Source organism: Hemicordylus capensis, chromosome 3 (genome assembly GCF_027244095.1).
Source record: "Hemicordylus capensis ecotype Gifberg chromosome 3, rHemCap1.1.pri, whole genome shotgun sequence".
Classification (NCBI taxonomy): Eukaryota; Metazoa; Chordata; class Lepidosauria; order Squamata; family Cordylidae; genus Hemicordylus; species Hemicordylus capensis.
Window position 1 is genome coordinate 169,497,163 of NC_069659.1, and position 71,667 is coordinate 169,568,829.

At 44.3% G+C, this 71,667-nt stretch overlaps 2 protein-coding genes and 1 long non-coding RNA gene across 23 annotated transcripts; 1 reads left to right on the forward strand and 2 right to left on the reverse strand.

The window, feature by feature from the left end:
- The first annotated feature begins 8,394 nt into the window (after positions 1 to 8,394).
- On the forward strand, positions 8,395 to 35,392 carry LOC128350700 (uncharacterized). Of its 21 annotated transcripts, XR_008319406.1 has the most exons (7): positions 8,406 to 8,786; positions 9,848 to 9,951; positions 10,916 to 11,003; positions 12,790 to 12,970; positions 16,496 to 16,616; positions 19,426 to 19,503; positions 22,031 to 22,226. XR_008319406.1 is itself a non-coding variant. In XM_053309226.1 (5 exons), exons 1-5 carry the CDS (start codon positions 10,383 to 10,385, stop codon positions 22,071 to 22,073), a joined length of 396 nt encoding a protein of 131 aa, XP_053165201.1. In that variant the 5' UTR covers positions 10,192 to 10,382; the 3' UTR covers positions 22,074 to 22,226. The 21 variants fall into 21 exon arrangements, 4 of the variants coding, with proteins under 4 accessions (XP_053165201.1, XP_053165198.1, XP_053165200.1 ...); XR_008319399.1 differs by having other exon boundaries at positions 8,395 to 8,786; positions 16,496 to 19,503; XR_008319405.1 differs by having other exon boundaries at positions 8,409 to 8,786; positions 19,426 to 22,226.
- LOC128350701 (uncharacterized) lies at positions 9,213 to 11,114 on the reverse strand. The gene is made up of 2 exons (XR_008319415.1): positions 10,781 to 11,114; positions 9,213 to 9,347 (listed from the first exon to the last, which is right to left on the reverse strand). It is a non-coding gene; the product is annotated as an uncharacterized LOC128350701 (long non-coding RNA).
- KLF5 (KLF transcription factor 5) lies at positions 24,508 to 55,317 on the reverse strand. Its single transcript, XM_053309222.1, has 4 exons — positions 54,804 to 55,317; positions 49,496 to 50,360; positions 47,670 to 47,729; positions 24,508 to 28,819 (listed from the first exon to the last, which is right to left on the reverse strand). The coding sequence occupies exons 1-4, from the start codon at positions 54,981 to 54,983 to the stop codon at positions 28,641 to 28,643; spliced, it is 1,284 nt and encodes a 427-aa protein (XP_053165197.1). The 5' UTR covers positions 54,984 to 55,317; the 3' UTR covers positions 24,508 to 28,640.
- Positions 55,318 to 71,667: the final 16,350 nt, after the last annotated feature.

The window sequence follows — 71,667 nt, forward strand, 5'->3', positions numbered from 1 at the left end:
TATGTCAACTGGATTACCTTGATCCACACACTTGTTGACATTCTCAAAGAAATCCAAAAGATTTGTGAGGCAAGATTTACCTTTGCAGAAGCCATGCTGGTTCTCCCCGAGCAGGGCCTGTTCTTCTATATGCTTTACAATTTTTTCCTTGAGGATGCTTTCCATCAATTTGCCTGGAATGGATGTTAAGCTAACCGGCCTGTACTTTTCCGGATCGCCCTTGGATCCTTTTTTGAAGATCAGTGTTACATTTGCTAACTTCCAGTCCTCCAGTACAGAGCCTGATTGCAGGGATAAGTTATATATTTTGGCAAGGAGGTCGGCAATTTCACATTTGAGTTCTTTGAGGAGTCTTGGATGGATGCCATCTAGCCCTGGTGATTTGTTAGTTTTCAGTTTTCCCAGACAGTTTAGAACATCATTTCTTGTCACTTCTACCTGACTCCATTCTTTAGCCTCCAACCCTGAAAAATCTAGTTCAGGAACAGGTATATGCTCTGTATCCTCTGCATGGACACAAAGATGGACACAAGATGGACACAAAGAACTCATTTAGCTTCTCCATATCCTCCTTAATAATCCCTTTCACTCTCTCATTGTCTAATGGTCCAACAGCCTACCTAGCAGGTTTCCTGCTTCTGATGTATTTAAAGAAGTTTTTGTTATTCCCCCTGATACTTTTAGCTAAATGTTCCTCAAGCTCTGTTTTCGCCTCCCTTATTGTCACCTTTCATTTCTTCTGCCACCTTGCATTTCACTGCCACACTCAACTTTAGTCAATTTTTGGTAATTGTTTTTATCTGTCGTGTTCGACTTTACTCTGCATTGTTAAAAAACCATTTGCTTGGTTTGGTGAGTGACTAAAGTTCCAAGAAACTACTAAACTATGTATCTGAAGTAAAAAGTAATTGATTTGCGAAAGATTACTGTAAAGAGCAGTACAAAATATTAATAAAACTTCACATAAAAGATCGTCATATGTTATGATGTCTGACCTTGAAGATGAAATATTTTTCTCAATCATTCCTTCTGTTGCAGCTATTTATAATAAATTATAGGCAGTGGAACTGTTTTGTTTTAGCTTAAAAAATCTAGAAGAAAACTTTTTAAAATTTAAATAAATATTAAGGTATAAGTAAATAATTTGCTTGAGTCTTAATGTCTTGTCAGTCAAGCGATGGAGGGGGCCAAGGGGGGGGGCACCATTGTGGGGCTGTGATTAGGGCATCAGATCCCCTTAATCCGGCCCTGGTTTTATGGTTAATCCAGGGCTAGTGGGATGTCAAAAACCTTTTGGAAACCCAGCTAGTTAATGTTTACAGATCACTTCTAGCTACAGCATATGCCATGCTGATTTTTCTCCAGCAAGACTTGTTCTTCTATATTCTATGTTTAGTTAGGTCCATCAATCTACCCAAAGCAGATGTTAGATTTCCATGCCTGTAATTTCCTGCCTTATCCACCAAATCCCTTTCTAAATCTTAATGTCACATTGGCTACCTTCCAATCCGCTGGCAAGGAGACTGATTTTAACTACAAGTGTATTTTTGTTATAAGACACACAGCTTTGAGTTCTTCCAGAACACTTGGATGTACAGTGTGCCAGCTGTTTCTGATTCATACACTTCTACAATATTGGTTGGTCATCTTAGGAGACATTAACTGCTGAATAACTGCTCATATACCGTATCTGTTTCCATGGCTGGAGCTAGTGTAGTAGAAAACACAGGATCCTTGAAGCTGAGAGTTTCTGGGGACAAATTATTTTCCCAAAGATATCAGCAGAGTGATGGAGCAAGTACAGTCTCTGGGGGTTCTTCACCATCATCTGCTGTAGACATCTCCAAAAAAGAGGAATCACCAGTCACTACTCTTGAGACAGTCCTGAGAGAGGGTCTCCACCAGTCTCAGGGTACCATGTCCCTAGATTATTCCTCCAACTCAGTCTTCTGTTCTGAGACCTGGACCAGGACAAAGCAAGCTTAAATTCCGGAATCAAAATCAGAAGAAAGAGTACATTTAGCTGCCTGCCTCTCAGTCATTTGCAGAACTGCCAATATTTAAAATGCCCTCAGAGGTAGGTATATTTCTTATGCTTGTTTTACCAGAAAATAGATGTTTGCAGTTGGGATAGGCTGACGTCCACCCGCTTGTACGTCATCACAAACCATGATGTTATGCTGGTCTTGTAGAAACAAAATGGAGTGATACAGACAGATTTGAGAGCACAAACATATAGAATTTAAGTGTGGGGCCCTTCCTAAAGACCCAGACATCGTTACACCCTGAGCCAAAGCCAGTTAAACAAGATCATAATATTTATTTAGGTCACATTCCTCAAATATAAAAGCAAACACATTAAGACACATAGCATCACCTTAATAAAGCTGAACTTGGGGTTATCCAATTAAATTGAGGCAGCTGCTTCAGGACAGACAAGAGGAAGTACTCTTCACTCAATGTGCAATTAACGAATGGAATTTGTTGCCACAATATGTGGTGATTGCCACTAGCCTAGCTGGCTTTTAAGGCTTAAACCAATTCAGAGAGTTCATGTCTATCAATAGCCATCAAGGCTAACAGCTAAGTGGATTTCAATGTGCAGAGGTAGTGTGCTCCGAGTACCGGATGCTGGGAGCAAACATCACAAGCACAACCTATTTGTAAGCATCCCAGGAGCATCTGTTTGGCAGAATGTTGGACTGGATGGACCTTTTGTCCAATTCAGCAAGGCAGCTTTCATAATCCCATGTTCTTTCCTAGTTCCATGTCCATAGTTTGCCTTTTGTCTCTGGAATTTAAATTGTGTGCACATCAGTTAGGTAGCTGTATGGTTCTCTTCAGCCCGTGAGATGGAGCACGACATAACCATAAACACCATTTGTTCTGCTGAACTTGTTCTGCCATACTTGCTCAGTGGTTATTACCAATTATAGCTAAGTGGAACCTCCATATTCAGTGGTGGTATGCTGGAAAGAATACAAGAGAGGAGGAATGCTTCTTTCATGCGGGCCGCTGTTGAAAACAAGATGCTGAGCTTGATGGATTGAATTCTATCTTGTCTCTTGTTGTTTCTCTTTGTACAGAGCAAAAACATTTGCAAAATGTGCATTTGTTGGATTGGGTTTAAATTATGCCTATTTTTCAAGACATGCTGTCAGAGAAAATAGGAAAGGGAGAAACAAGCAGATTCCTAACAAAGCAATGAGCTGGATATACAGTGAGTTCCATTGAACAAATGGGGCTTATCTCTGCATGGACATGGATAGGATCAGGTTGCACAATTGCATCCAAATGCACACTGCCCTGGGAGTAAACTCAATTCAACAAACTGGAACTTACTTCTGAGTAAACATACATAGGGCCGTGCTATTAGTGGACGCCATAAAATGTATGGCTCTCATGTCACGGACAAATATTTGCAGGAGACCTCCATAAAAAAGGGTCACATCCATGATTTAAATGTTCATATTGTATAGACATCTGGGGGGAAATAAAGAGGCTGAAAGATTTTTCGTTAAAGGAGCTTAGGGATTCTTTTGGAATCTTGCCTTCCTTAAGAAGAACAGGGCAAAAACCACAGTATTCCTTTTCTCTGCTTCCCAATCCCCATTTTCCTTAGCAACTGAGGTTTGTTTACCCCTAAATCCTGGGGTAAAAGCTTAAGATTTTTTCTTTATGGAAAACTTTGACTGTCTTGTGGGTGTATTTGTCTTAGAGAGTGTGAACAGACAAATAAGAAAGATAGCAGTGTTGTTGATGTCTTATAAACATATGAGGTGCTTCTAGTAGGGATATATGTTAAGACAATGTTTCTGAGCCAGAAAATGCTTGTGTGTGAGAAGGTTCTGGGGTGGGGTGGGGTGGGGTGGGGTGGGGTGGGGAATGTGTGATACTATTGCTTAGAAGTGAGAGATAGGGTGTGCCAAGAATGTTTTTGCTTTACCGTGTCCTTGCCTTTCTTCCATAGCAAAGATGAGGGGTGGGGGAGAAGATCAGAGGGCGGGCGGGCAGGAGCCCACCTTCACTTTTTGTCCAGGACCCATTCCAACCTTGCTGCACTCCTGGAAAGTGCAGGCTCTCCACACAAGCAGTGTGGAGAGTCTTACTAGACTCTGTGGGGGGAGCGGGCTTAGCCCGCTCTCCCCACAGATTAGCAAGGAGCCATCCCTGGGTGGCCAGATTGGCCGCCCACATGATTACCAGCTCCATCATGGAGCCAGTAGGAGTGGTGGGGATCGGGGGCTACCTGGTCCCCAGAAGTCCCAGGATGCCCCACGCAAGCATGTGGGGCATTCTGGAGAGACCCCCGAGGCCGGGAGGCTGCTTGTAGCCTCCCGGTCGGGGGTCTAGTCATGTGCCACCACAGTGCAGAGCCACACTGCAGCAGCTCACAATTGGCAAAACGGGTTGACGGAGTGCTTCCTCCGTTAACCTCTTTTAAGGTGGGGGGCTAGCCGCTGGGTGCCACATGGCTCCTGGAGGTTCCCACAACCACAGGAAAGCAGGCTGGGCTCCCTTAGCCTACTTTCCTGTGGTTGTGAGAATAGCCTCAGTATCTGGACATCAATGGAAACATCACAGGTACCCTCCTAAATTACTAGCCTTCGACCTAATTTTCTTATTCCTTGACACAGACTACACCTAAAGGCTACCTGGTATATCAGGTGAGTCAGGTTATCCAAGTTGGAGGGGTGGAAAATGAAGCCCAGCTCCTTGGGTACAGGCAGCTTGGGTACTAGCCTTGCTACAGTAAATGAGCAACGAGACACTTTTGGGCATACTAGTGCATGGCTGGAAATAAATTACAAGTTGTTTTGATAAGAACTAATGTGCCTACTAAAATCTTAATTGATAATTACTATCTTCACATTAGCCCACTTGTACCTCAAATGTTTATGCATCCACCATCTTGAATTGGGGTGGATGACATCATCACAAACTACACTATTGAGGTGTCCCTAAGTGTCACTCACTACAACTGTACCAAGTTTGGTTCCGATCAGTTAGGCAGTCTACAAGTTAGCCCACATGTGCCTCAACTGTTCATGCATTCACCATCTTGAACTGGGGTGGACAGCATCATTACAAACTATGCCCTTGAGCCATCTCTATGTGCCCCTACATCTCTACCAAATTGGTTCATATTGGTCCAGGCACTGCAAAGTTGATTTGGGGCCGGAGGGCACACACAGAATGCCAGGTAATCTCATAAGCTTACTTTCCTCAAGGAAAGTAGACTAAAAATGACTTTGACTCCTGTGAGCCAAAGATGCCAGCCCATACAGGAGGCTGCCTGCTGCATCTCTGCATGACTGATGGAAAGAGACGTGACCAGAGCAGTTAATCTCCTCTGGGGTGGAGAACTCTGCTATGTCTGTGCACCACATGCAATTAGATAATAGAATCATTCCTCATGGAGCTGCAGTCAAGTTATCTGTCCTCAGAAGAAGCTCCATATTGCATCTCTGGACTGCTCTGGGCTCATCTTCCAATCAGGGACAGCCAGGCCAATCCTTTGTGGAACAAGAGGGTTGTAAGTCAGAAAGAGAGTGTGCCTCTCAGCTATCAGAAGTTTGGGAAACATTGTCTTGGAGAGTCTGAATTCCTAACACTTAATAGAGCATTTGGCAAGACAGTGATCCACTGAGGTAGGAAACATTCTTAGTCTCTTGGAAGGTTATTCTGTGTACTCTCACCTGGCTTTCATTCAAGCAATTTCCAAGGACATGGGTAAAGAATCGACTGATCTGTCATAATGCTGGGGGGGCCCTCATAATTGCCAAGATTTCACATTAATATCACCCTGTTAACTTTTTAAAGGACCCCAATCTTCCTATAATAAATACTCTTCATAGTGACAAGTAAATCTCAAGTCACACATTGCCTTTGAAGTTTTAATGGCCACTCCAACTTCACGATAAAGCTACTCAACCTTTCGTTGGTAGTAATTTTGCAAAGCCTGAAGCGGCTCGAGTCATCTTTACTGTTCAGCTCCCAAGGACGAAGATCTCATAAAACTGTGGGCTTCAAAGAGGCTGCTTCTTTTCTTTTGCTATTTAAAAGGAAATTCCTTCCATGTTCTACATGGAGTCTACACAATTTAGCACCCTCCTCCCATTTTCAACCTGTTCTTCAAGTCATCATAAGTGTCAGCAGCCACTTACCCTGCCATTCTATTGGTAATTAAAAGGACTCTTTCTCCCTTCTTTTTCCTGGCAAAAGTCCAACTTTTGACGCCCTTTTAGATGTGCAATAGCTCTGTTTGGAGTAAAATTGTCCGTTAAAAAAAACAAAAAGCAAAGTTGCACTTATTTTCAACTTGTTCAGGTGTAGTATTGTATCTTTTGGCAGCTTCGGCAAGATTTCCCCTTTATTTTAAGTGTGTAACCCACTTTCTCTTTATAGCTGCAATCCACAACTTACATAGTATCCACAACTCAAAAAAACACCCCTCCAACCAACCATTGTAGCAGGAGAGCTAATGGACTGCAGTTGAGATATACACCTTTACTTCTTAGTAAGTAAAATTCTGTTGGATGCAACTCCTGTGCAGTCGAGAACAAGGCAAAGGCAGAAGGTAAGTTCTTTTCATTGTTCAGACCAAGAAGGAAACCTCATCTGGGATTTTTATGAATCAGGAAGAATCAGCTGACCTGCTTTGGCCTATAAGGTGCAAGGAGGCATCATTGGCTGATGTGACTAGTGTCCCTACAATCTCTCCCTTTGGCCAGAGCTAGGTTGTGGCAGAGGCTAAACCCTGTATGATACCACCAGCTGCAGACCTGTTGTGCATTGTTTTCTTACACATTCCCTGCCTACCATTTCCCTCTTTGAACTCCAGTCTTGGCTGACCCACATTGCTAATTAAATTACAAATGCACACAAAATGTTTATGGATTGCATAGTATCAACAAAGTAGCCTGTGTTGCTTTCTGTCTTGCAATGAGTAACATAATCAGTCTTGCTGTTGTGGCTGTAATGTAATTGGGGAAGGCTGTATGAGGATCCTCACCCTTTCGCCTGCCTTTCTGTTATCGGACTGATTCAATGCCGATGAAACATATCAGATCTCTTAATCATCCTTAGGATAGGGGAGCAGACCACAGGAGCACATGCCTCTCCGGCACAAGTTTCCCTGCTCATTTGTAGCAGTGCTAACCATGGCTAATCCTAGCCAGTTTCCCTTTTAACCAGCATTTGTAAATCCATTTCAAACCCTGGTTAAGGCAGCAAACCTTGATTGGTGTTGAATGATAAAATATATGTGCATGTTCCATAACTATTATCTATATCAACTTGCAAGATACAACTAGTTAATATAATCTGAATCTCTTTTGTGCAAAATTTAATGGATGAAACACATGGAATACTAGCTTCACTTGTTACGGACAATGGACAGTGCTGAGCAAAACTAAGTGCTTCTGTCCAGCTAGAACTGACAACATGTTGCTGAAGGTAATGGAATGGGATATAGTTGTGACTAACTTAGCTCCCATTGAATTCAGTGAAAATCAAAGCTGCCTTGTGTCCCTTGTGCTTGTATTCTACTGGCACAGTCATGCCAGTATACTTAAAATGAGGAGTGTTTTCAACATTCTGCCATTATAAGTCCTGAACACTCTATTGCTTATAAAATCAAAAATATCCACCCAATCCCCATGCAACTGTGCACACATTATAGTGAAACAACTAAAGGTTGGGACCCCACTCTTCCAAATTTGGTGCAGATCTGTTGCAGAATGGCTGAGATACAGCAGTTTAAGTTTTTAACTCCTAAAAAGAGGGTTCAATGTGTGGGCAACATTTTTTCACCGTGTATAATGAATATTTTTAATTTTTAAAATGTATGTAAATGTAATAATGTAATAAAATGTATTAAAATGTAAAATGTATCTCTCTCTCTTTTTCTAAATTAGCATTCCCAGAAATTCAGTTGCATACTGGACTGGTGACTTTTGCAGGTTTGAAAAACATCAATAATAATTTCTCATTATTTTTGAGTAATTATTTTTTGAAGTCTCATAATAGGGAAAACAACTAAGGGACAATTAGCTAAGAGCATAACTGAGTCTGCCCACTGAGAATTCTGAAGCCATTCATTCCACTGGAGCTTACTTCTGAGCAAACACACATAAGAATCCGGACCAGCAGAAATCCTAGGCAAAAATGTGGATTATCTTTTCCCGCTTTCCTCCCAGCCCCTCAGCAAAGCTTAGAAGGGAGGAAGCCTATTTATTTCTTTGGGGCTTACTTCTGAGTAAAACTGTATAGTATTGGGACCAAGGACCCCATGCTAGGAAATTCCTAAGAAGCAACTGCAAGGAAATCCAAAAACCATTCCTACCCAGCACCAAGAAACCATCATTCTGGTGTAGACTGCTCTTCAATATGGAGGTTCTTGGCCATACTTTAAGCTCCATATTCACAGGTTGTTTGGCTCTGATGTAGAACCTCTATGTTCAATGGCAATCTATACCACAAGAATAGTTTGTTGGCGCTGGGTGGGAATGGTTTCTGGGATGTCCTTGCTGCACTTCTCTGGAGCTTCCTGTAAGCATGTGGCTGAGCCCTGAGAAAGAGGATGCTGGGCTGGAGTACACATGCCTTTTCCAGCAGCATTTGGATAACTGAGCCTGCAATTCTACAGTACGAGCACACCTAGAAGGAAGTAAACTCCATTAAAGTCAGTGGGACTTGCTTCCATATAATGAAGGAACCGTTAAACAATCCCTGGAAAATGGTCTTGAGGGAGGGGAGAATAATGGAAAGGTCCTTTTTAAAATGTGAGTGGAAAATAATGTTAAAATCCTGTAAGGTGAACCCAACAGCACCCCACACAGATTGTTCTCAAAGAATCTGACGTTAGCCAAAGCAAAGCATCCCACAGGGGTGCTTAAAACAAAAATGCCAATAATCCATCCTCTCCTGCTTAGGCAAGAAGGAAATAGTGACTGACATAATGAGGAACATTACTCAAAGTTATCAGACTGAAATTAAAATAATGTTAAGGAATGGCTAATGTCCTTTTAATTTCAATGAGACTACTTTGAGTAAGCCATTATTCTATCTACCATTAACTATTAAGTGGAGGCCTAAGGTGTAAAGGGAAGAAATCTACTCTGCCTGTGCTCAGAGGCTGCATCACTTGTGTGTACTTTTAAAATTATACTACTTTCTAGACAGAAGGAAAAGAGACCGACACCAATAAGTATCATTAAAACATGCCCCAACTTTATTAAAAGAGGAAGAAGAGCTCCTATCCCCTCCTCAGAGCTCTACTGTAGCCAGAGAACAGGCCCTGGAAAGCGGTGTGGTGGGAGGCTGGTGCTCAAAGCCTGCGTGTCCTGAAAGAGGGAAAAAAGATAAAAGGGCCCCTATAGGGTTCCATCTCTTAAAAGAGTTGGGCTTTCAAAAATGGGGGGGGGGGGCTTTTGTTCTCATAAAGCAGAGTATGAGTCACTATATATATAAGCATGTATAGTGACTTAGACTCTGCTTTATGAGTCCCCTAAAGCCGCAGTTCAGAGGGTTAAGGCCTACTGTTTCAGTCAGATTGGCTTAAGGCCTACCACTATTTTGCTGATAACCATCTTGAAGGAAACTGAATCAAGCAGGAGAACTGTGAGGTTTATGGGAAATTTCTGGGAAGAGAACACAGTTGTTAAAGCATTTGCTATTTTTAATTATCATTGTGTGTGTGTTAAGAAAAAGAAAAATATGAAGTACAGATTTAAAGTGAACACTATAAATTTTCTTGTGTCCTTATTCACTGCTGAATAATCATGAGGTGGGATCACACTGCCACTATTACTGAGTCCACGAATTTCATTTGTGTTTTTTCAAGGGTGAGGAGTGTGACTTTATCTTAGTTGAAGGTGTACGTTTTTTGGTGCTCAACATCAAGAAGGTTCTACCTTGTGGTTTGAGCTTACATGCTTATATTATCTGGTAGGTCATTTATATAAATTCAGTCAAACCAGAACTTTGAAAACATTACTATTTGGTTCCTGATCACTCTGTTGGGCTGAGTAGAGTGTCGCCAAGTGTGCAGACTTAAAATATCCCTTAATAACTATGTGGTGTCAAAAAGAAAATCTGTGCTACTAAGTGGGGGTGGTATTCTTCTGTGAGTTTGAAGATCAGTTATGTGCCCAGCTGAGTTATTGAGGCTTATAATGTTATTAGTCTGGAGAGTCATCATGGGTAGTAAATTCTGACAAAAAGGCTTAAGATACTACAGCAGCTTCTGTTACCAGAACTGCCTCGAAGTGCTAGCTAGACACCTCAACTATGCTTTTGGCTTAAAGTGGGGAAATGAGCTTGGCTTAGGGAGCAGTTTGGTTTCAGTATCAATTTAAGCAAGTTTGGTGTATTTGAAAATGATGAGGAGACATAGGTGCACTTTCAAAGCTTTATTACAGGTAAAATGGGGATTCATTTTAGAAGGCAAAATAAAATTTGGTTAGGCAATGCAATACATCTTTGGCTAGTGTTCTTAACTGGAAATAATTTAGCTGAAGTCCTAATTGAAAGTCAATCAGTTTGGCTCGGGTTCTAAACCAGAGCCTGGCTTATGTTTTGCCATGGAAAGTGCTTGAAAATCAGAAAAGGTAGGCAGAGAGGGGAAAGAGGCAGCGAGGAGGTTTTAGAAGGGCCAGAGGTTAGTTTACCTCTCCTTCCTGAGTAAGTTGGTGCATTTGACCAGGAGGCACGAGTAATCAGGCAGGAAAGTAAAGAGGAAGAAAAAAAGAGCAAGGAACAAAGGGGTACAACTCACGTGTACAGATTCCAAGATGTTGTGTTCAGGGCTCCTCCTTTCTGAGGCCGTGTGGCTCAGATAGGGCAGATATACTCAAAATCATGCCCCGGGGCTTGAATTAAGTCAATCAATGGGACTTTTCTTTCCCTGTAGGGTACGGAATTCTTTGCAAAAGAAAGATATCCATTGCTAGCTAGACTGAGTCGGAGTGGATCTTGCCCCACAAAAGGCAAGGGAGAAGGTATGTAAATGTGCTGTGCGTAGTGAATAGAGCTAAGCTCGGTTGCTTATCTCAAGACTGGGATGTCCTCCAATGTAACAAGATTACATGTTGCTAGTTTCTATGAGCCACTTCTCCACTGAGTCCTTGCCGGCCAAATTGTTAATTCATAATGAGTTGGGAAATGTACTGCATATCTATGCTGTTACTCCTTGAAGGAGTGTTTCAAACTGTTATTTAGGTGAGGAAATTCCTCCCTGGTTGTTATATCCTTTTGAAAATGGGGTCTGCTCGCAGGCTGATCCCTCTTTGTAAAATAAAGGGGCAGGGGCATCTGGTTTTAGTCAGATTGCTAATTTGACCTTTAGGCACGTTGCAAAACACTTGCTCATGCAAGCGATCAGTTGTGGATCCTGCCAGACTCAGGCAGGGTAATAGGTTCACTGATCATGAGCCCATGATCCAGTGCTGCTGGGATATTAAAGGGAGGGGTGCTTTGCAGTACTACCCCAAAATATGACTGAGTGGCAACTAGGGGTGTGCACCAGTGTTCCCTCTAAGACATGTGCATGTGCCTGCGATCACACAATTTTTGGTGTCTGCTCGGTTAATTTTAGATCCCGCTCAGGTTGAATCAAGAAGGCCCCACTCTGAATGCCCATGCACACACACTGCCTTGATACTGCTGCCCAGAACAAAACCCATTCTGCACAGAGATGAAAACAATTAGAGAGAACACTGGTGTGCACAAAACTGGATTGCCTGGGTCAAGTCCAAACTGGACTCTAACTGAACTGGTCATATTTTGTTTCGGCACCCCAAACAAACCCCCAGCCTCAGCTTGAATTTGAGCCAGTTTGGGGGTTCTAGAGTTTTAAAAAAATTAACCGCCTCCAGGAGGTTGCTGCCGTGGCCGCGGAGGGAGGGCTCTCTGGTGGTTCTCCCTCCACCTGCCAGTCTTCCCCTGGTCTCTCCCAGCCACACAAATTGTCAGTGCACATGTGTGGAGGCATCCAAAATGGCCACTGTTACCTCAGCAAGGGCTGGAATGGCCTGAAAATGGGCCAAAAAATGACCAAGGAGAGATCAGGGGGAGGCTGGAGGGGGGAACCACTGGAGACCCCACCCCATGGCTGCAGCAGTGTTAAATTTAAACTAACCGGAGGCGGTTAGTGTTAATTAAAAAAAAAAAACATTCTAGAACCCTGAACCGGCCCTGAGCCAGCCCAGAAGGTTTTGGCTTGACCTCAAGGCCAACCGGGCCCAGTCTGGCTCAAAGGTGAGCCCTCAAGCTGGACCGGTTTGATGTCGAGCCAGTTCACACATCCCGAGTGGCAATACCCCCAAAGAATACTGATCAACACCAGCAGTTTTTCAATAGAAAGGAAAATTTATCCTCCACTTACAGAGAGAGCTTCTATGGTGGAGAAAACTTTTACCCAAGAATCTTTCCTATGTCACAGTTCCGTTAATATAATTAAGATGGGGGAGTTGTTTCAGCATTCTAACATTATAAGCCCAGAATATACTCTTGGTGATAAAATTTAAATTGTCTGCCCTATCTGCCTGAAAGTTTGCAGGCATTAACTAGGGACACCACCCTTTCAGATCTGGTGCAGAAAGTGGCTAAGATGCAGCTTGGAAAAAGAAGACCTTAAACTCTAGAAAACAAGTGTTGGCTACTAGGGCTGTTCATTGGGCACTGCAGTCCCAATGAATCTATAGCATCCCCCTGATGCTGCTTCCACCATGGCCATCTCTGGTGCAGTTCATTACATTTCTGGTACTGGTAGGGCCTCTTTTGCAGGAAGCAGAGTCCATGGGGCTGAGGATTCACACAGGGACATGGAAACATCCCAGCCTTATTTCCATGGCTGCAGTGGAGTCATTTATGAACTTATGAGAGAATGCAAGGCGGTGGCAACGGGTGGTGAAAGAAAACTCAAGCTAAGGTGAATGCTTATGAGGAAGCACAAGCTGGTGGCAAGGTAACCGGGGTCCTTACAAGCTATATGAGGCAGTGGCGGCAGGGTGAGGAATAGACTTGTGAAGGCACTTATGGCAGCAGTGAGGTGGCAATTGTACTTACCAGGGCATTCAAGGCAGAGACGAGATTACCGGGACCTTGCAGCGGCATATAAGGTGGTGGCAGAATGCCTTTGAACACAGAGGTTTTGCGTCAGAGGTATACTGCCTAAGAATGGGAAGACTCCACTTAATCAGCATGGGTACATTCCCCATAGTGTATAATCAGATTTTCCTTTTTTAAACGCCTGGAAATTCAGTAATTTATTTATTATTATTTTTTATTATTATTAAAAAATTTATACCGCCCTTCCAAAAGGCTGAGGGCGGTTTACATTAAAACACCATTAAAATCAATTAACAATTAAAACAGAAATTATAAAACTGCATAAAATGATAACTAACAAATAAAACGTCACAAAACACCAATTAAATAGCCAAAACAATTTAAAAACAAGTTTTTAAAAGCTCAGTAATCCAAACTGAGAGCCAACATGGCATAGTGGTTAGAGTGTTGGACTAGGACTGGGAAGATCCGAGTTCAAATTCCTATTCAGCCATGAAGCTCACTGGATGACTCTGGGCCAGTCCCATCTCTCTCAGCCTAACCTACCTCACAGCTTTGTTGTGGGGATAAAACATAACCATGTACACCGCTCTGGGTTCTTTGCACGAAGAGTGGGATAGAAAGAAAGAAAGAAAGAAAGAAAGAAAGAAAGAAAGAAAGAAAGAAAGAAAGAAAGAAAGTATTCAGTTTAAGATGAGTGTTATCTTAGACAGCGCCTTCTTCTGCACAATCCCCACCACATGTTAAGGTCATCTGAGGAGGTCCGTCTTCAGTTACCACCAACACATCTGATGGCGACTCAAGAGGCGGGCCTTCTCGGTAGCTGCTTCTGGGCTGTGGAATGCACTCCCTGCAGAAATCCATAATCTGAGTTCATTATTTGCCTTCAGGAGAGCCCTTAAGACCTATCTGTTTGGCGTGGCCTTTGAGCTTTTTAAACTGTTTTTAAACCGTAAAGGTTTGGCCTGGTTTTCCTGGGTTTTAGAGACTATTTTAATTGTTTTAATAATGGTTTTATGTTGTTTTTACAGTTTTTGATTTTAATAGTTAATTGATTTTAGTTTTGTTTTAATGTAAACCATCCTGAGCCATTTTTTGGAAGGGCGGTATAGAAAGCAAATAAATACATAAATAAAATGCTTTACGTTTTCACTTGTGCTCTAAAAAGAATGGAAATTGCAAGTTAAGGTGCCCATCCTAACTTCCACACCATATAAGCTGTAAAGACTTTGTACAGTCTGGTATATGATGATGGCTTTAGAAATGAGGCTCCATGCACCCACACTTTGCCTTGATCAGACATGTATAAGGCAGGAATTCATCAGAGGCATCTCTAAGGAGTGATTAGTGAAGTCGCACCTGTTAAATGACTGCCTGGATGCATTCCTCCATAACCCAATGACCAATTGAAAGATCAAGGCAAAATGTGGGACTAAAAAGTTGGAATAAATAGAACACCTACCAAAATATTTACTTTTTGAGTAAGGGTGAGTTCGGACAATCTGTGGCAAATCTGGCACAAACCTCCATTTCCCACAAATGCATGCACTTCCTGTGTGAGCTGCAACTTCCACTCAGATTGTGACATCGGAACCTACCAATGTTTGGTTTCCAAGTCACACTTCCCTCTGTCATCCAACATTTGCAACCTACATTGGGGGCTGAGCAATAGATGTCAGGTGGCAGAAGGAAGTGTGGCACAGGAACTGGACAGTGGCGGGTACAGGCAACACAATTTGAGCAGAAGATGCAGGTGGTACTGGGAGCGTGCACTCATGGGAACTGGAGGTTTGTGCCAGTCAGACTTGCTGTGGGTCATCTAACTCACCCTAAGAGTCTGAATTATTTTATTTCTTAACATGTGTATTTCAACTTTCTACCAGAAAAAGATCCCCAAGACTCACTAAAGCCAGGAGCAGGGTAGTATAAACAGCAGCTATGGGGAGGTAGTTTGGAATGGGACTATGGGGTGGAGGAGGGAAGCTTTAAACATTGAGCCAGGTCTCACGATCAGTGAGATCCGGTTTCTGCCGCTAAGCCCGCTCTCCCCGCTCACGATTAGAGCGGGAGCCCTGGGCGGCCGGATCAGCCGTCCACGCAATTGCCGGCTCTGTGACGGAGCCGGCGGGGGCTGGGGAACTTGGGGGCCGTGCAGCCCCTGGAAGCTCCAGTATGCCCTGCGTGAGCACGCAGGGCATACTGGGGAGACCCCTGGAGCCGGGGGCGGCTTTTCGCCTCCCCTCTGGGGGTCTACTCGTGAGTAGCCACGGCATGGAGCCACCCCACGGCTATTCACGATCGGGAGCAGGCTAGCCGCTTGTAAGCCACCGGGCTCGCTTGTGAGCCCAGTGGTTTCCACGAGCAGCAAAAATCGGAATAGGCTCTCCTAGCCCGATTTTTGCGGCTCGTGAGAATAGCCCCATTGTGTCTAGAACAGTCCAAACTGGGTCCCCCCGTGGCTATTTGCCCTGGGAAGAAACTCCCATTGGCAACGAAGGGTGATTCTCTTGCAGGCAAATAGCTGTGAGGAGCCCCAGTCTGGACTGGGACTGCCATGAAGACAAAGTCGCACATTGAAGCTATAGCCTAGCCCACTTTTGGGAGATCGTGTGCTGCAACGGGAGCCATGCGGCTCCCGGCAGCTAGCTCCATAAATACCCCTCCCTTTAGATAAGGTTAATGGAATGAGCCATTAACCTCATCTTAACCTCGTCTTAACCCTCAGCTAGCCTCCATAAATACCCCTCCCCTTAGACGAAGTTAACGGAGTGAGCTGTTAACCTCGTCTTAACCTCATCTTTTTGCTCATGTGTTGCCACGGCATGTGGTGACACATGAGTAATCTCCCGGGCCCGGGGGTCTCTCCAGAATGCCCCACGCACTTGTGTGGGGCATCCCAGAACTTCCGGGGGCCATGCTGCCCCCGATCCCCGCAGCCCCCGCTGACTCCATGATGGAGCCGGCAGTTGTGTGGGCAGCCAATCTGGCCGCCCAGGGCTGCCTTTGGATCCTCTACAGCTTGGATCTTACAGTTTACACCTCCTTACAGCTCTTCACACTTATTGTGTGAAGAGCCTCAGTGTGGCTCCCATCAGGGACCCTGCAGCTGCTGTTTACAGTACATTAAAAAGCAACTCTTGGAGCCAAACAGTGTGACTGACTGCTGTCACATCTAGTTTGGCTCCAAGTCTGTCTCAGCACAGAATTCAGGAATTATTGCTCTAGGTAATTACTGCTCTTAGGGGTGCTCAGACAGTCTCATTAGGAAGGCTCACTTCTTGTGAGGGGCATTCTCAAGAGCCCACTATTTTAAAAGTGGCAAACCCGTTAGAAATCTAGCAGTTGTTTGGCATCTTCTTACAGACATGCATAAAGCTTTTCAATTTTTAACTTGCTATCACTGTGACTAATTTATTTGCAGATGGTACCAGCTAAAACAATTTGATAATCAGGTTTCTCTCCTTTTTGTGAGGATTGCTTCTTTGAGGCAATTGAAAAGCCCTTTTATATCTCAGAAATGAGCTGAAATGTCCTGAGGCATGGTATGTACTCTGAAAATGCTCGCATTTCATTTGATTGCTGCTGTTAATATTTCAAAGATGAAGTAAGTTTCCCCCCCTGGGGGCATTGAGCATTTGTGTAAACTGCTTTAAAGAATGAGTGGATTTGAGTACCATCTTCACAACGGGGGTGGTGGGGTGGGGGAGAACATCAGTATATCCACCAGACTTTGGGAAATGACAAGTCAAAGGAGAAAATCTGTTGGAGTGTAAATTCATACTAATATTCAGAACAGGCAGCTTGTGTTTTATTAGGGCACAATCCAGCCACAGTTAACAACTTCTACATCTCATTGATTTAAATGAATGAGAACTAACTTTAATGAAATCAGTGGGGTGTATAGCTTTGGCTGGAGTGGGCCTTGGTTGTTTGAAGGGGCAAGAGTGATGGAAGATTTGCAACACTCACTGTCATTTTGGGTGGCCTTAATCAGGCATAAGAACTTAGGCCACTGCTGCTGAAAGCTTAGGCTAGGCATCTTGCAGGGTGTACAATTATTTATTTATTTATGACATTTATAAACTGCCCCATCCAGAGGTTCTGGGTGGTGCACAACTGGTTTAAAAAACATAAAAACCAACATTTAAAACACACTACTTAAAACAATTTTAACACAATTTAAAACCAATTAAAAATACTTAAAAATAATTGGAAGGCCAGGCCAAACAAGTCTTTAGGGCTCTCTTAATGGCAAACAGTGAGCCTAAACTGCAGTTATCTGCCAGGAGTGCATTCTACAGAAAAGGCCCGGTTCTGAGTCGCCACCAGACATACTGGTGGTAACTGGAGACGGACCTCTCCAGATGACCTCAACGTGAGATGGGGATCATACAGAAGGCTCATACAGCCTTCTTCTGATAACAGCAGTCCTTGGGGTCATTCACACAATTGAAAACTGTGTTCTACCCAGGTTTGGGAGCTGTGTGTACTCCCAATTTTTGATTGTGTGGAAGCAAGGTTAGAGGAAAACCTGGGTAGAAGTGATTGTGTGGAAGCAAGGTAGGAGAAAAAGCTACCCAGGCTTTCCTCTAAATGTTTCCTCTAAATTGCCCTCCTGTAGATGTTAGATTACAACTCTCATAATGGCTATTGGCCACTGTAGCTCAGGATGATGGGAGTTGTAGTCCAGCAACAGCTGGAGGGCTAAAGTCGTGCAGCCGAACTAATCCAATATTTGCCACCAAGCCAGAATCCTCCTCACACCTAATCAGGGTGACTACAGAGTATTTTGCAGTCCTGGGGTGCAGGAGGGAACAATGCACCTTTTATTATGGTTTCCTTTTTTTTAAGGTTTCCCTCAAATGCAGCTGCAGATCCTTGTTCCATAGAACTGAATGGAGCTGAACAGAAGAGTCTGCAGCTGAAAACATTGAGGCTCTTCTCACGATCGGTGAGAAGAGCCTCTAGGGGGGTTGCGAGGAGAGTGGGTTAAGCCCACTCTACTTGCAGATGAGCAGACAGTCTGCTTTGGGCGGCTGCAGCAGCCACCCACACAACTGCCGGCTCTGTGATGGAGCTGGCAGGGGCTGGGAGGATCGGGGGCCACGCGGTCCCCAGAAGCTCCAGTATGCCCTGCGCGAGCGTGCAGGGCATACTGGAGAGACCCCTGAGCCAGGAGGCTGCTTTTAAGCCTCCTAGCTGGGGGTCTACTTGTGAGTAGCCGTGGCGCGAAGCTGCGCCACTGCTACTCACGATTTTGAAAACTGGGCTTGAAGAGCACTTGCTCCGCAAACCCGGTTTAAGGGGAGGGGTAGTTATGTGGGTTAACCTTCTGGAAGCCACTGAGCTTGCCTGCGAGCCCGGTGGCTCACACGGTCAGGTGAAATCGGGTTAGGCTCTCCTAGCCCAATTTCGCCTGATCGTCAGAATAGCCTCAATGTCTGTTCAGGAGACACTGTAGGGGGAGAATGGCAGTTCAGTCCCCACATAGTAGAGCAAAACCAGTTTGGTGAGAAAGCAGCAAAGCAAGAGTTCTTGAGACAGTTCTTTAGTATTGAAGAACTACAAGGATTTATGTAAAGAAAAGTTTGCAAACAAATGTAAACAAATGTAAATGTGTTTGTGCCCTTAACCTCAGCTAAGAGCTGGGCTTGGCTCTATGGAACCACCAGAATCTGCATTGATCCCGGTGGTTCTCATGGGCAGCCAAGACCAGGTTTGGCTATCTAAGCCTGGGCTTGGCTGCTTGTGAGAACAGCCTCATAGTTGCAGCCAGAGGCAGCCAGAAAGGTGACTGGAAGACGGCTGAGGGGTAAAGAGCTCTTCTCTGGCTCCTACACTCCACTCTCCTCTGGGTGGGAGAAGGGTCTGGCCAAGGCTTTTTCTGTGCTCTTGTTCTCCTCTTTGCAGCCTGTTGGTTATCGGGTGCTGAACTCGCTCTAATTGTGTAGATATATATTCTGCACCTGGCCAGAATGCCTGATTGGTGTGGGTGTGAGACACACCCATTGGGCTTCTGAGATCTTGGCCTTTATTAGAGTGGGCTGCAGCCAGAGGCGAAGGGGCCGGCCTCTGGAGGTGGCCTTCAGGGGTGGGACTGAGGGCTGGGGCCGACTTATTAACTAGAACAGCTGGAAGGAAGACTCTTGCTCACTTCATTGTTACCTAGTATTTAGTTAGGCCTGGTACAGGTATGTGTTTTGGGCTGAACAGAGATGGGGAGGTGGGGAATGACCCTGGGGCAGCTGTATCAGTGGTGGCAAGGAATCGACGGATATATGGCGTTAGTAGGCCAGTGGGCTGTTATAGGGGAAGGGAATTCAGAAATCTAATTGCTGTTTTGCCTTCCAGCAGGCCTACCACCTCTTTGGTTCTGGAGAGCAATGCCACCCACCCACAGAACCTCACCTTATTACTCTGTAATTCCAGGTTGGTTCAAAACAAATCTGAGGTAGTCCATGACTTGATTATGGATGAAGGAGCTGACCTGCTATGTATTATGGAGACCTGGTTGGGAGAGGCTAGTGGTCTAGTTTGGTCCCAGCTTCTCCCAGAGGGTTACTCCGTGGTAGGGCAGGTGAGAGGATGTGGTCGGGGAGGTAGGGTGGCTGTGGTCTATAAGAATACTATCTTCCTTACCAGGATCCCTGTCAGGGATTTGGCTATACTGAATGTGTGTAACTAAGCCTAGGGACCAGGGATAGATTGGGGATTCTGCTGGTGTACCGATCACCCCACTGCCCAGTGGAGTCCCTAACTGAGCTGAGGGACCTGGTTGCAGAGCTGGCACTGGAGTTGCCCAGGGTTGTTGTTGGTGGGGACTTTAATGTTCATTTTGGAACCAGGTTGTTGAGGGCGCTCAAGAGTTCATAGCAACCATGATGACTGTGGGCCTATCCCAATTGGTCTCTGATCCGACACCTGATGCTGGTCACACACTCCATTTGGTCTTTTGCTCCGACCAGGGAGGTGTTCAGTGGGTGGAGACTTCTGTCATCTCCCCATTGTCATAGACGGATCACCATCTGGTTAAGGTAGAACTTACAGCCATGACCCACCTCTGCAGGGGTGAAGGACCTATTAGATTGGTTTGCCCAAGGAGGTTATTGGATCCAATAGGTTTCCAAGAAGCCTTGGAGGGGTTTAGGGTTGGCTCTGCTCACGATTCTGTTGATGCTCTGGTACAAAATGAACTTACTAGAGCAGTAGAGACAAAAGCTCCTAAGTGTCCTCCCCGACTTGCTTTAAAGACAGCCCTGTGGTATTTGGATGAGTTATGGGAGCTGAAGCAGCGAGGCAGACGATTAGAGCACAAGTGGAGGAAGACTCGGTGCGAACCTGATTGGACACAACACAGAGCACATTTGAAGACCTATGCTCTGGCAGTACAGGCTGCAAAGAAGCAGTTCTTTTCTGCCCGTATTGCTTCCGCAAATTCATGTCCAGCTGAGTTGTCTACAGTTGTGAGGGGGTTGGTACTGTATGTACCCTCTCCCCCTTGAATTTAGACTTGGAACCATCAGTCACTCACTGTGACATCTTTAACCACTTTTTTGCGGATAAAAACTCTCAGATTTGGGCCAAGCTGGATTCCACAGTTACTTCAGAGTCAACTGTGGAGGTGTCCAGCAACTCCTCTTATGGGATTAGATTGGATCACTTTCAGTTTGTGACTCCTGCAGAAGTGGACAAACTGCTTCGGACTGTGCTCCCTACAACCTGTTCTCTCAACCCTTGTCCAGCTTGGCTTATCAAATCGGATAATCATATTATCAGGGAGTGTCTGGTTAATATTATTAATGCTTCTCTGAAGGAGGGCAGGATGCCTCCTTGTCTTAAGGAGGCTACTATTAGACCACTCCTGAAGGAAGCAACGCTGGATCCCTCCGAGTTAGCTTTCGATACCATCGACCATAATGTCCTTCTGGACCGCCTGGGGGAGGTGGGATTGGGTGGCACTGTCTTACAGTGGTTCCGCTCCTACCTCTCTGGCAGATTCCAGATGGTGTCGCTTGGAGAGTGTTATTCTGCTAAGCGGGAACTGAAGTGTGGTGTCTCACGGCTCCATACTGTCTCCAATGCTTTTAAACATCTACATGAAACTGCTGGGAGAAATCATCAGGAGGTTTGGTGCTGAGTGTTACCAATATGCTGATGACACCCAGATTTACTTTTCCATTCTGACCTCATCAGGGAATGGCATATCTACCCTAAATGCCTGCCTGGAGGCAGTAATGGGCTGGATGAGGGATAATAAACTGAAGTTGAATCAAAATAAGACAGAGGTACTGCCTGTGGGGGTGGGGGCAGGACCCGAGAGATGGTTTAGTTCTGCCTATTCTGGATGTAGTTACACTCCAGCTGAAAGATCAGGTACATAGCTTGCGAGTGCTCCTGGACCCAAAGCTCTCCCTGGTTTCTCAGGTGGAGGCGGTGGCCAGGAGCACTTTTTATCAGCTTCGGTTGATATGTCAGCTACGCCCATTTCTAGAGGTGAATGTCCTTAAAATTGTGGTACATATGCTGGTAACCTCCAGGCTTGACTGCTGTAATTCATTCTATGTGGGGCTGCCTTTGTATGTAGTCTGGAAACTACAATTGGTACAGAATGCAGCAGCCAGATTGGTCTCTAGGACAACATGAAGGGACCACATAACATCAGTTCTAAAAGAACTGCACTGGCTGCCAGTATGTTTCTGGGTGAAATACAAAGTGCTGGTTATTACCTATAAAGCCCTTAATGGCCTGGGTCCAGGCTATTTGAGAGAGTGTCTCTTTTGTCATAATCCCTGCTGTCTGCTACGATCTTCTGGAGAGGTCTGGTTACAGTTGCCACCGGCTCGTTTGGTGGCAACCCAGGACCAGACTTCTGTGGCTGCCCCAGGTCTCTGGAATAAGCTTCCTGCTGGAATAAGTTTCCTGCCTGAAATAAGAGCATCTCCTTCTCTGTTTTCAGGAAGAACCTCGAGACCCTCCTGTTCTCTCATGCTTTTAATTAGAATTAATTTTTAATAATTTTTAAAAACTTGTTTTAATAATTTTGTTTTTATTGTCATGTATTTTAATTTGTGACTTTTAAATATTTCAAATTTTGTACACCGCCTAGAGATATACATATAGGCAGTATAAAAATATGATAAATAAATAAATATAAATAAGACTTGCCTCCTTGAATGTGTCAAACCCTTCTAAAGAGCTATCTAGGCCAGTGGCTATCAACACATCTTGTGGCAGTGAATTCCACAAGTTGATAATGCATTTTGTGAAGCAGTTCTTCTGCCTATCCTACAGAACCTCATATATCTCCTATTTCCATATTCAAAGGTAGTTTCCTCAAGCTTACACAAATTAATGCACCTAGCAAATTGCTTTCCCTGCATGCCTGGTGTATATGCATGGTGTGTACCTTTGTACTGGAAACAAGATCTGGGCCATTTATAGGATAATCTGTTGTAGCTTGCATGCATAGAAGATCCTGGCTTAGTGGCAAGAGGCAAAAATCCCACTGGGCATGTCCACACACATAGGCATGCCTCAGGTGGCTCTTTGGACTCTGGCCAGTGTCTCTTTTTGGTGAAGGAAACAGAATGGAGAGCCATCAGCTCTGACTAACATGAACTTCACAGCCGCTATGTTCTTTGCTAAAATTGAGGTTCACATGGTTACTTTCCTGGTGGGTTAAGGGAGTTCACAGAAAACATTTGGAAAGCCACAGCTCTAAATAATAAACCAAGCTGAAAAGGGCCAGCTATCACAGAGGTTTCAAAGGTATGCTCAGCTATGTTTAAGAATGTATAAAGAACATACCAGCACCATTTACAATATTCCTGAAAATGGAAGAATGCTTCACCCTAGTAACAATCACATTAAAACAACTGTTGGAAGGAAGACCACAAGACAAATAACTAGTCTCTTGACTCCACAATGCCTCAGGAAGGATGGAAATCCCCTTTGCATCATGTACCCCCTATGGGATGTGGCAAACACTCAACTGTCTGGAATCCATGCCTGAAACATCCAGTCCAGTCCATCGTTACCACACTATGGAGCTGAAGCCTGTTCCATAGAAAATATATTGTGTATACAGAACAAAATGTTGTGTAAGTGAAGTGAACAAACAAGAATCACTCCATCATCTACTCTTGCACCTGCTTACTGCCAGAATTGCAAGGATGCAGGTGGGGTGCCGGGGAGAACATCTGCTGCCGAGTATTATAAGCAATGAAAGCAAGGCATTGGGTGAATCAGTATCTTACCTCAGCCTCCCTTATTAGACAAGAGGCATACAATTTCAACATCATTGCTAACATGCTGGCAGAAACTGTGAAATAGAATTATATTAAAGGCAGGAACACAAACTGATACCTCTTTCGTTATCTCCTGAATATGTATATCAGCAAACATTTAATTTATAATTTAATGAGGGCTGCCATTTTAGTGCTGTAATCTGCTGCTTTAATTGTAGATTAATAAATACACGAATTACCACATGCTCTTAAACAGCCTTGAACGAGCATGTTTGCAAGAACTTCTCCAGGAAAAAGGTTTTGACAGCAAATGCAGCTTTAAAACTTCCAGTTACTTCAGGGAGGGGGCCACAGCTCAATAGCAGAGCACACACTTTCCATGCAGAAGGTTCTAGTGTTGAGCCCTGGCGTTTCCAGGTTGAACTGGGGAACACCTCCTGCCTGAAATCCTGGGAAGCCACTGCCAGTCAGTATAGACAGTACTGAACTAGATGGACCAATGCTCTGACTCGGCACAGGGCAGCTTCCTATATTCATACCTATGAGATGAAATTGGCCATCTTTATCCATTGCAATCTAGGAGTTAACCGCACTGAATACAGTGAGCAATACTCGAGTAAGCATGCATATGATTGCTCTGCAGATCCATGGGGCTATCGAGTAGGACATCTTCAACAGTGACACCAATATTATGGAATTCTGTTATCAAAGAGCTTCACTAGAACTCAACTATATTTCTAAGAGGCAGGAGAAGACTGGATTGCTCAAGAGGTTTTTGGGATGTGTCACCAATCTGGGGAAGATAAACCTAAAGCAGTGACTCATGCAGAGATGCAATGGGAAAGCGCCTCATGGCAACAGGTTCTGCTGCACCTGTGGATCAGAGGAGATTGGGTCCATGCTCACACAGTAAAGTTAAGGCCAGAATAGTGAATTGTGCAGAGCTGCAGTAGATAGTATGTTTGTGGGTAGATAACTGAATGAAGACTTCTGTGATCCCAAAGTATTTAATTTATCACACCTAACCTCTGCATATGTATTCAAACATGCACAATGAAAATAACTGCTCTAAGGTTTGTTTGTTTTTTAAAAAAACCTTTTCAGAGAATCAGAGATGTGTTATCAGAGGATGAATAAAAAGAATGTTCGGGGATTTGGTGACTGAAAGTCATACACATAGAAGGCATATGTTTAGGCACTTGTGTTTTATTTTCCAAAAAGAAGTCTTTTTAATATATAAATCATTTCATTCTTTCAAAGATACAGCTGTTTGTGTGATCATTTGCATAGGATATACCACCATACAAAAATAAGGGTGTGGGGAGAAAGAGGGATTGTTGGGGGGGAAGCAGCAAAAACAGCAAACAATATATGCTCAGGTTTTCCAGGATTAAACATTTTAAGCCTTACAAAAAAAATTATGTACATCTTTTGCCATTCTCTATTTACAATTAAGAGCAATGCTTTTAAAAAACACTATAACAAACAGAACTTTTACTCTATCAAGTGTATGGAGATTTGTTTTCTAAAAAATTTCTACCATATACCACAAAAATAAATAAGAGGCGTCAACAATTGTCTAAAGCAGGTTTTACGCTGAGTCAAAAAATTTTTGGCATGGTAAGTTATTTTAAAATCTCTATCTTTTGGTTGACAGGATGGTTGACAGCTCAGTGGCTGCAATACAGAGAGAACACCTGTAAGCACACGCCAGAGCATGCACCAGGGCTTCTTGCCTTTGCACAGAATTAGAAGCAACAAGGCCTGCCGAGTCCTCACTTGGCTTCCCTGGGTCCGTACCTAGGGCGATATCAGGGATGGGAATGTGGAGCCCTGGCCCAGACCCATTTCCTGATCTGGTTCACAGTACAGTGGGGCGGGGGGGGGGGCAGGGAGGAGACCAAAGTCCTAAGTGAACAGGCCAGACAGCAGTTTTTAAGGCTGCAGCCCCAACGCAAGTTTACCCGAATAGAAGTCTCAGTGAACATAGCAAGACTCGCTTCCAAGTAAACATGCATAGGATTGCCCTGTAAATCAGTGTTTCTAAACCAGCTGATTAGTTAGCTGTTAGGGAGGAGAAGACTCAAATCATACCACATAAAGAGTCTGCCGTGCAGCCACCTGGATCACTTCCTATGTACTTGATTGCTGACCTATTGTGCAAATCAGACCATATTCCACAGGTGGAGCCTCTTGACTTAAACCCTTCCAACTGTCACGGCTTTCTTACAATTTTCTAAGCAACCTTGGAAGTTTTTTCAGAGATTCCTCAGTGAGAAGGGTGGACTAGCCTTCCTGAACAAATGGCTTTTCCACCATTACTAATCTTTCTCTCTGTGTTGCTGAGGAGTACTGGGAGCACTTTAGGAAATTCCAGCTTCACACAGAACAGCAACGGGACCTAACAGTATTGCCAGTTCACTTTCATGTCAACTGACTGTGAGTCCTAGAGCTTCGTGCTGCCAATGCAAGGTACTATGCGGAGCAAGCTTTAGTGTTCCTGCTCTTGCATGGTTTAGGATATAAAAGAGCCAGCAGCATTGAAAATGGTAGTGTCTCCCCACCAGTTCCAGTAAAAAGGAGTGAGTGCATGGCTTGAGGAGCATGTGCAGGAATTGGCCAGTAGCCCAACCTCAACTGCAGCAAGTGGAGCTACAGTCTGTCAAAGGTTCTTCCCATATGCTCATAGAAACAGGTTTTTCTGCACACTTGTCAATTGCTGAATCAGGAAAAGTGCACACAGAAGTGGTTCCTGTGTGATTGATTTCCTAACCCAATCCAGCAGCAGAGGTATCACATGTGCAGCCCTCTCAAATAAGCTCCAAATTGCACTGAAGATTTCCCCCCCCCCTTGCCCAAATAGGGGATCAAGGCAACTGCAGCTTATTTCAGAGAGCTAACTGTATGCAACCTTCACTTCTCTACACATCACTGTTGAATTGGGACCAATATCTATATGTAACTGGAGCGCACTGGTGTTAAACCAACTTAGTGTTCTGATACTTTAAAACTGCATTCTAAATCTTGTTTTATTATCAGTATTTATTAAGTTTAGCTTATAGTAAGAGGTTTAACAGAAGGGCATTCACACATGAGCCTAACCCAGGCTAGGATTAGGCTGCGTGTGAGAAGCAGAGGGGAGCAAGGATGCTCCCAGCACTGCCCCCACACACCAAGCCACACTTCTTAACCCAGCATTTAGCCAAGGTTAAACAAGCCTGCTCTCTAGCAAGAGCAGCCGCCACACTCATGTCCTGGGGTGTGGGGGAGAATATGGGGGTGTGGGGGAGAAGAGTCCTCCCACACCCAGAATCTCCCCCCACTGCACCGCTGCTTGTGTGGGTACGTGGTGTGGCGGAGGGGCAGACAGCAGTTGTTCATCTACCAGGGAAGTTAGGTGAGTTCCTGTGGTTCGCTTAAGCTTGGCCGGCAATCATCTGGGAGACTGCCGCTGGGTTAAATGGCTTCCCCCCAGCCTGCCGCCATTTCCAGCAGTGAGCCAGGGGCGGGGGGGGGGGGGGGAGAGGAGTGGCCGTGCCGAGCATGGTAGCTGCTCCAACAAGAGCGGCCACCATGCTCACACCCTGGGGCAGCCTGAGATACAGACCAGTGGTGGTGGTGGTGTCCTGCCAGCGTCTCCCTCCACCACCTGTGGGCACATGATGAGGTGGAGGGATGGATGGCGGCAGCCCTCCCTCCCTCCCAAGGTTGTGTGAAAGACCTCTATATATTATAGCCATCCTTGTTATTTACACTTCTGACAGTTGCTTAGCAGTTCATGTTTTGCAAGTATTTTTGTCCTTTTAAACATTAAAAAAAACCCAACAACTTGATCCTGTTTTGAATACTCAGTGCATCACGTCAGTGTGAACGGAACAGTTTGACTTGCAAGCTCATTAAATGAAACCAAGGCGGTACCATGCTGAGAGGTATTTAAAAACCATTTGATTTGAGATGTGCCATATTCAACTGTGTCAAAAGGAAGATGACTGCTACTTGTCCCAGCTGATTTCTAGAAAACACTTCTGTAATAAACCATTAATAAGCTGATTTGCATATTTACAAAATCTTTGTCATAGCAAACATGCAACATACTGAACATTTTGTTCTATGGCTATTCATGAATTTGTCTATATATATGTCATCTCCACAAGAAAGAAAACTTTATAAAATATAAACACATTTATTAAAACATCCAGTAAAATTCGGTCAGAAATAAGTTGTGGCTTGTCCTCTAGATTCATTTGGCTGTAAATTCAAATTAAATTAGGATTTCCTAAACACTGCTTACAAGAGGAGCAGCATTTTTGTCAGGACACTTATAAACATAGATACTAGCGCTTTTGAGACATAATACTTACATTTAGGGACACTTTCCATGTTTCATTTTGCAGACATGAGTTGGGGCATACCTATACAACAAATCTTGTACCACTTTAACTACCATGGCTTCCTCCAAAATACTGGGAACTATAGTTTGATCCACCAGATCTCCAGTCCCCCCCCACTGTTCCCAAAATCAGAAGAAAACAATGGTGTTCCCTGGGGAACACCACATATTAAACCCATTATATGGTGTGGATATGTCCATAGACATTTCCATATACAAGAGGAAAATGACTATGAACATATCCACACCACATAAGTGGCTTCAAGACATGCCATGTGGAACAGCTAAACTCTGGGAAATGGCACTGTGATGATTTAGAGGTTCAGTTACATGAAGGCAATACCAATGAAGTCGTAAATGTCCTGCTTTACTGCCAAACACATACAGCTTCTCTGTAGCTTCTGGTACAACTTCCTCTTGCTCTGTTGAGCAGCTCTGCCCACCTCAAGGCTCCAGGAGTTCTCTGCAAACTCCCAAATTCCATGTTCCCTAAAAGGATGTGTCTGTAAATTATCACTACAGGCTTCACAAATTCCACAGAAGCCAGGTGCTTGAGTAACCAATTTTACAATGTGTTTGGTATATACATACATGGAGCTGACCAGCCCATGTCTGCAAAATTTATCTCATGGTAGGCAGCCCTGAGATGAAACCTGAAAGGGCTAAAGTAAGGTGTGTGAAGAGGAAAAAGAGAACAGAATGGCCTTAAAATGGCAACACACACCAAATATTGCAACACAGTGTCTTCCCTGTTTCCTCATAAATATACAAAATATACATTTCCAGTTCCTTTTACTAGGTTTTTCCTGTTTTAAAATGAAGAGTCCATATACAGTGAAATCCTTAGCTAGTTCTAATTGAATGTATATACTTGAGTTGAGTCACTAGGGAGTTGCATAGATACCAACAGCCTCATGAACAAGTCCAGCCTAGTTCTGATGTCTCTTCATGTGCAGAGCCAAGTGGTCAGACCGAGAGAAGCTGCGACTGCACACGGCACACTGGAAAGGTTTGGCCCCAGTGTGCTTTCTATAGTGGCGGGTCAACTCATCGGAGCGAGCAAATCTCCAGTCACATCCATCCCACGTGCATTTGTATGGCTTCTCTCCTAGAAACATAAAAAAGTAGAAAATAGCTAGTCAGTCACTCCACAATCAAAATACTACAAAATAGGATGATTCCAATATACTTATACAGCAAGCTAACACATCAGAGCGGCGGCAACACTAATCTTATGTAAAAGGCTTCCTGCATACATGAATGAATGTGTCACCCCACCTGAACTCTGAAGTTGGAATGGTCTAGAGTTTTGCTGGTTCAGACTAGAAATCTTATGTAGTCCAGCATCCTGTTTCCAACAATGGTCCACTAGATGTCTCCCAAAAGCGCACAAAGCATGGCATAAAGGAAACAGCTTTCCCCATTTGTCCTCAGAATCTGTTACCTAGAAACATGGTACTTCATTACCTCTAGGGTAAAACACACACATATAAATACTAGCCTTCAGAGTTGGGCTAGGAGAGAGAGAGTGCGCACGCAAGCAGGCAGAATGCAGTATTATCCTAGCAACTTGAGGACAGAGCCTGGTAGAACCTAGAATTCACCAGTTAGATGACACAATGTATTTTTACTGGCCCAAGCCCTAAAATACTGGTTTGTTGGGAGCCATGCATACTTTATGAGCATGCACAGAGCACTGCCTACATGTGGTAGAGGGAGAAAAATGGGACAAAACAAGACACATTACAGCCTACCCAATCCTAAATTTGTAATAATCACAAGATACATGTGAATGAGAGAGCAAGTGTGGTGAAGTAGAAAGTTGCCTTGAGGGAACAGGTTTAAATTTCATCTTCACTATGGACTTAGTAAGTGATGGAAGTACATGTTACCTCAAGGTTTCACCCATCTCATGTGTGTGACAAGCATAGCAACAGTCGGGGAGAGAGACCATGTCTGGTTTTTAAACACACAGGGTGTGTGTGTGCATGCATGCGCGTGCACCCCTACACCTAGTTTAAGAGGTAAGAAAGAATACTCTGACTACCCATTCTGCCAATGTCAGCCTCGTGACCTCAACATCAAGGTCAGGTGTACTTTCGAGTCCTAGTTATGTAAACACTAGAGATGTCCATCACGCAGTTTTGTCTAAATTTGCTTAAGCTTTACAGATTTGGCAACTTGTTTTGGTATGCTCAAGTCAAGATTCTCAGGAAGACAAGTTTCATGCTAAACTTGAGGCAGAAATAACTCTGCTTAGAATTCTTATGTGAAAGTAGTGAATTATTTTTTTTCAAGTTAGATGTATATAGACACACAAGAGCATCAACAAGAATTAGGTTAATCCACAATATGGTAGCCTACAGTTAGCAGCATAACTAGCCAGATTCTGAGGTGACAAGTACCTGCAATTCCCACCAACTTCAACTGGCACGTACAACACTTAACACCTCTGAAATTTTGACCACAGATTTATGTAAGTGCCTAATATAGATTTAATTGCACAGCTTTAAACCGTTGGTTTGGAACATGTTGTCACAGATAGCTAAATATATGATCATTTAATTTAGTGCCTTAAGTAGGATATTTTTAAACACACCTATAAAATTCATAACGATGTTTGCTAAAATGATGAGAAGTGTATTCACAGAAAGTAGCAACAGAGAAAAAGACTTCTTCTCCAAGATATGGAGCAGCTTGTTCACCTAGATCAGAAACAAAGATTCTACTAAACATTACCTATATATGGAGAAATGATTTAGGGACATTTCTATATACAGGTGGCCCTCATCGTCCGCGGACTCCATATTCACGGTTTCACGTATCTGCAACTAGGTCTTAGAGACCCAGTTTCATTACCCAAAGGTAGATAAACAGGTAAAATTCACCTATCCACAGTTTTGAGTGGCTGGAAATGACTCGGAAATTACTTCTGATGTCATTTCTGGCTGCCATTTTCCAGCAGAGAGCCATTTTGTGGCTCTTTTAAAAAGAGAATAATTTGGCAAATACTTGACTGTTGTAGGGGTGGGGGCATTGCTGGAGATATGGAGTAAGGTACTGCCCTTGCCTTTTTGAACCCTTTTTTGTTGTTAAGAACCTAACTCCCCAATTCCCATTCCCAGAGGTTTTGCTATTCACCCCATAGGCGAGAGAACGGAACCCCCACAAATAATGAAGGCCACCAGTACACTATACTACACACTAAGCCCCACCCTTATCACCTACAGTTGTTAAAACTTTCCTACCACGTGCCTATCATCTTATGCTGCACAAACAGAAGATTCTGTGGCAAACCTGTTTCTGGGCTGTACCACTTCATATTACAAGTTGTGACTCATAGGCCTGAAGTGCTCTTCCAAACAAAACAATCCCCTCCACACAGAAACTGAGATGTCATGGGGAAGAGTTCATTACCCAGCATTACTCCCCAACATGCTAGTGTTGTTCCAAATATGGAGATTTTTTAAAAAGCAAAGAAAGGCAGTAAGAGTCACTCACACCACACACCCCTTATTTGTTTTTAGTGCTCACAAAGGGGGATATAATTATACTCCCAGGAGTATTCTACTTCAGAAGTTCAGCTGTAGCCTTGTTCTTTGTCAGCACCGAATGCTGCCCCATTCCTTCCCTCACGACACCCCCAGCTATTCTAATACACAGAGCATTAGTGCACACAAAAGGCTATCCAAATCATTCATTCTGTATTGTTGTACAAGAGAAAAAAACATTCAGATGGTACAGACTGAACGTGGTATGCATAGTACTTTACAGAGTAACATAAGCAAAGAAAGAGGTCCCTGCCCCACAGAGCTTACAATCTAAATTTTAATGGTAGAGAAAAAAGAGAAGGGGACTGAAGGGGACAAATGCTGTTAGACACATATGCAACCTCGTTCTATGCAGGTTTCCACAAAAATTAGTCCCACTCTATTCAATGGAACTTTGGCCCAAATTACCAGTGTTATTTAAAGCATTATTAGTAGGCCTGTGCAGAGATTTGGCTTGAAGGGTAAGAATCAAGTCATATGCCATCCCCTTTTAAATGTCACATGCCCAACATGGAGATCACTGTTCCCACCAATTAGCAGTCCTGTGTATAGTGCCAACCACAGCAGAGCTGCCGGCCACAGCGGCGCTGCAGGAAGCCCCAGTGAAATACTGGAAGGAATGCTGGGAAAATGTCATCTTTCCAGCACTTTCCCATAGAGCTCTATGGGGATGAACTACTCTGCCAGGGCCTTCCAAGACACCTGCAGCTCTGCTTCCCTTTAAGGGCTCTATGCATGGGACCTCTCTGCATGGAAATAAGCAGTGGGAGCAGCTGCCTCTGTGCAGCTCCACGCAGGGCCAGGGATGATGTGCACATGGTTCTGTTTTGACCCTTTGAAACCAAATCTCCTCACAAGCCTAGAGATTTTCCTCTAGCCAATAGCAGTCAGAGCAGGACTCCCATGGACAGGGATGGTGGGGGTGGAAATCTGCCTTCAATCCTACCCTGTCTTGGTCCCAAGTGTGCCGTTGAGTCGATGTCAACTCCTGACGATCACAGAGCCCTGTGGTTGTAGGACTACAACCCAGCCGCTACTGACCAAGTCTGTCAGTGCAAATAGCACTTTAAAGGCCATGTGTAACATGGCCCTTACTGCTACATAATTGTTTGCTGGACTGAATCCTTAGGCTTTGCTTTGGGAAGAGGTCTAAAGGATGAAACCAAAGATTTGACAGAAGAGGTAAATATGTAAAGGTAGAAAGATGGGAATGGAATCTTCCCTAGCAACAGAAGAATGTGTGTCACACAAAAGGAATGCTGTCACCCTGAATTTCTCTGTCCTAGATGACTCAACTAAAATAATTGTTCTCTTCTGTCTGGTGGCTGTTCACACTGGTTTCCTAGAACCTTGGGACATTCAGCTAGTACTAGATGTTCCACTCAGAGTTTAAGACAATTGCACTACACATTACCAGTTGAAAGCACAAGGATTTGGATCTGATTCGATTTGAATACAGCATGATAAGCAGAGAAGCATTTCGTGCAGAGTGGCCAAATTTAGTTCATATTGGTTACATCCTAAAACAAAAAGGTATTATATTGCCACATGGCTCAGACAATCTATATGGCACTGCTCAGAACTCTGACCATTTGGGCAAGATTGCCAATTAAGCTTTTGCTGCTTGCAGAACATTTATATGTTCTCCCCATGGCACCGAACCTGTGCATGAACCAAGGTTTGTGCACATCCCTAGGTTCAACCAAACTAGTTCATGGACTTGCAGTTTGGTCCAAATTCGGACTGAACCACACAAAATGGTCCATGCACACCCTACCTTGCACCTGCCTCTGCCACCTGCCATGGTGGGCCACCATGCTCCTTCTTCCACTCTACTTTTCAATAGACAAAAAGTGGGAATGAGGCAGAAAGTATAGAGAAATAGACAGACAATCACTCAAAACTATGCCACACTTTCTGCCACTCAAATGTTCCCCTCTGCCTTTTGAAAAGGCAGGGTAGGCAGAGTGGAAGAGAGGCAGAGGATAAGAGGAGAGCAGGGGGTAATGGCATGTGCTACAAGGGTGGAAGATGGGAGTGTGGGGAGGGAAGACCAGTGTGTAGTATGTAGTGTGTATCATGGGAGGGGGCACCAACCAGGCCTGATTAATTTACATTTGCTTCAGGCATTCCTTTCTCTCCCCTAAGGTCTGCAGGTTTCGAAAGTCTGCAGTGGACAGAAGGTAGCACTATAAATGGATCAACTTAGGTTTTCTTGAAGGAAGGTGGAGAAATAGAAGAGAAAATTAAAAGTCCCTGAGAGAAAATACAAGACGACTATCCTTTGGTAGTATTGCTTGCACATTTCCACATACTTCTCTGTCATTTAGTTGAGGGAAGAATTTGGCCCAAGTTCCAAAGTGAGAACTGTTTCAAGTTATTTTAAAACTTATTCCATTTCTTTGCTATGCTGAGCTTTAAGGAGCAGAGGAATCCGAGGTTAACAAGATTTATTTGCTTTAAAAGCACAGGGACACTGAACCCTTTATTCACTATTTTTATGGTCTACACAGCAATGCAAGAGTCGCTTAGCTTAATGATTGTGCGAAATACAGAAGCTGCAAAGTTTCAGAAAATAGTTGATTCTCCTCCAGAAATTTAGAATGAACATCGAGCGGCTGTGAAACCCAAGAATGCCATCGGTCATCAAACAGAACTGTGCTGGAACTCTGGTTTCTGGAACACTGTCTCTGTATTAAAACAGATATTTCACTGTAAAAGGATTAAAAAACACCCAGCAGAACTCCTCCACTTGAGAGCAGCTTCCACAGGATTTGTTAAAATGTCAACACTGTTCAGCTAAAACAGCATGGAGGAAGCTGGTACCAAATTCTGGCCAAGCAGCAACACTCCAGCCCTTTCTTCCCAAGCCAGAAATATTATACACAGCACTTCTGGGAAAACAGAACTGCTTTCCTTTTAAGTTAAGTTTCAACAGGAGGATTTTTTTTCATGACTTTAATTGGATTTTTGCATCATCTTCTTCCAATCTCGCAGATTTCAAATATTTTGTTAGGCTTGAGTAGATCACGAAATGTATTTCAGAGTTCTTGAAATTGCTCACATGCATCCCTTCTTGCAAGCAGATTTATTTATTTAATTATATGTATGTTTTAAAAGCATGTGGAATACGTTTTATGTTAAACTGTTGGTTGAGCACCAACATTTAGCTTGGATTCACTTTAGAACAAGATCTCATTGTACAAGAAAAGAAAAATTAAACTTAGAAAACAATCTACATCTGCTTAGTGAGCAACTACTGGCGATACAGATAAAAGCAAATCAAAAGGAAAGACTTTCATAAAGACAAATGTCACAGAGCGCTGTGTTCCACACCTATATCTTCCATCATCAAGCTGCATCCAATGCTACAACCCATAAATATCTTCTTGGTGTCATGGTATTGCCCATCCTCAGTTTCAGCTTCTGAACCATGCTGAGATAGACTAAAAATATGTTATATGCTTTGCCATGTAAGCGATATCATTTCTGCTTGGAGGTTCTTAATGGTTTATCAACAATGGATGTTGTTATGGATGACTGAATCTGCTTTTTCTGGTTGCAGAGTTCTGTAACCAGAAATTCCAGCTTCAGAATACATATTAAAAGCATCTAGATACTTCAAGCCTTGTATGTTTTTTCAGGGCTGAGAATAGCTCTCTTGCATTTTTGTCATAAATACAGCTAATATTAGATATTCTGGAGGTGGAAAAATGGGAAGAGCGTATGCAGAACTGAGGAAGGGTACAATTCCTGACTAAGTCCCTTCCAGATTTTTTTTTTTTTTTTTTTAACACCAGAGTCCATTGATTAAAGCTTTGCTCAGCTCTCCCCCAACCAAATTCTTTTTGAAAAGTGATGGATCCCACAAGCTTACCATGCCATTACTTCCTCCCCCACATAGTGCCAACAGCATACCTGCCCACATGTCCTTATTTCCCCATTCACCAGAATGGGAAAGTAGGGATATGTTGGCAGGTAAGCAATAGCATATGTGGTGCTTTACAACGTAACACACATAGGATCCCACCCCATGGAACTTCCAATCTAAGTAGAGGGAGGGGGAAAGAAGAGCAGACATAGAAACAATGGCAACGAGGAATGGATCCAAGGAAAATGCATTTGCAATTAGGCTGTATTCTGAGAGAAGCCATTTTTAAAAGCATACATTTTAATATTTTCAGTCAACAGCACTACAAACTTCTATGCCAGCCATAGTTACTGAGAAACTGACTGTTAGCCTGGAAGTTCATGGTTCAAGTCTCATAAGTTCATTGGTTGGCCTTTGGCCAAGGCTGAATTACTTGAGGCCTCCTGTTTGCCCACCCCCAAATCTGCACTAAGGGATTGCACTGGTCTACTTTGTAGGGTTTTAGAAACAGAAAGTGTTCAACACACACAAAATCCAAGAGAGCTGTACAAGACTTGTTTTCTCTCTTCATTTTATCCTTTTTAGGTACCTGAATGTTTTAGCAGAGACCCAATGATCAAAAGCCTACAGTTAAAGATTATACCTAGAATTCTGGTTAGAGAAAAATAGAAGCTAAGCTTTTTCCCCCTAGGGGAATGAGAAGATTCAAGCATTTCACACAACACATATTCACACATGCACAAGTCAGCTGTGCAAATAGTCCACTGAAAACGGTTAATGGGTTGCATTTGTTGATGAAGGAATGCACCTTTTTTCAAAGCATGAAGAGAGTACAGATTTGCCAACAGAGGAGAGGGATTAGGGGGAAATAGTGTCACACCTGTGCACTGTGTTCTTCTGGTCTTTTATTGCCCTTTCTCTTTGTATTCCAATTTGCATCTTTGTGCTTTTGCTAACTTTTCCATGGAACTCCTTACCATCTATTCTCCAATTTTTAGCTTTGTTTCTGTCTAAATTAAGTTTGACGGTCATGGGGGAGGACATCTCTGTTTAAGGAGCAAAACAGTTTTTGGGGGGCACTTCTGAAAGCATAAAATATGTTGTGCCAAGCGTGAGCTTATGAAGCCTTTTGAAATCATCCAAAATAGCAACCTCTATGTATACATATAACCAACCAGGAGAAGAGTAATTACTACAGCTGCCTCTACCCCCAGCCATATGCGAGAATAGCTTGAGAATGACTGAAACTTCCAGATGGAAGTAGTGTTTTAGACTAGTTTTCAGCTGTCCCATCTTCGGAGGTCACATATTGCCTCATCTGGCAAGGATCTCCCACTCATTGAAGAGTATTCTGAGGTATGGTCGCAGGGATGGGGAACCTTGGCACTCCTGCAGATGTTGGCCTACAATTCCCATAATCCCTAGCTATTGGCCTCTGTGGCTGGGGATTATGGGAGTTGTAGTCCAAAAACAGCTGGAGTGCCAAGGTTCCCCATCCCTGGTCTAGGGCACTCATAAACCCCATATAAATACCAGCCATTCTATACAGACAAGCAGCAAGTTTCTAAACTCTCATTTTATACCAGGTAGAAATTTTGCAGTTCCAAGAGACAGCGTAATGTAATCCCAGATCAACCACAAAACTCACTAGGTAGCCTGGGGCAAGTCAGTCTCTCGTGGTCTAGTTTGCCATACAGGCATTACTGCAAGCGTAAAATGTGACTCCAGTACACCAAACTTTCATTCCTCAGGAGTAACGGCAAGTGTAGTGTAGCAAATCAGGATAACCTAATTCTTCAATTGTTAGTGCAATGCACAGGATGGAAGAAAAGGAAGCTCACATATTTGTTATCAGGACCATTTGGTGAAGCAGTGTTTATACCCATGAACAAAGAGACACTAACATTTACCACAGTTATCAGGCAACTGAAAGAACAGAGTAAACGCAAGAAAAATTAGCTTGAATAAGATCACTTTGGAGTTGCTGCCCTCTGACCCAACAAGAATTTAAGCCTGCTGGATGCCCAGTTGCAAGATACATCTTATCCACACACACAGATACAGTGGATAAGCTAGCTAACAGGGCTCTCTTCTCCTCAGTCACTCTTCCCTCACATCCAGTGAGATTGCCAGCTGACCAGAAAGAGAAGCTTAGCCTGCAGTGTCTTTTAACAGTAGAAGATTGAACTTTTAACGGACACCAAAATAAGCATTACAACTTGTGTCTGCAGCTGCTGTTGTCACAGGAGCAGAAGCAATCCAGGAGTTGGCAACCATCCCTTGCCCATTCCCCCATTGCTGCTCAACAGTAAGATTTCCCAGAAATAGCTCAAGAGGATTATTTTAGTGACACTTTTTAGATGAATTACACAATGCTGCCGTTTCTCAATTTTCTGGGCTTTCAAACTTGAGAGAGAGCAAGCACGCGTGTGTACGTACACACAAACACAAACACACACTCACTCCTGTCTACAGATAGGTAGATATACACTCCATCCTTTGAAGTAGATTATTCTTCCCGTTGTACAGATGTGAGACAAAGATAGAACCATACCCACTGCTAAATAGCAAGCCACAAGAACTAAGATGGTGAGGAGCCTTACTTCAAATCTCAACTCCTACTCAGTGGTGCTTTCAGTTCCTTCAAAATATGCATGGACATTTTTTTCCTCTCATAAGATAAGCCTTGAGGAGTCTCTCTCTCACACTCTCAACTATCTGTTCTATTAGGACTTGTCCAATGAAAGCCCAGGATTACTGGAGAATCCCAACTGGCAGGAAAATTCTTCCTAGCAGAACATAGTACAGGCAGCCTCTTCCACCAGACACACAAACAAAAGAGACTGTCAAATTTTAAAGAGAGGATCTGTAATAAATCCATACCATCTGGCATGTGTATTTATATGTCCTGTGCAGAGGATCTCCTTGTATATGGTATGGGTTCCACAACTGCTCAGCTGCGCTCTGCCATTCTTACACATCAAGCTTCGAACATGGCACTTCTAGTCTAAAATCTGCCAGTACCACCACCCCACTCCCTTTAATGGCCATGTTTATATAGTTGGCTTCAGAGATCACCATTCATTACGTTTGATTTTGGCATACTAAAATCTATCTACACATTGACGAAAGAGGCTGATCAAGGGCCAGTCGGACAAGATCAATGCTTTAATAGGTCTTTAGTCAGATTACTGGAATATTTAAAAAAACAACAAGCACAATCTGACAAGACATAACTAGGGTCATCAAGATGCTGAAGACTAATATTAACTAGTGCCCAATCAGCATTTCCCAAACTGCTTACAGCAAAAAATAGTTAAAAGCTCCTATAGGTCCAGAGCAATCACCCCCAACAGAGGCTGCCTGCTGTGTCCCTACAATATTTCACTGCCCTGGATTTGCTTTTTCCTCCAGTCAATCAGTAATTTGGCTGTCTGTTTGCAATGGGTGTAGAGAGTGGATCATTCAAATCATTGCCAATGCAGAAGAATTAGCTATTCATGGAAGAAGCTTCCATATTATAAATCCTCAAACTTAACTTTTATCTCATATTGTGATTCCTTTATTAAAAATCTTGTTAAAAATTATATGTTGTGATTCCTCAGTACAAAATTTGTAAACTTTTAGCTTTCATTTTATATTGCAATGACTTTGATTATAAGCAACAAAGAACCTGAATGGAAGAAGCCACCCACTGCAATTTTAAAATATAAAACAAATAATTTTTTAACCAACACAAAAATGCAAAAGATACTACACAACACTGAACCAAACCAAAGCATCAGGTGGCATGTTGGTTAATCTTACATATCAAATATAAACGAGCTTATCCTCTAATCAAACACTCTTATGATCATTGTATTTAGTTTTTATCTATATTTGTATATCCAGGAACCAAAACACACATCTATGAATCAAATAAGTCTTAGTATGGCCTTGTGTATCATGATCAAGAGAAACAGCACATGCAGAGACAGTGGGCCAGCCAAATTCTGAGGGTTGATCATTCTTTCTTGCGTGCTCTAGAAGTTAACCTTTTCAGGGAGTAAGAATGAAGTGTGCAAGTTGGGGGAGGGGAAGTAACTCAGTGAACAGACCTTTGGGAAACACTGCCCTAATGCTCTCTCAAAAAGAAGTACAAATTTGCAAATTCATAGCCAGAACACATTTGCTTTGGATATCTAGACCAGGAGAGGCTCTGCAAGAAAGTTTTAAAATTAGTCAAAGTTAAGGTGCCCCTAAAACAAAACAGAAGTGTCAATTGCTGGCAATTTCTGTTAATTTAAGGCCACTGGGTTTTGGTGGGGCCCTTTTGGAATGAACAGTGTTTATAGCTAGCAACAGTCTTCCTTATCAGGCATCAAATATCCTGGAATTGAAGCTTACTTAATCCCTCTTAGAGAGCAAGTGACATGCTTTCAGGAGACATATTAGGCATTTAATTAAAAACAAGATTTTGCTGGTTATAAGAACTGAAAAAACCTAATTGAAGCTGGCAGTATTGCATTCATGTTGGCAGAGGATATACAAGAGCAGCTCTCAATAAGCCTCCTAGAAACTATTCCTCCCCCCCCCCCAAAAAAGGAGGGAAGTGTTTTCAATATGGTGCCCGGACATAAATGAAGACTAACCAAAAACTTAGCATACTTTGGAATTATTGGGGTGGAGAGTGCACTCCATTCTCCATACTGTAATCTGAGAGCCAGTCATGTATAGTTCTGAACCAGCTGATCCCCTTGTAAGCAGCAGGGATCAATACAAAGTTGATTTTATCCAAAAGAAAGGGCTTCAGAATTATGGAGCATGTGTATGCATAGCCAATTATGATGGTTCCGTTCCAACAAAACCTCACTGTTGGCAAATTCACGATAGGCGAGCAATTGAAGTCAATGGGAAACAATGGGTTGGGAAACTGTAGTCGCGAAAAGACAAAAAAAAACCCCACCATATAGAAAAAATACAAAATTTCTTGCCCCAAATCACCTGGAATCCCTTAAAATCACCAAGAATAAGCAAGAGGAGTGAGCAAATTGAACCTCTGGAAGATTTTGAACCCCCAAACATTCCTCAAAGGCACTTTTGAAACCCCTCAAACCACTCAAAGTCACTTTAAATCATAAGGAGTTGGCAGGTTCAGCAAGAGAAATGAGAGGATTGAACATCTGAACTCCCCAAAATTGCAGAAACACCCCCACCCCCAATCACGAAGAAGTCTTGCCAAACCACAGATACTCAGGTTGCAGTTGGCGAGACTGGTCACAATTTCCCGGTCAGGGATACTCAAAACTGCGATTGGGAAAACCATAGTTGGTGAGCAATGACTATACTGCCCCGGCCATCAAGATTCAAAATTTAAAAAGGAAGATGCAGCATTAGAGCGTGGGGTCTCTGCCTACAAATCATTTTATTTTGGTTATCCTACCAAGTTTAATCTTTGCTCCATTTTTACTCCATTTCCTCAAGGAATGTTATGACCCTGTCTTAACAGAAGTCCGTCAAAACAGAATGATCAATATGCCCAAGTTCTTAACCATTCCCCCTTAAAGCCTACTGTTTTGACCTACATTTTATTATTCCTGCATCCGTTTCCCCCTCTTTATTTTTCTGGATTGCTATCACTGCCCATTTCTTTGGATATAAACATTTGTGGTGAATGGTTCAGGATAAAGGCAGGGATGATAAATACATTTGAACTGTGGGCTAAAAAGACAGACTGAAAGCTAGAAAACTAAAGTACATAGGAAATAAAATATTTTGCTGCTGCTTAGAAGTGTGTGTGTGTGTGGGGGGGTGTCTTTAGGATTTCCAGGTACAAACCCATATGAAACAATGAGTTTCAAAAATGCATTAGTCTGTTATATACAAAGACATGTTCACAGTAAGGGACTCTTACTTTTTCAAAATACACACATACAGCAGTCATATAGTCATATGGTTAATATTTACTAGTTACCTCCAAAGGTTAATTTACTAAGAATTAAAAATTTATGTTATATAGCATCTTTTCCTAGGGTGGAAAGCAAAGAGAGAGACGTTTGATGCTTGTGGTCAGTGCAATTCTAGACAAGTCCCTCGGGAGCTTGGTAGAACTCTTATATCAAGATGAAGGAGCCATACATTACCTCCAACTCTGCCATTTGCACGTCATACCTTGTACTGCGAAAAGTGGCAGGTCAGAGAACAATCTGTAGGACAGATCCCCATTCGGCCATGATACTAGCTGGGTGACTCTGAGCCAGTCACTTCTCTCTCAGCCTAGCCTACTTCACAGGGTTGCTGTGAGGAGAAACTTAAATATGTACACCGCTCTGGGCTCCTTGGAGGAAGAGCAGAATATAAATGTAAAAAATAAAAATAAATAAAAATGAAGGCCCCTCAGTTCAAACATATTCACATCCCCCATGTCTGTACTGGACCATTCACCACAAAAGTTTACACAGAGGGGGGAAAGGGGTAAGCAGCAGCTATCCAGAAAAATAAGATGGGAAGACTATGTAGTTTAAAGCGGGGGGAGGGGCGGAATAACCAGAGCACACCACACTAAAGAGGAAAAAGATAATCAGCACACAGAAGGAGAGACTCCACAATGGCATATTAGCATTCAACTTCATATACTTACATTTCAATTAAAAGATGACCTTTGAACAAACTTTATCAACAAGATCCCCAGCAAAATTGATCTGAGTTCAACATGACTATTGGAACATACATACTTCTGAAGGTCATGGAAGATTTTGGACTTGGGACAGAGGATAACTAAGGTACAAGGCTCTTTCCATAATGAAGTTCACTGAATGAGCCAGTGTCAGCCTAAACTACCTCAGAATCAAGATGATAAAATGGAGAGGGAATATTAGGTATGCCTCTACTCTTAGCTTCTTGAAGGAAAAGTGGGTCAGAGAAATAGAGCCAGTATGATTTTAGAGTCTGTCCAAATCTTTCCAGCCAACTTTAATTCTCATTTCCCTTTAAAGTTTAAGAGTGACTGCTAGACAAAAAAATTCTAAAATACATACTGGGGTGAAGGTGGTAGTGGGCGGGGGGGGAGGGTGATAAGAGTTTTAGATCAGTTGCCTAGCCTGATTTTTTTTAAAAAATCACTAGACACAACTAGGAATGTGTGCATCTTGTTTCAGAAGTGCCACTGTCTCTTGAAGCATTCAGGGGCTTCCATTTCCCAAACAGCAAATACAAGCTATATCTATAGATAGATGAAAATAGTTTCTAGCATTAACTACAGAACTATTAATGGCTGGGCAGGCATGTGATCAAAGAACATGTCTGCTCAAAGGCTCTCTGTTCAGGAAGGCTGTTCAAGAATTTCCATGAGAGCAGACAATGGTGTGGGGAAGGCAACGGAGAACTTAACTCTCCACTAGAAACAGTGATTCTAGAAGCTGAACTGTCCAAATAATCCAAGCGTGTGTGTGTGTGTGTGTGTGTGTGTGTGTGTGTGTGTGTGTGTGTGTATGGAGTCTGGGACTCGGGGAATAGTCTCCAGGCAGATACTTTATCTCTTCAGAAATTAAGCACTGGCACAAATACTACAGAGCTATTAGCAGGGGCGTAGCTAAGGGAGAGGGAGCCTATGTTCACCCTTCTCCCTGGTGGCCCCTCAGAGGGAGATGAAGAAAATAGGGAGGGGTGGAGCTGGGGGAGGTTCTTTGAACCCATCCGCTCAATTATAGCTACCCCCCTGGCTACTAGGCAGGCAGTCTTGACTTCATTTAAAATGCTTCAGTTGCATTAAAAAAAAAACCCTTCTCATGTGCAAATATAGAACATAGGAAGCTGTCTTATACTGAGTCAGATTGTTGGTCCATCTAACTCAGTACCGTCTACACAGACTGGTAGCGGCTTCTCTAAGGTCTCAGGCAGGAGTGTCTCTCACCCCTATCTTGGAGATACCAGGAAGGGAACGTGGACTATCATGGAAAGTAGTTAATTGTTTGGAAACACATATATTAACTTGCTTCCCAAAAGCCAAGAAAAGAAAACTCAAGCAAGGCACCCAGCTGATAATACCTTATGACGTTTTATGGCAGTACAGTCTATACTAGATATTCCTGTCATGATTATTGATTTATTCATTCAATTTCTATACCTAAATGCATAATGCCTTTTTGAATCTAAAAATCATTCTATCCCAACAATTCAGTAAGGAAGAAACATCTTATAGAACACAACTTTTTACAAGGCTTGATCAGGTCTACCCAGTAAATCCATGGCTGAATTGGGACTTTAACCCTATATTTTCCCAATTCTACTGGCCTTTGGGACCAGTGGAATCTGAATTAAGATTTGAGTCCTTGCAAACACACCCACCCAATCAGATTTCTAAAGCCTGGCAAAGGCAGAGCTTTTCATCAATTTTTCACGACCAGTTTTACATTCTTCAGCTATTCAGTGCAGCACAAATGGGACTACAGCATTTCATCTTCATAACAATCCTACTCAGTCTCTGGCTTGCTCTTCAAGTCATTTCCCCACTGCACTGCAGCTAGCCTGCTTTAAACCCATATGAAAGACTTTGCTTCAGGGTACTATGTCTGGTATATAACTGTTGAAATCTAACTACTTTCCCTGATAAAAGTTGCCAATGCTAGGAAAGAGATAGTCTGGACTGCTCTAGTGGATTTAACAGCTGTAGGATCTGCTGGGGTTAAGTGAAACTTTTCAAGACATCACCTGCTAATAAAAGCACAGCTAATGGCGCAGCAAGGAAATGACTTGACTAGCAAGCCAGAGGTTGGTGGTTTGAATCTCCGCTGGTAAGTTTCCAAGACTATTGGGCAGCCGTGATATAGGAAGATACTGAAAGGGATCATCTCATGCTGCACGGGAGATGGCAATGGTAAACCCCTCCTGTATTCTACCAAAGACAACCACAGGGCTCTGTGGTTGCCAGGAGTTGACACCAACTCAACGGCAAAACTTTACAGAAACCAATGGAAGACGAGTTGGCACTTCTGCACTACAAATGACCCTCTCACCAAACCCATTCGTCCCAAATCCCCCTCCCCAGGCAATATGTAATTTTTGATTTCTTGCTAATTTCTTTACTTCTTGCAGTTTATAAATCCTGCCAGCTTGTTCCTATCCAGATGGAGAAAGAGGCTGCTACCCACATTCCATCTCTCACCACGGCTGCTGCCGCCTTTAAGTTTGTTCTGAAAAGAATGTCATTAAACTCACTGAAAGCTATTCAGGTGGAGGCAGGTTGCTAAATAAATACTATGAAAGGAACAGGATTTCTAATACAAAGGGAGAAGTATATGGTCTGTTTTGACTTCTAGACATCGGATTGCTGCTGCAGGCTCTTTTTTTTTTATTCTCAAGTGACAGATTGTGGAGAAGGGTGGATAAGAGTCAGTTTAAGATGGATTGTTAGGAAGAGAGAAAAGCAGTGGTCCTCCACAGATACTACAGAACAAGTTGAGCCAGATAAACAGGTCTGTTAAACCCCTAAGGGGATTGGAAAGAGTATCACACAAAACTTTAATAACCTGCATTTCATGACCAGCATCTATTAAAGTATTCAAGCGACAGTATTCATAAATAGCTCTTTAAAAAAAAGTTCCCCTTAAGTCAGACAGGAATACAAAATAAAAAGGACATTATGTAATAAACAGCCAAATTAAGTAACAGACGTGACGCTTGCCACAGGCCTTGCCTAGCCTTCTGAGAAAGCTTGTCCCTCAGCAAAATCACCAATCAAGTTTATATACCATACTTTCTAGATGCTACATAGGTGTTTATTATGGTATAAATACTGGTAAGCTTCTTTAATACACGACAGAAATGTCATCCTCTTTTGTACTTTCGGAAGTATAAAGCAAGAGTACTTCAAGCTCAGTGCATTCTTTTAAAATCTAATGTCAAAGACATGACATCACTGATCAACATATCCCAAATAACACTCCAACATCTTAGGACAGATGATCTCCACACGATATATAACACTGGCCTGGACAGGTTTATAAGCAAAATCACCAACTTTTATCTGAAGTGGAATTTTCATTTCTGTTAGCATCACTGACCTTTGTACACACGTAAGCCCACTTTAAAAGTTAACTCTCTACAGAGAGACGTGGTAGAAGGCATATTTTAAAAAGTAGTGTGTTCCGTAGCTCAGGATCTTTGAATAATTCTAAACCCGAAAGCAAAGGATACTTTACATTACTGGATGGTTATTCACATAACCTACTGGGCAGGAGGAAGGCTTCCCAAACCCAAACCTTGCATTCCCCAGATGATCGGTTGTGGCTTGGTCGGAGTGTGAAGTGCACTCCCACACGATCAGCCCTGCTCCATGCAGTGAAGTGTAGGGCAGACTGATCTCCTGCGCTGCATTGGGGGATTCCCCCAAGAGATGGAGGGGCCTGCCTGTGTGGGGCCACACAACCTGCCTGTGTGGGGCCAGGCTGGAAGCAGCCCGTGCTGCTCACACATGAGCAGGTAGCTGCAGGTAAGGGAGCACTTGCTCCCTTAATTGCAGCAGGCTAGGCAGTGCTGGCCTGCTGGGATCGGGGCCGATCCCGGCGGTTCTCAGGAGCCCCACAGAATTTTAATATCCTAAATCTTAACCTTTACTGGATCAATAGAAATTGTGGTTAACTTTCCCAGCAGTTCATGAACTAGTAGTATATGCAACATGAGGAAAGTTATTCTGGAGTAGTCTAGTCCCATCTCTGCAAACCTTAGAAAAGTTTTACACAATCATCTGAGACACTTTTCCCCCTGCATTAAACATGGAAACACATTTTCCTCTTATATCCAAGAAGAGGTTATTTTAATATAGAGTAGGGAAGATAATGGTTCTGCTCAAGTCACTGACCCGCCCCTGCTACCTGGGCAAAGAAGCACCTTTTAAAGTGGCGGCTCCTTTACGACAGCCAACAGGGGAAGAGTAATCATTCAGCTCAACATTGCATCCCTCCAGTATCCACTGCTGTCTCCCTTTACGACAGCCAACAGGGGAAGAGTAATCATTCAGCTCAACATTGCATCCCTCCAGTATCCACTGCTGTCTCCCTGTTACAGAGTGATGTGATGCCCCTTCATGACAGGGAACTATATTCTTATTCCTTTCACTATGTAAGCGACTTCAAGAATGTTTTGGATAATATAATCATAGTCATCATAATCTGACCACACAGACCAACTAAAAAGGAAGGAAGCACAGAACAGTAACTCGCCCAGGCACACACCGACATCCTCCTCTGAAGGTTTGCAATTCTGTTCTTTCTGTGCACTGGAATACTGAATAATCCAAATATACTCAATGCAGAATTACGTGTCAAGTAAGGCTGAGTGGGAGGCAGTAAGACCAAGGCAGCGGATCATGCAGAGACACAGCAAACAAATGGGTGGATATTTTGTGACCTCACCGTACAGTCTGGGAATTCTTGCCTTGGAACAGTTGCTTTTATGATTTTTTTTTAAAATGCTGTTCATTTCAGAGATAACTGCTTCATTTATCAAAACAGCATTTCCATAGTAACATTTTTTTGCCTAGAGATATTTAGTCTTTCAGCAAATAAGCAAAAACTGAATACAAGGCTTTGTTCCACAGATGAAATGAGTCTCAGATCTTTTCTCAATTAAAAACTGTATTTGTGACTTTGTTTAATACTACAAGGAAGCTGCTCCTGACAAACAACAGAATTTTAGTGCACAGAAACGTTTTGCAAGAAACAGAGCTCTTATGAAAATCCAGAGCGCTTTGCTACAAGGATCACACATATGCAACACTGAGTAATTCTGCATATTCAAAATACATATTCAGTAGCAAAGTGTTATAGGTCTATAGCAGTAGTTCTTCTACAGCAAGAGTGCTTGCAAAACATGTGAGCATTAATCTAAATCTACAAAATGCATTTATTTAACCAAGTTCCTTATGTAAATATTTTCTTTGTATAGGTTGCCTCAATAGCAGTACAAAATGAAACTCAATTATCTAACCAAGTAACTCTACAGCTTAGAAGAAGGTCCTACAATCCAGACATAAGACAGTAACAAACATTAAAAGCAGATAAAAGCACATATACTCCAGAAAAAGGCCATGAACACACTCACGTGGGTTTGCTTAGCTTTTTTTAAATAGACTAGTCCATAATACAACAAAATTTGTTTTATTAAAATAATGCACATTAATTTTTATGGGCAAGGTTTTCCAAGTTTTAATTTAGTTAAGGCAAGTTCCACACTTCATTTTGTGTATATGGAACAGAGGGACACCCTCCCACAAGTCACAATATAGCTCCGTTGAAAAGTATTTTGTAAAGTATGAAGGGGCAGGAAAGATAGAGCTTCAAAGAAGGTATTTATTCACTGCTCAAATTAAACCTCTTTATTTTAAGAAGTTCAAAAGTGTCAGTTTTCATTTCATTAACTACTCTGTTTGGATGATTTATAACTCTCTCAGCTTGAAGTAAACCAAGTGAAACCTTTCAAGCAAAGCAGAGAAAGAAAGATTGCCAATTTATATTTATAGGATATTGCAACCCACAAAATTAAACACAGTAAACACATACCAGTATGAGTTCGCAGGTGCGCTTTTAAGTGGGAAGACTTCGTATACACTTTAGTGCAACCTAAGACATAAAAATCAAGGACAGACATATCAGTTGGGAGCATTTATGTCTAGAAAACACAGTGACTAAAATGCTGTTGGTAGTTTCGATTTTAGGTATTGCTTTATTTTAAGGAAGTTATTCAAAACACTGACATCTCAAATGGAATACTATGCAACCCGTTGAATGTGAACGGACAGCTCCTAGTACTGGCATACAGTGAATAAGCCCATATATAATACAACCAGAACTTTGATTCAATCTCCCAATCATGGGAAAGCGTGCCATCATGTTTACAGCGTTTGAAGAGACAAATGCTGCAGTAAGCATGAAGAATGGAGCCGGGAGAGTGAGTGACAGTCAGGACTTCTGATCCGTTTCAAGCCCTGTAAGTGGGTGTTCTGTGAACACCTCAACAGGACTCATGTGTTTAAACTAGACAATATCATCATTCCTCTATAAAAATTATACACCCCCCCTTCAACATCCCATCTTTTACCTTGTTTCACATACAGTGAAGTTACACCTGAATTATATTCCAATGACAAAACGAGATAAACAGTTTATAAACCAAATAGGTGGCTATTATATTTAGGTACAATTCACTAAGGAATTGTACAAGTGTGTAGTGCTGGATTGTTTCTACGGACTGCTTCAAGTGCATTGGCCTCCAGTGTTGCTCTCAAAGTCACCATGTCAACACAAAATTCTGGGGCTTGGTGGAAGCTTTCGATCAAGTGAGAAACAGAGCAGACTGGGAAGGTCAACTCCAGGCCCAGAGGTCATATCTGACACCCAGGAAGGCATCCTGAATACATTAGGCACAGCATACAGTGGCTCCAGTCCACCATTACAGGCAACCTCTGCCCAATCCACAAGCACGAGACCTTATGCCTTGTGCAGGAAGGGCTCCTAATGTAAGCTCCTCCTCAGGATCTGCAGCCACCATGAGTAGAACAAGGCGGAGTTCTATAAAACCCTGCTTTCCTTGAGAGACAAAAGAGCAACATGCACAAGACTAGCTGCTGAAAACAAACAGAAGCAGCTGTCATCAGAGAGCTACCCTTGCCCCAGGCTCTGAGGAAGAGTGACAAAGGTTCTCTTCTCCCTTAAAAGGTCAACCACCACCACCACCGTGCTCTGCCATAGGCACTCCTGTGTTGGAGTCATGCCAAGTTCACAACACCCAAAAGTTTGACCTCCACACCCAATAGGTTAAATCCAAGCCTAAAGCCTGGTTTATACAAACAGCAGACCATGCGGTAAAACTATTACTCGACTGCACCAATTCAGATTGCAGGGGAGATCAACTGCATGACTGAATACTCCTCCCTTTTAAAAAAAATCCCATCCTGCAAAAGTTTTTTTTTGCCTAAATTCTCCCCACCGTGTTAAGTTTTCTATTCATAGGAATTTCTTCTTGGCAAAGGCCGAGGAGGAAACCTTCACAATCCAAATCTGGATAGCCCAGGAACAGTTTTACCATAATAGCTGCTAGCTCTGTAGGAAAAAGCCTAACTTAGTGTCCATAGCAGTCTGGATTTTTTCTTTTTAAATGCATACAAAATATTGGGGGGGGGGAGGGGAGAGAGAACCATACTGTAGCTGAACAAGTCATCTTACAAAATAAGAATAGAACAGGAATATTTGCAGCAGTTTTCTAAAAAGATGCCAGCTGGTCTTTTTAAAAAGTATGCTACCACCAACAATAGTTCACATTTAATCTGTAACAGAGGAGAGAAACAGCATTTATGACTGAACAATGATTTTCATTTGGGGGGGCTTACCAGGATAATCACAGTAGTGAATACGTCTCTTCTCCAAATCTGGGTTATTCCTTCTGTTGTATCTGACTGTAGAGATAGCTGGTGAATTCATTGGGAGGTTTGTGGGCAGACTGGGATTGTGAATTGCCAACTTGGAGGCAATAGTAGCAGCATAAGATGGAGGAGGGGTTAAGTTCTGTAGCATTTCTGCTTGTCTGTCTGGACTGCCAGGCTCTGAGCTTGGAGGAGAAGGAGGGAAATAAGTGGCTTGTTGCTGAAGAAACTGATTTGGCATTGGGTATGAGCACTGGGGGATCCCTTGGAACTGTTTCATTGTATTCTGCGACATAGCAGAGGACATCGTGTTAAGGCCTGCCATGGCGGAGGACATAGAAACATTATTAAGGGAGTCCATCACCGCAGTTTGCGTAGTAGGGTTTGGCATGTCTAAATCCGGCGAGCTCAGAAGCTGATATAGCTGGCCCTGCTGGGACGCCGAGACAGAGAGGTGAATATCTGGAGTGGGAAGCTCCTGTTTGATGAAGAGGTTGTTCACATCGGGAGCCTGGTGGGGGCTGAAGATGCTCGTAAACTCAGGAAGCGCCTGGGTAGGGTTAGGAACTGGAAGAGCAGTTTCACTCTGGTGGCTGAAGGCAGTAATGGGCTCTGTCTTAATATGGGCCACCGTCGGCCTCTGAGGTTTGACAAGGCCAGTTCTCAGATGTGTACAGACACTCATGTTGATACTGTAAGGCAACCCTTCACTACTGTCAGTGAAGAACTGATCGACCACTGAGGCACTGTCTCGACGATACTTTTTATGATCTGGGATGGTAGAAACCGGAGGAAGCTGGGGCGTCAGATATTTCTCCAGTTCACATCGTGCCTGAAAAGGGGGGGGGGGGAGAGATAGCAAAAAAGAAAAAGAAAAAGTTAAGAATCGCAGCAGATTATACAAGAGAATAAAACCAGTCCCTTGATTATTTTATTTTTAGGGCTCAAACACACACACCCCACTCTTCAGTATGTGCAGACTCTCTATCAACTCTAGAGGCAAATGAGCTGAATTAAGAACCGGCGCTAAAGCAGTTCCTGCATAGAAGACACAAGCCCTTAAGACAAATTAAAAGCCCTGACCCCTAATTAATTAATTAATTGATTGATTGATTTGATTTAAGCCAAGACACAATGTGAAATCATTCGGACCAACTTCTGGATCTTTTGTTGGGACTGGGGTATCAAGCTGTGTAAGCCAAGAATGCTAGCAAGAAAATGCTTGACATAATGCTTGGGATAATCCAGCCCAAGTTAACCACTGTTCATGTCCTATTGATTTCAATGGGTGAAATTTAAGTATGTGATGCAATCTGAATTACACTCATAGAAGCGCTGTATAAAACAATATTAATAGCAAGAAAACCTTCTGACAGAATATTTCATGTTTTCAGATACTGTGTTACCCATAGTCTTCAAAGCCTAGAAACTGCCATAATGTAGTGGCTATACAGAACAGTGTTACAGCTAGTTTACGCAAGTCCTCATTGCTATAATTAAAAGTTTAGCAATGTCATTTTAATAAGGTCTCTCACACGCAAACCTTGGGCCCATTCGGTTAATTAAAAATTAGCAAGTTAAACAATGAAGTACTCAGAGCTTGAGAAATTTCAGAAGGTAAGTGCCATAGTTTATTGGGGAAAACAATACAATGCCCAGAGAATAAAGCAGATGTGGAAAACTTATGTCCCACTGCATCCACCCAAGCAAGTCCCCTCCGCCCGCCCGGGTTCTTATTAGAACCTTAGGGACAGCTTTGCCTTGCATTTCAGTTCTACTGTTTCTCCTCCTGATTACACAAGCTTGTACTAAATACTCTGGAACAGTAAGTTCCAATCTCATTATTTCCAAGTAAAATATATTTTACTTGCACCCAATCTGAAAAGTCAGCAGACCTATTTTCATACAACGGGTACCATCCAGCAAGATTTGTGTCTTGTTCTCACCCTGCACCTAGGCTGTACCACTGTATGCCCCATATGGAGACATGCAGGATTGAGTGTCCTACCATGAAAGCAGTTTCCCACACACAGAAAACTAGCATGGCAGGGAGAAGGAAATGGCTAGCGCACTCCTGAAACATTATCTACGTGCAGGGAATTCACCTGTATGAAGGAGTCATTCATTTATGTAAGCCCCCATCTGCAGTGGTACAGCCCCAACATAGATTTACCACCTCAGTGAGAACTTTAGATCTATGTAGTCATGTGTTCTAAGTTCTATGAGGTGGTTTTCAACAGGGCTTAAACACCACTAACATTTGCTGGATTCTGTCTAGTCTGGATTGGGATGAAATGCTGCAATTTTAAAATGCATTAATCCTTTTTGAAGTCAGTAAGGGTAAAGTGTGCCATCAAGTAGATTTCAACTCCTGGCACCCACAGAGCCCTGTGGTTTTATTTGGTAGAATACAGGAGAGGTTTATCATTGCCATCTCCCACGCAGTATGACATTATGCCTTTCAGCATTTTCCTATATTGCTGCTGCCTCATATAGTAGCAGTGGGGATTCAAACTAGCAACCTTCTGCTTGTTAGTCAAGCATTTCCCCATCACGCCGCCACTTAAGGTGCTTGAAGTCAGTAGGACTTAATGCAGCAGATTGGATATATTCACGTTTAAGTTCTTCGAGTATATTCTTATTTTTTGAAGCCAGTAGGACTAAATAAGAACACACTATAGGAACTTAAATGTGAATATATCCAATCTGCTGAATTCACCATATTCACACTGACAACAAACAAATTTTATTTACATGCACCTGAAAGGTGCACACTACTTGAAACCCTCTGCCTCCCTGTGCATTTCTAGAGTGGCCTCTCTGTGCTTTACAAGGTGCTTCCCCTCTCCTGAATTGGAGCAAGGGATCAGACCACGAAAACATTCCTGTGCATATATCCCTGTCCCAGGGAAGATTTTTTTATCACCTACGGGGGAGGGGAAGGGAATCATCTGCCTAGCTTAGAGGTGCTAGGGAATCCGTGGGTGGACACAGCCCGATACATTACAAGTACAGTCATCAGTAAAACATTTGTCATGTACTCTCCAGTGAGCAAATGCTACATTCCCCCTTGCTCTGTAAGGAGTCCATTCATGCCAGATCCCTTCCATACCTCCAAAGTGAGGGTCTACTGACAAACAGAACATTGGATAAATAGTTTATTTTCAGAGCGTCTCTAAAGCCACAGCCACCATGAAAAAGCTCTCACCAGAAAGAAGAAAACAGCAGTTCTCTTGTCTTTGATCTAGATCTGCCTCAACATGCCAGGCTACTTTTTCCAGCTCTTGTTTACAACCCCAACGTAACTTGCTTTGATGACAGAAACACTGATTGGGGGGAGGGGGGGAAGTATTGCTGAAACCAGTCTGCCTTCATTGCTAGGTGGTACACACACACACACACTGCCCCCCCATACTCCAATAAGATCTTTGTGCAATTCAATTAAAGCATGCATTTCTTCCCTCATGTAGGGAGTACTTTGCTTTGCTCTGGTCCACCCAAGGGTTTTTCCACTCAATTAAGCCAAAAACATTTCTGTTGTGCTTTTAAAAATAAAATAAGGCAGCTTGTGACGATAATATATTCAAAACACACAGTCAATGGAACAACCCTAGTCTGGAAATAGTTTCAAATTAAAACAGTTTGTGTGCTTATAAAAAAGAAAGAGTAGTCACATTGCGGTTTGCGCTTTCCCATTTTAGCTCTTCCAGCTGTTTGCATGTGAGTCTGTTTCCAACCAGTTTTCTTGGACAGGCAAAAAAAAAAAAGTCCCCAGAAGGGCCGCGCCCCCGCCCCCCGCTCCTCACTCCATCTAAAATGACTGTGCGTGGGCGAAAAGGACAAGCAGTTACTCTAATTCTGCTGCTGAGCAAGTGTATAAGGTAGCAGCTGTAGCTTTCAACACACTCCTAGGGTCAGCTTCTGTCCCCCCCCCCCCGCCCCCAGCTGCTGGAAACTGGCTCACCGAAATTGTCTTATCACTGGCATTCTCACACACACACTCTGGGGTACGTTGGCTCGACGACGGGAGGATGAAGGGAGCCCCCTACTTTAGGGGCTAGATGAAACTCGCGCTAGACAACGTCACACATATAGGAAAGGTTAAAGAGACCCAGAATCTGCGCCTGGCTTCCGTGTCTTCCCACCAGTCATGAGGAAGAGGGTGACTTTTACGGCCCTTAAGGAAGGCCCTAGGGGAGAGCGAGCTGTGCTATAAGGGGTTAGCAAGCTATTTTGCGGAGCTGGGTAAACACATCTGCTCCAGGGAGGTGTGGGATGTCCCTTCTGCGGTGCTCTGGAGGAATGGCATGGGGCAACTGTGAAGTCCGAGAGTGCCTTCCTAAGGTACTGCCAAGCGGCAGCTTGCAGTTAGTCTGGCTCTGCGACGCTCTAGTCAGCCACGAGGCTTCTTTCCCTGTCCCCAGTCAGGAAGACTCGCCCCTCGACGGGACAGAGGTAGAGTCTCTGGAAGAACTGCGACCAACTAGTTCTACACAAGCCGTCCTTAACGCAACGTCCAACCTCCACTTAATCCATACATTTGCACTGCAGGAAGGGGTGTGTGCGCGCGCGCGGGCGGGAGTGAATGGGTCTTGGGGGTACTTGCACCGCCTCTTTATCGACACCGATCACAACCTTTGCTGTTTAGAGCCAACTAAGCCACCGTTCGCTAATGTTGAGCGCCAAGGAACTGGACGCTTTCTTCACGACCTCCCCGCGCGCGAGTCTCCGTTGAACCGAAAGGCTTCTTTCAAGTACAGGGAACTAGCAACAGCCTCTGCCTGTCTAGGGTGGGGCACTACCGGGCGGGAGAGGCACTCAGCGCCACCCTGCCAGGCTAGCGGCCATCACCTCGAAACGCCGTAGGTCTACTACGACTGCGATTCTGGCTGCTCGACACACGCTGCGAGGGCACTCTCTCGCCCGCCCGCCCGCCCGACATGGCCCCACCCAGGGAGCGGCACGCCTGAGCAAGAGCGAGGAGGGGCGGGAGGTCACGTCCAGCGGCTTGTACCGGGAGATACTGGGGGCTCAGGGTTACCTACGACTTCGAAACTCTGCCCGCCCCCATCCCAGGATATGGTGCGAGAACATGCACTCTACCCATGCTCAGAGCAGCCTTTTATTGCCCATGCATCGCATTCTCACCCATCCATGCCCAATACAGAAAAATAAAGGAGGGGATATGGACTCCAAGGCTTCACTCTGGCTCCAGTTAATCCCGGGACACACCCAAATCAAAGAAGGGAAGAAAAGGAAAGAAGTCTCCGCTTACCTGCACCATCTCCTCGACAGGGATCCTGGCTCCTCCACCTGGCTGCTGCTGCTTAATCTCCTCGGGGCCCGGTCCTGGGAACATCGCAGACTCTCGGGCTCCCAGTACGGGCTTGAGCTGCGCGAAAACGGGTTCCTCGGGCCCTAAACGGGCACTCATGCTCAGCACCCGGGTAGCCATGGAGAAGGCGCGCCAGTGCGCAAAAAGCAACGGATCGGAGGAAGGCGCCTTGTCCGGGCCCTGGCTCACACCCTGCCAAGCACAATTCGCATGAGGCTCCAGGTCCCTCTACCTGGCCTAGGACGTTCCTCCTGGCGATCTCTAGCCACATGCCCGCCTCTATTTCACCCCCTCCGCCCTCGCCCCACCCAAGGGGGCTGGCGCTGCGGAGTGGCTCCGCCTTTGCGCGCCTCAGAGCTGCCTGCCGCCGTGTTGAGTGGTGCTCCGCCCGCGCCAGGGCCGCTCGCCTCTCTGCAGGGCTGCAGACGCCCTGGAGCGGAGTTAGGTCAGGCTGATCCAAACAAACCGTTTCGCCTGTTTCTCGATGCTCTGAGCAAGACCTCCTTTCCCCAAACCACCTTCCTTCTCCCCTCCCCGCGCTGCCCACAGTTCCCTTTTCTGAGGAATGGCAAAGCTGAGTGGCCCCGGCACTTTGGTGACAGCTGGCCTAAAGAGGCCATGGCGATGAAAGCCCAAATCCAGGCTGTTCTTTTTTTAATAGCAGCACTAAATTCTGGAATTAAGTACAGCCTGCCGCGAGGCCGTTTTTAATGCCGCAATCCTATTCACCAGGGAGTTCTCCACACAGCTTTACCAAGAGTTGTCTGGGAGGCTGTAATGTGAGTTTGAAGCTGCCCCAAACAACGCAAACAGTGGACTTTACCCCATATAAATCGGGCCACATACGTTCTATCTCGTCGTGAGAAAAACCGAATTGTGTGTGAACTGCTCCCCTATAGCTCGTAGGGACTTGGGGATAAATCTGGCCAAAATATTAAGTCTTCTTTTTTAAAAAAACAACAACTCTGTGTGTGTGTGTGTGTGTGAGAGAGAGAGAGATTGCATTGATCGAAAGGGGGGCTGTGGGCCTGGGCCATCTCCATAGCCACCTCCACTTTTCTCATTAAACCTTTTCATGCTTTCTAAGGGAATGCAACATTCTCTTTCAGTTTTTGAAGCCATTAATCACCAGTACGTTTCTTTTTATCTATGGTGTGTTTCCAGGGGTGCTGCTAGGGTCCTATTAGGACTGGGTCCCTAATTCACAGTACTTGCTTCCCCTGCCCCAAATTCCTTTCCCTTTGCAAACCTCTCTTGTTGCAGCCTTTGCCACTGCATGAAATATGTGGGGTGGGGTTTACTGTGCATTAGTATCTCACCTCTTAAACAATGTTCCCTCTAATATTTTCCATGTGTATGCAGAGTGAGTTTTGTTCTGAGTGATACTATCAAGATAGTGTGTGCGCATGTGCATTCAGAGTGGGGCCTTCCTGATTCAACCTGAGCAGGATAGAAAATTAACCGAGCAGACATTAAAAAAAAACTTGTGTGCATGTCCAGATGCACACACCTTAGACGGAACACTGCTCTCAACCTTTCTTTTTATGTTTTGTGGCCGCAGTTTTTGAAAAGATTTTTTTTGAGAAATTGGCAATACTTTTTAATGGGGGAGGGGCTGCCCACCACTTTGTTGTGGGCCATCACTACCACTTCTTTCTTTGATCCTGTCAGCTGGGTGTTGCTGGGCATGATGACGGCCGCCTGCCACCCACACCAGCAGTTGGGTTGCTGCTGAACACGAGGCCAAGGACACTACATACTAAAAGAGCCATCCCTCACTGCAACTTCCTTCCCTGCACCTGCCTTCAAACTGCCTCACTGCTGCATCTGCCTTCAAGGGAGCAGAGCTGGTCTGGTGGTAGCGAGCATGACTTGTCCCCTTAGCTAAGCAGGGTCTGTCCCGGTTGCATCTGAATGGGAGACTAGATGTGTGAGCACTGTAAGATATTCCCCTTAGGGGATGGAGCTGCTCTGGGAAGAGCAAAAGGTTCCAAGTTCCCTCCTGGGCATCTCCAAGATAGGACAAGATGATGATGATGGATGATGATGATTATTATTATGACAAGATTTTTTTTTAGAAATGGCTGCCTGCAACCTTGGAGAAGCCGCTGCCAGTCTGTGTAGACAATACTAAGCAAGATGGACCTATGGTCTGACTCTATATGGCAGCTTCTATGTTCCCTTTTGCACAAGAAAGGAAAGAGAAGGGGCAGGATGAAATGGAAGGGGAAATGGGGAGAATGCAATTGGTTAAGTGTGATTCAATGTGATTACAATCACATGGTGGGGAGGGGCAGCCTAGTGCTATAGGATGTAGTGATGCAATTTGCCTGACCGGTCTGCAATTTTAAATTTGAACCTAGAGCATGCCTCTGCACTACCTACGACTGCTTCATTCAGCCAAGGTTGGTGGGGGGTTGTGTTCAGTGCTAGCAACAGCAATTCCTTTATCTCTTAAGGTGTGACTATAATGGCACCAAATATCATGTAATACACTGATAGCTATTAAATTATTATTACATTATGTAATATTTCTTTTCAGCATGGAGTAATTAAACATGTTTTGAGGATGGTGGATGAAAAACCAGATAGCAGCTAGCCCCAGAAGCTTAGTGAGGGCACCAGGGGCCACACAGAATGGTAGTTTCTTGGTGACCCTGTGCCTGTGGTTAGAGTGCTGGACTAGGACTGGGGAGACCCGAGTTCAAATCCCCATTCAGCCATGAAACTAGCTGGGTGACTCTGGGCCAGTCACTTCTCTCTCAGCCTAGCCTACTTCACAGAGTTGTTGTGAAAGAGAAACTCAAGTATGTAGTACACCGCTCTGGGCTCCTTGGAGGAAGAGTGGGATATAAATATAATAATAATAATAATAATAAATCTTCAGATGATTACCGTACTGTAATTACAGTAAGGTAAACGTCACATTAAAAGTCCACAGGCCACTAAATATTGCTAGTTTGGGAGAAGAACATTGAAGACATGTGATAGTTGATAGCAGCACCTGCAAGTTTACAGTATTTTGCTTTTATTTGTTTTTTGCACAACAGCTGAGCAGGACCAGTCTATCCGATAACTCTGAATTTCAGCAGCAGAACATTGAACATTCCATGACCATTTTTAACTCCGCCTTGGCCTGAAGCCTACTCTAAGTGTAGAAATTACTGCCTAAGGCAAGGGTGGACAGGCCTACAGGGGCTACTTGTTGTTGTTTGTTTGTTTGTTGTCCCACAAAGCCTTGGGAGCTATCAGTATGAAACAGAGATTTGGAGAGAAGAGCCAGGCACAAAATGACAGCTTGTATATAAGCAGCAAAAGAAGGTATTTTAGCATCAAACTCCCCAAATTCCAGGACAAGAGGGGAGCAGGAGGCACTGCTTTGCAGGGGAAGAAATTGCAGAGAAAGTAAAGTACCGCTGAAAGCAGGGGCATAGGTAGGGAAGACGGGGCCTGCATTATTTTTTATTTATTTTATTAATTTTTTACATTTATATCCCACTCTTCCTCCAAGGAGCCCGGAGCGGTGTACTACATACTTAAGTTTCTCTTTCACAACAACTCTGTGAAGTAGGCTAGGCTGAGAGAGAAGTGACTGGCCCAGAGTCACCCAGCTAGTTTCATGGCTGAATGGGGATTTGAACTCGGGTCTCCCCGGTCCTAGTCCAGCACTCTAACCGCAGGCACAGGGTCACCAAGAAACTACCATTCTGTGTGGCCCCTGGTGCCCTCACTAAGCTTCTGGGGCTAGCTGCTATCTGGCTTTTCATCCACCATCCTCAAAACATGTTTAATTACTCCATGCTGAGATAAATCTGCATTTCTCAAAAGAGCGTGCCTCTTATCATGCTAATGATTCTATGGTCAGTGGGCTTTTTCAGAAAAAGTAGCTTAAAACCAGCATTTTAAAAACCCGAGATGAGCTAGAATTCGCATCACAAAGCACGGGACTTTGAGTTAAGTTTGGCTGGTGTCTGAATGCACACACTCTCTTCTGAAGGAGATTTGGGGCAGAAGCCCTGTCTGTAAAGCCTCCAAGCTGTTTTCCAGATTACACACTATAATATACTTGTCAGGATATATTTCCTGCAAGGTGCTGTAAGGAGCCTAAAACAAAGTGCAAGTCACTGTTTGCAGCCAGTAGAGAAACTGGCAACAGGTGTAGCCAATTAGGATATGAAAAAAGGTCATGAGTGCTGACCAGATGTGATTGGCTAGAGCCAGTATAACAACAGAGCTCAAGCATGAGTCACTTGTCCACAGTGGTCCACGCTGTTCCACTGTGGTCCATCCGGTTGCTGTTATCTATGTGCCTGCTGTAACTGTACTTATGTGTATCTGGACCTGCTGAGACTACATATCATGTGAGTGTCCTGTACTTCAATACAATCAATGTTTGGCTTTTACTCATGTGTCTGCGTGTTCTTGCTGCAATATGAGTTGGGGGCTAGCAGCTTACTCTGCTACAACGGGGCAGCGCCAACAATACGCACACACCACATCCACTAAATGCTCCTCCAGATTGCCTGTGTTCCCACATCGGGGTTGCTATATTATCAGCAGGGTGCATTCACATTTCCCATGCCTTAATTTGAATTTTAATGATGCGTTTTTGCCCTACAACATTGTAAATGCACTGCAGGAAAGTAGCTGTATTTTTCCATTGTAGGAAGCCTTGACCCGCATTTTATTCATTGTAGCGTTTTGCTGTGTGGACAGTTCTTTGCCCCTGCCCGTGCTGCTTGCTTCCTCCATCGTCCCCTCGCCTTGGGGAGAGAAGCAGGCAGGAAGGGAGAAATTTTGTCTTTTCCCTCCTTTCCTCCCACAGATCCCAAAACCCACATCTATCACCTCCTCCACTTGCTTCCAATGTAACGGGAGCGTCTCAACACAGAAGGGGAGGGAGGAGATCAGAGGGGTATCATTCATTCATTCATTCATTCATTCATCCTTCCACTGAGGTTCTTTTATGCATTCCCATTTTAATTTGCTACTTTGGCCAGAGACTCATATTAGTGCAGCTGAGCAGATTTCTGAATCCAACCCTTTCTTGTGCATTTTTTTACTGAAATGGAAGCCCGTTGAACTAAATCATTTACTTCTGTGCAATCCCACTTGCTCACGAGTCTCCCCATCTCTTACAACTTTTGAAAAGGCGGTCAAGACACGTTTGTTCACCCAGGCTTTTAATTAGATACTGTTTTTAACGGTTTGATGATTTTTAATAGTCTTAATGTCGTTTTAAATTGTTGCAATGTTTTAATCTCTTTATTTGTTGTAAACTGCTCACAGACCTGCAGTTTGGGCAGTATACAAATATGTTGAATGAATAAATGATAAATGCTACAAGGCAAAGGGCAGGGAGAGAAAATAGTCACTTACTTATAAGGAAGCCCATTGAACTGAATCATGATTCATTTACTTCTGTGCAATCCCACAGCCCTCACTGGAGGAGCGCTCACCTCCCCTCCGCCTCGTCCCTCCGATTGATTGATTGATCTGGAGGCGTGCCACCGCCATCCTGATCCTTCTTCCTCAGGAGAAGGCCTGGCAGGAGGGAAGCAGCAAGGGCGATGGCAAAGAGGAGAAAGCTGCAAGGCTCCCCGGCCCTGGCGAGGCCCTAGGCCCCACATATGGAGGGGCCCCACAGTGTTGGTGCCGCTGCGGCCTGAGAGGCGAGCAACCTGCCTCACTGCTCGCTCGGCTCCAGCCTCCCACCGGCCGCGCCATCTGGGGGTGGGCAGTGAGTGGCGGCCGAGGCAGCGAACGGTGAGCAGCCTGCTCTGCTCACTCGCCTTGGCTCTCAGCGGCATGTCAGCCAGCCCGACTGCTGCCATGTGTGCAGGGGGGACTGGCGGTGGTCAGAGAGAGGTAAAGGGCCCTGCTCCGCACAGCGAAGCTGCCCACATGCTCGGCTCCGGTGGGGGGTAGGGGCGGCGGTGGACAGTGAGTGGTGGGCAGCCTGCTCCACTCGGCGAGGCTGCCTGTGCACACTCCTGGACTCTGGGGCGGGAGTGGCGGGGGCCAGTGAGCAGCCTGCTTTGCTCAGTGCACCTGCCTTGACTCTGGAGGGGCGGAGTGGCAGTGGGGGCCAACGATAGGCGAGCTGCCTGCTCCACTCAGCCGAGGCTGCCTGCACGCCTGCCTCAACTCTGGGGCAGGAGCAGCAGCCAGCGAGCAGCTTGCTCCGCTCGGTGAGGCTGCCCACGTGCCCACCTTGACTCGGGGGGGGGGGGATGGTGGCGGTGGCCAGTGAGCGGCAAGCAGCTTGCTCCGCTCAGCAAGTGGAGCTCAGGGGCTGTTGGCTGCCGCTGCCGTGGAAGAGAGCGCCCACCCAGGTTCCCTCTTCCAGGCTCGCCACAGGGTTTCCTTTCACTCCACAACTCCATTGGCCCAAATGGAGCAGGAGGAGGGGCAGATAAATGCGTTCCAGGGGGAATATGGACACTCCTGCCTGGAAAATACGTTTCTGGGGATGGAAAATATGAATGGCCACCAGCTCACAACAAAGGATTAAACAACCCTTTACTCGCGTTTTGAAACGGTTAACACTATCCCGTCACAGTTTGCAATGCATTAACCATTGCAAATCTCACCCTGGAGACAGAGCCACATAGATAAGCCCAGGCTATAGCAGTAGCTCCCAAGCTTCCTATGGCAAGACCTGGGCTAAGGCACCGCACATGGGCCTATGGGTGTTATTATTTTTATTTTACATTTATATCCCACTCTTCCTCCAAGGAGCCCAGAGCGGTGTACTACATACTTGAGTTAATCTTTCACAACAACCCCATGAGGTTAGGCTGAGAGAGAAGTGACTGGCCCAGAGTCACCCAGCAAGTATCATGGCTGAATGGGGATTTGAACTCGGGTCTCCCCGGTCCTAGTCCTAGTGTTAGTGGCACTTTGGGAAGGTTATTCTGCTGAAAGCAGGCAATTCCCCCCCCCCCCCCCCGGCGAGTTGATGGTCATATGGTTGAGTCCAGGCTGGGACTGGCCCACAGGGCATATTCCCGGTGCGCCCTACCCATGCGACACCCCTGCACCCCAACTCCCACCATTAATTACCTATTCTGCTCAAAACTCGGTGCCCTCCCCACATACATTCCACCGCCCTCTCAGTGCCCCCAGTCTGGCCCTGGTTGACTCTGGCATGGATGCTCATGCAAAACTCATTTAATTAGAGATAACAGCAGGATGAAAGAAAGAAGGGTGTACACACAGGAATGAATGCCTCCACACCAACTTTGACCACAGCACTCCAGCACAGTCTGCCCCCAGCACTAGAGTGAGTGTATATCAGCCCTGCACAACATAAGGCCCTGGGGCCAGATCCAGCCCACAGGGTCACTTTTGATGGCCCAGGTAGCCAGTAGCAGGAGCCCCAAAATTTGGCATTTGTGTGGGGCTGGAACAGCCAGCTGCCCACTGACTGAGCAAGGACAGGGCTTATTTTCTGGCCACTACCCTTGGTTAAAACTGTGGGCCCCTGTGGGGAGGGAAGGACCCACAACTAACTAGTAATTGCTCTAATATAAATCTTTATTTACTTCATTAATCAGTGCACTAAAAATTGACTCTCCCTCCCCCCCATACATTGTCATGGTTGTTTCTGGCCCACTGGGACATGTGAGTTGTGCACCCCTGGTGTACATACTGCAATGTATTTAGGCTGCAAAAACCCATTGAGAACAAGGGGCTTACTTCTGACTAAACAGGCGTAGGATTGCACTGTTAGGAGTTCTTTTATTTCATCTAAAATGAATAGTAATATTCCCGTAGCACTTACATGTTACATTCCATGTGTTCAAAGCAATTAACACAACACATGACCTGAACATCACTGAGCATCACTCAGCCTTCTGTGCAATTGGCAATCTCTCCATTTTTGCAACCCCTGATGGGCAGCAAAACCAGGAAGTTTGTTGAGTCTCTTGCAGGGATCCCACTTCCATTTCAAAAGGGGTGGGCAATAATGATTTTTTCAGTAAGGTTTTTAAAGCGTCTTCTTGGATATATGCGAAATTAAAAGGGGGGAAATGCAGTGTGTAGTCTAAGAACATCTAGAGAGTAGTCTAATGTGTAACTTTTGTAGCAAAAGTAGACCCCTTTGAATTCAGCAAGGCTTATACCAAGTAAGTGAGCATAAGTTTGCAGTCTAAGAGATTCATGGTGGCATAAACTTTCATGGTCATGGTCTAGAAGCTACTTTATTAGATATATAAGGAACAGAGAAGAAAAATGTGAACTGTGGGACCAAAAGACCATGCAATGCAAGAGGTACTGTCTGCTATGCAAATATGAGATGGACACAGTGAACATTAATATTTACAGCAGCAGATACTGGTAATAACAAAATCTTCATAGTTTTCCTATCCTAATCTCATTCATTCATTCATTCATTCATTCATTTTTATTTTTACATTTATATCCTGCTCCTCCTCCAAGGAGCCCAGAGCGGTGTACTACATACTTGAGTTTCTCTTTCACAACAACCCTGTGAAGTAGGTTAGGCTGAGAGAGAAGTGTCTCTCCCAGAGTCACCCAGCTAGTCTCATGGCTGAATGGGGATTTGAACTCAGGTCTCCCCAGTCCTAGTCCAGCACTCTAACCACTACAACATGCTGACTCCTCTTTAATTTAATACCTCTAAGTGGCACAGCGGGGAAATGCTTGACTAACAAGCTGAAGGTTGCCAGTTCAAATCCCCGCTGGTGCTATATCGGGCAGTAGTGATATACGAAGATGCTGAAAGGCTTCATCTCAAACTGGGTGGGAGGAGGCAATGGTAAACCCCTCCTGTGTTCTACCAAAGAAAAACCACTGGGCTCTGTGGGCACCAGGAGTCAAAATCGACTTGACAATACACTTTTAATGGTACATGAAACCCTTGTTCCTTAATGAATACAGTTATTCTTGTTCCGTTTCACTCTTGGGGTCTCCCTTTAAAATTCTTTTGCTGAAGAAGGGTGACTTTCTGGTCAGCAGCAGCAGCAGCAGCATCCTAAGCAATGATTTCTCCTTGGTTTCTGAATTACCATTTTTGGTGTCAGAGTTGTGCCCATTTCTTCTTTGGCTGAGAGTATGACCTGTTTTACCAATGTAGACAGCAAATGGACTTTGTTGGCAACATATAACATGCTAGTGGATTAACAAGTGAATGAGCCCCTGATGGTACAAATAGATAAAATAGTTTTGAATGTAAAATGTTCACATCCACACAAATACATCTATCAAAGCTACCATAGTTTTCTAAATGTTTTTCTTCCTCTTTAAATAATTATGTTGATTACAAACTAGGAATCAATTTTATTGTGAACAGTATCATCCACTGATCAATGCAGGATGGAAAATCTGAAAGCCATTTGAAACTGGAATCATGGCTTTATTACTGGAATTAATAATGATGGCACAAGCCTTTGGAAAACAAATGCTGGTATGCAAAGCAAAGGCTGATGACTCTTTCATCAAAAAGTTGACTGGTTTAATATACTTAGTGTAAAACACAATGGCACAGTGATCAAGGCAAAAGGGGAAGATAAGAGTTTGCTAAAACTGAAAGCATGCCCATCTGAGTATGCAAAGAATGACTGCCAGTGTGCTTAGTCACTGATGACAGCAGGCAAAGTACTCCAGTATGGGGGATGCCTGAGAAGGAGGAATACAAAAGGAGCATAAAGGTTTGGGCAGATATGCATATGCTGAATAGATGCAGGTCATTATTTTGAAGTTTCTGGAGTTGCATTCCACAGTACTCTACTAATCCATTAGATAAGACAGGAGAAATCATAAAGAAACCTCAAGTTTCATCTTAAAGTGCTTGGTGCCATCTCAGCTCAGCACTCAGTGAAGGATCTTGGTCGGTTGCTCAGCTGCAGTCACTGGCAACTGTGAGCGTATATTATATAGCTGCACCTCACAGGTTTTGTTGGAAGAACTTTTGTGAAATACTGCCTAAATGTGTGCAATACTGCTGCGTGTGCAAGAAATCCCTATTTCAAAGCTCGCTTGAGTCATAATGAACTCACAACAGGGCTGCTCTCCATAGGCATAGAGAGAATCGCTCTCTGCTACTGCCACATGAAGGCTATGGAAACAGAGGGAGCCTTTCTGAGGGGTCTAGGCCACTGTTCCTAGTAAGAGGGATTTCCAGATGTTGTTGACTACAGTTCCCAGAATCCTCAGCCAAAGGCCATTGCAGCTGGGATCTGGGAGCTGTAGTCAACAACATCTGGGAATCGCTCTTACAGGGAACACTGGTCTGGGCCTTTGGCAGCTGTCCAACAATGCTGACCCCTAATACTGGCCCTGATTCATAAGATGGCCCTAGACAGAAGCAAGCCAGTGAGGCAGGTCTCATGATCCGTTTCTTCCAAAACTGCGGGGAGAGCGCGCTAAGCCGCAGACGATCGGGCAGGGAGCCCTGGGCGGCCAGATCAGCCGCCCACACGATTGCCGGATCTGTGACAGAGCCAGCAGGGGCTGGGGAGCTTGGGGGCTGTGTGGCCCCGGAAGCCCCAGTATGCCCTGCGCAAGTGCACAGGGCATACTGGAGAGACCCCCGGAGTTGGGAGGTGGCTTTTTGCCTCCCCTTGGGGGGGGGTCTACTCGTGAGTAGCTGCGGCACGAAGCTGCGCCACGGCTACTCACAATCCAGACCAGGTTTGTGGAGCACTCGCTCCGCAGACCTGGTTTTGGGGCAGGGATTCTTGAGCAGGTTGCCCGGTGGTTCTGACGATTGGCAAAAATCGGGCTAGGCTCTCCTAGCCCGACTTTTGCCGTTCATCAGAATAGCCCCAGTATCTTTCAGCCTCAATCTACATTATAGGGATCAGATTGTGGTTGGACTTACAGAGTTGTTGTAATTATCACTTAGACATTGTTGGTATATCTCAGATCTACAGAAGGTAGAGCAGGATTTACAGGTAGCTCTCTGGATGCTTTGCAGTAAATCAGCAGTAGATTCCTGTTTTCCAGTTGTTTAACAATGGCTGCTGATCTATCATTATACTTAATTCTCTTAGCCAGCCACCAGCCATGCACAGGGATGTGGCAAGGCTATGTGTGCTGGCGAGGGAGGCACCTGATTGCCTGGGCGCCGGTTGGCTGCTGTTCGCCCGACTCATGGCAGCGAGGACGAGAAGCAGACGAGGCAGCGACAGGCCCGGCCACGTTGGGGAGGCGGCAGCGGCGGGCCCTGCCGTGGCAGCAAGGAGATGGTGCCAGCGGCCCGGCCACAGGGGGGAGGCAGCGGCGGGGGTGAGCCCGGCCGCAGCGGGGAGGCAGCAGCAGGCCAGCCACCAGGGTGAGGAGGAGGCGGCAGAAGGGGAGAGGACGAGCTGGCTTGAAAGCTGACCAGAAATTGGGGGGAGCAGGCCGGGCGCCTGGGGGAAGAGGGCACAGACGTTCTAAGCCGGGTCTGCTAGTACAAACTTATTTGCCTTATGACTGGGCAAGTTGTATATCCCCGAGCTTCAGCATTCCCCACCTATAAAATGGTACTTTATGGCTTCATAGTGCTGACACAACTTGTTGCCCCTTGCGGGTGGGTGGGTGGCCACCAGCCCCAGCATGCGTACTTCCGGTGGTGGTGGTTGGTATGTCGTTTTCAGTTGTAAGCCTTGTTGGGTCAGGGAACCATCCTATTTATTTTTCTATGTAAATCGCTTTGTGAACTTTTTTTCTGTTGAAAACTGGTATATACATATTTGTCGTCATATCACGATCAGTGTTTCTTACCTTTAAACAATGTGCATTAATCGGTTGTCTTTGTGCAGCAATGCTGGCCAGTTTTATGGTTTGTTTTTAAAGCATGCTTGATCTGTAAAAACTCAGATGTAGATTGTACTAGTGTATGCAGACCATGCTGTGGGTCTGTGATCTGGATTGTGCCGTTTATTTGCAAATTAGCCTAGGTGTTTCTGGGGTGCAGTTCTTAATTGCATCCCCTGGGCCACTGTCTTGCATGTGGCTGTACTCCATTTGCTGTTTTGCACTTATCTCTGGTTGGGGTTGTTGTAAAAAACAAACTAGATCCTGCACACTCCTGCATACATTAAGCTCATTAAATGCTTGAAATGTACTTATTAATTCAAAATAACATTATTGTGAAATAAGGAAATATTGCCATCAGAGTTTGATATGGGACATTTCATACATTCTAAATAAATAAATTCATGGACCTGAATGGCACCCAGACGTGTTTAACCAAGTCTGCAAGGTTTAATTGGTTACATTAGTAGATTAATCAACTGAAGCTTGGTTAATGTAGTTGATTGACCTACTGATTAAATCAATTTTAATATAAAGCTAGTTGATAAGTCAATGGGGATACGTTTTAACTGGTAAATCTGAAAGCTAAAAACACATTTTCTGAGATTCTGATATGGAATTGACATGTTAAATACAGCCTTTCTTTTTAATGATGTTACGCAGGCAACATTTGTTAATTAAATTATATTTTGTCTTGCACTTTCTTCTGTACCTTAAAAGCACATTTACTGAGGTTTTGGTACTGTGGCAGTTTGTTTAAATTTATCTGATTAATAGTTAAAATGCTTGTGCTTAATCAATTAAAAATTCTCTAATAAGTTATGCTTTAAACATGGAATGGAAACCCAGCATCTAGGCCATTTTAAGATTGTGAGTATATTCACAGACCACTTTTGAGACAATTTAGTCCTGCTGAGCCAAGCACTTCCAAGCTCTGTAGTCTAAAAAAAAAAATGGAAACATGAATGTCTCCCTAATGCAAAACCAGTAGTCAGCTGGATTTTAGCCTCGCATTTGAATCTACTTCTACTGTACATCTGTGGAAGGGAATGGAAACAAAGGAGCAAATAGGACTTAAAGAGCTGAAGTGCAAAAAGACTAAGAATGGTTTTAGGGCTCCACAGATGTGCAATCTGGAACTGCCTTTCCAAAATGGCACCACTGGGACAGGCATTTACAGATCGCACTCATTAACAGGATCCAAAGGGGACATCACACTTTCATGAAAATACATTTTCCTTTATCAGCTCTTTGCAATAAAAATTGTGTGTGGTAACATTATTTGTTATGAAAGGCAGAAGGGGAACTATGAAATCTTGCTTATTAATTTAAAACTGTTTTTGAGAAGCTAAAAAGAATGGGGGGAGGGAGGAGCATATTTTACATAGCATTACTTTCTCCCTTGATATTTCTAGGCTAAGGGTAGCACTTTTTCCAGAGCAAATGAGATTATATTGGTGATCTTCACTATTTTTCAAGCAGGGGCCACTTTGGCAAAAAGCCTTTAATGGGAGAACCATTTCTGACCATGCTCACTTCTCAAGAGTCCAGCACTTTCTTCCCCAGTGCTGGTGGTAGTGGTGGGGCTGCTTTAAGAGAAATGGAGCTCTGTTGAGCCTCAGAACCATCATGAAGCGATGGGAGAAACTACATCTCTCAGTGCTTCATGTGCACCTTCGAGAATAGTGCTGGGGCAGGGCTCTGTTTCTCATAAACAGAAACTGCCCCCACCCCCCTGCTAGGGAAAGTGCAGCACTGTGTGTTACAAACAATCACCTCCATGTGGTATTGTGGAGCTGAGAGGACTATTCAATTTCTGCCAAATCTTTCCACAGGCCTAATAAACTATTTGCAAATAAACTGTGCTTAGGGTTGGGAAGAGCCACCACTGGCTCCCGGGCCTTGAGGTGAAGAACAGTGGATTATACATTTTGCATTTCTTGGGGCACCTAAACATACAAAAACCAGAGACCAGCTGTCTTACTTAGCCAGCACAGGTTGAAAGGGTAGGCAGGACATTAAAACAGAGAAATCCAGTGTCACCTGTCCAGATTACTCATGCCAACAAGCCAAGCCACATGCTCAAATGAATGTATTTCTGTTCTGTTTGGTTACGTAGGGTCAAGCATGTGACCAGTTCTAATGTCCACTTTGACTGATTAATGAGCAGTGTGTGGGGCGGGGGGAGTCTGCCTTTAAAACTGACTCATGGGAGGTCTAGCTATATCTGGCCAGAGCCCAATGAAGGCACAAGGCTTCCTAGAGCTATTGGTTTGGGAAGCTGAACATCTTGGGAACATATGTCCAACTGGTCATTGCGATGAGTTGTATGTTCTGCTGACTGATGTCAACTCAGAGAGCAAAAGAAGATTTTAAATGTACTGGTGGCCATCCAGAGCAGCAGCCTGCTGGCAGTGTGGCAGGAAGATGCACCCACACAGCAGAAAGCATCCCCACTACCTCTCTGGCTGTGTACGCTTGGGCGTGGGTGGGGGTAATTTTGATGGCCTGTGCTGCCTCCGGATGTGCCTTGTCACCCCAAAATATGTCCCTGACGGCTATGCATATCCAGAGTCAGCAAGTCCATCAAAGTTCGCTGCCCCTGATGCCTGTCTGAGGCTGTGTGGCTAGAACACAGCTCGGAAAGCTCTCTGTCACACGAGTGCATCTTCCTGCCACTCTACCAGTATGCTGCTCTGGATGTCAGCCACTGAGGCTCTGCACACGATCCGTGCATAGAGCCGAATTGGGCTCTGCAGGGAGAGCAGACTTAGCAGGGAGCTCGCTCTGGGCGCCACACAACTACCTGCTCCATCACGGAGCCGGTAAGGGCGGTGGGGATCAGGGGCTGCTCAGCCCCATGAAGTCCTGGAACACCCCGCGCAAGTGCACAGGGCATTCAGGGGAGACCACTGAAGCTGGGAGGCTTGTTGGATTCTCCCGGTCGGGAGTCTCCTCATGAGTCGCCGCAGCGTGGAGCCACACTGTTGCGACTTGTGATCACCAAAACAGGTTTAGCAGAGCACTTGCTCCACTAACCTTGTTTAGGGGAGGATTAAGCAGGGGGCTGGGCTCCCTTAGCCTGCTTTTGAGCGGTCGTGTGAGTAGCCTCACTGTCTTTAATGCTTGTGATCTGAAAGTAATATTGAGATTTTAAACACTTGCCTGTCAACATTTCATGGATGAAAATGAGGACACTTGTACACTCTTAATTCCCATGCTGAGGATTATTGCCTGGGTGCCCGCCCCCTTTCCCCCATTAGCCCCTTGCAGATACTTGTCGAGGGAGGGGGAGCAGAAGAGAGCTCCAGACCCTTCAGGAGGGGGAGTGGTAGAGCCCATGCTTTGCGTGCTGCAGGTCTCAGGCGGAATCCCTGGCCTCTCCACAGAGGGCTGAGAAAAGATCCTTGAAACCCTGGAGAATTTGTTGCCAACTACGGCCTACTGTTTTTTCAGGATTCACGATCACACGGAGAGAGCCCTTCACACATATAGTTAGGCCTGCATTATAAGGTCTTTCTACATGCATTATAAGGTCTTTCAGCACACAAGATCTGCTCCCCCCACACTCCGCCCATTCATATAATGTGTGTATTTGCATCAGTCATTGTCTTTGCATGAAGGTACCTTTGCACAAGCCGGCAAAACCACTTCATTAGCTCCACAATTCACCAGCTATACCCATAGTCTTCTCTGAGCTGTTTTCTCGAAGTGCCCATGCCCTGTATCTCACGGTAGGTCTACCTCAGGAAACAAAATGTCCTGATATGTATGGCTGTTCCCTCTTTCTCCTGATTAACTCCAGATTGTCCCTGTGTCATTAGTCATGGACAGGGGCATAGCTATAATGGAACAAAAGGGTTCAAAGAACACGGGCCCCTAGCTCCTGAGGGCCCTCCAGCTCCATCCCTCCCTATTCTCTTCATTATCTCCCTCACTCTGGAGGGGCCGCCAGAGAGAGGGATGAACACAGGCCCCCTCTACCCTAGCTACGCCCCTGGTCATGGAGTCTCAGATATTGATGACTTGCACATTTGAATACTGCATCACAAATGTACTCCCATAGACAGAACTTTCTGGTCATCCCATGTCAATTCAAGCACATTTTTTTTCTAGGGAGACAGTGATCATGTTTGGGGGAAGTTATCAAGCAGTGAGTAAATCAAGTTATGGAAGATCAAGTGATAAATGTATGAATTGGCCCTGGAATGTGTAGACAGACATCGATAAGCTAGTCGATAGATATGACAGGTGCTTGACTTACACCCCTGTACCCAGGTCCATTTTGCTTGCCTAGAATATCCTTTCATGAACTGGCACAGAATAAAGCTGCATGCCAATTACAACAAGAAAAACAGAATGTGGGTCTTAAACATAAACAACTTCTTAATATTCCCTTGCAGCAGCAGGTAAAGATTTCTGACTTAAGCCAAAATTCAGAAGGTACAGCTTGCACTGTACATGACCCAAATATAGGTTATTCACATAAACATGTCTTCACAGAGGTATGTGTGTGCAATTTCTCTTGTATAATACATTCAAGCTGAGTGCGTGAGTACACCCTTGCATAATTCTTTCTAGTTTTCTTTGACTTATTCGTATTCAACTGCCTACCCATATTCAACTGCTTATCAATATTCAGATTCTGGAAGGCCAAACTAGTTTGGACATACTAAAAAAGCAACTCTCTCACAGCAACTGATTCGGATTATATTTCTGTGGACAATATTAATCGCTTTGATATGAATGTGTTGTTTTGCAGATTCTGTGAAACCAATTGTCAGAGTGAATTATGGAATTTCCTTCTATACAAGTTATAAAGAAAAGGAATGGTGGAAGGTAAGGAGAGAAATGCTGTTCTGGGAGAGGTCATCTGGAGATTTAGCTTGACAGAGGTGTCATCAGTATACTCAGTTGATTCTCTCTTTTTCATCTGATGCAGGTGAGGTGATGACTGTCCTGAATCAGTGTTTGGATGAAGTAATGGACTGGATGAGAGTGAACAAGCTGAGACTCAATCCAGACAAGACAGGAG

Bases quoted from the DNA above. Each gene is read 5' to 3' on its own strand.
- LOC128350700 (XM_053309223.1), top strand. From the start codon at position 10,383: ATGATGAGGAGACATAGGTGCACTTTCAAAGCTTTATTACAG. The intron at 10,425-10,915 runs GTAAAATGGGGA...CTTTCCCTGTAG, and splicing joins CTTTCAAAGCTTTATTACAG to GGTACGGAATTCTTTGCAAA. The intron at 12,935-19,425 runs GTGAATGCTTAT...TTTGCCTTCCAG, and splicing joins GAAAGAAAACTCAAGCTAAG to CAGGCCTACCACCTCTTTGG.
- KLF5 (XM_053309222.1), bottom strand. From the start codon at position 54,983: ATGGCTACCCGGGTGCTGAGCATGAGTGCCCGTTTAGGGCCCGAGGAA. The intron at 47,730-49,495 runs GTAAGCCCCCCC...TTTATGTCTTAG, and splicing joins TCACTACTGTGATTATCCTG to GTTGCACTAAAGTGTATACG. The intron at 28,820-47,669 runs GTATGTGTTTAC...TTATGTTTCTAG, and splicing joins GCACCTGCGAACTCATACTG to GAGAGAAGCCATACAAATGC.